This window comes from Benincasa hispida, chromosome 3 (genome assembly GCF_009727055.1).
Source record: "Benincasa hispida cultivar B227 chromosome 3, ASM972705v1, whole genome shotgun sequence".
NCBI classification, from domain to species: Eukaryota; Viridiplantae; Streptophyta; class Magnoliopsida; order Cucurbitales; family Cucurbitaceae; genus Benincasa; species Benincasa hispida.
In genome coordinates, this window is record NC_052351.1 from 39,477,969 (window position 1) to 39,550,057 (window position 72,089).

Consider the following 72,089-nt stretch of genomic DNA (forward strand, 5'->3'; position numbering starts at 1 on the left):
TACAACATATTTTAATAGTCATCAATTTTATAGTAGTCGGAAATGGTCATCGAATTTGATTATCGAAGATGATTTTTTATGAAGTTTGTAGTCAGAGGTGGTTGTCAGAGCCTGAAGTTAGTCACATGAAGGTGTATTGAAGTTGGTTGTCGAAGTTTGTCATCGGAGGTGGTTTTCGAATCTTGGAGTTGGTCAAACGAAAGTGGTCGTCGAAGTTGATCATTGAAGATGATTTTCGTTGAAGATTATAATAGGAGGTGACTATCGAAGCTCGAAGTTAGTCGCATAAAGGTAATATTAGATTTGGTTGTCGGAGTTTGTCGTCGAAGGTGGTTTTCGAAGCCTCGAGTTGGTCTTCGGAGTTGCTCGCTCAAATGTGATCATCAAAGGTGATTTTCATCGGAGTTTGTAATCGAAGGTGGTTGTCAGAGCCTACGTAGGTGGTTGTCGGAGTTGGTCATTGGAGTTTGTTGTCGGAGCCAGTTGGTTGTCAGAGTTGGTAGCATGAAGGTAGTCATTGGAGTTGGGTCATTGAGATGGTTTCTAGAGGCTAGAATTGGTTGTTGGAGTTGGTTGCACGAAAGTTGTCGAAGTTTAGAGTTGGTCAATAGAGCTATCATCGGATGTGGTTGTCGGAGTCCGGATTTCGTCGTCGAAATTGTCATCGGAGGTGGTTGTCAAAGTTTGGAGTTGGTCGTTAGAGTTGTCATTAGAGGTGATTGTCAGAGCCCGAAGTTAGTTCTTGGAGTAAGACAATGGCTAATGGGTGAAACTACTAAAAACATTAGAAGAAGAGAAAGTTGGGTGAGTTGGTAAAATATACCAACTCAACTCCAATATCGTTTAAAGTTTGTTGGCCAAACATATACTAACTCAACTAAACTAAGGTTAATGAGCCAAATACACCCTAAATTACATAGAAGATGATTGGTGATTATATAGGCGTAGGGTTAGGAAGTGCGTCCCACTCCCAAAGCGAATAAACAAAGGACCGTGTAGTCCGCCTTGCTCTTTACGCAGTCGAGGAGAGTGGGGGCCACAATCAATCTCCGTCGTCCGATTATACCCTCTTATACGAACAATCGAATTAGTCTCTCAAATCCGACGGTTATGGACGCTTTCGTACCTTTTTCTAGACAAATAACTCAGATACGGACAACTGGACACAAGGAATCTTGGGGATTGTGACACCGCCGCCAACCTGTCTTCCCGTTATTTAACGTTTTCCGTTTCTTAGATTCCTCCCGTTAACCCCTACCCCTTCCTACTTCTTCCATCCTTTCGCCTTTCCCATCAAAATCAACTCTCTTCCTTTTTTATTTCCAACTTCCAAGTACAATACCAATTTTTAATAGATAATTTTTTAAGTATGTACGAACCAAATTACCGAAAGAAGAAAAAAGCATTTAGAGATGATTCATCCATATAGAGTCTACCCAATTTTATTTATTTATTTTATATGTAATCATAGTGGGAAGAGATGGATCCATGTTGTAGCTTACACATAAAATATTATTCATAATTTTAATATTTTCTATAAATTTAAATCATGTTCTGATTTCTGAATAAGTTATATTATTGATTATTTCTACGTTTTCTTACTAAAGATAAAAAAGAAAATAAAGATCAATCCAAAACTAGTTTTTAAGAATTATGATTTAATCATTTATACAGCTGTCCATGTTATTTTACTTTTTGGGAAAAAGAATGGGATTGTTTAAAAAATGTCAATAAAAATCTGGTAGATGTCCATCACAACTAATTACTTGAATTTAATGAGCATTTACTAACCAATTAATATCGTTAGTTTTGTAATACTAATAACTAAACCTTAGTGATTTCAACCCAGTAATACCTATTTAGTTGTTACTGCATAACAGTTGGCCTAATATTGATACAATCTTGTCGAACCAATGTATTACACTGCTTTATTTTGGTTGAATGATCTCTGTCAACTCTTCTTAATTTACAGGAAAATAATTCACAATAGCGTAATCAACGTTTATATTATAAATGTAGGAAGATCAGTTATAAAGAGAAATATGATGCTTACATCCGTGCTTAAATCGTAATAACTATCCAAATTGAGCTTCACTAATATTGCATACCACAATAATCGTTTTCAAATTTATTATCGACTCCACCCATAATAAACACTCTATGGGCATTGCGAGACGGTGTAATATTAAATCTATCTTTATCGATCAATTTAAGTTTTTGGATTAATCAATGATTTAAATTGGTATCATAATAACTTGGTTCAAGGGGTCCTATATTTAAATATCTACAGTGTTATTTTCTCCATAATTAATAATAAATATTGATTTTTACTTGTTGAGTTATCTACATATTTCAAATTCACAAGTGAAGGGGGAGTATTAAATGATATGATATGGATTTTAAAATTTCTTGGATAATAATATCCTAGTTGAAATAAAACACATATATGAGGTTAGGTTGGTATAGAAAGAGGTTCATTTACCCACGTTACAATGGTGAGAAATTTATGTTTGCTAGGAAATGGGGTAGGGAGGGGAGAGGATTTTCTCCCCATTAACTAAGATGAGATGAGATGAGGATGAGGATTACATTTAAAAATTATGCTTAAACATTTTAATTACATTTTGACACATGAAATATTATTATTTTTCTTAGGATATTCATGAATATTTTTCTTTAAGAGAAAACTATATGGATTACAAATGCAAACACGTCAACCATTTGGTTTTTTAAAATTAAACTTATTTTCTCTCAATTTCTTACCATGGTTGGTATTTTTCTTAAGTTAAATAGTTGAATTATTAGCCATTTTTTTTTTTAAAAAAAAAGCAAATTGTTTTTAAAGAACTATTCTTTTAATCTTTAAAAGACTTTGTTTTTTAAAATATTAATAAAAAATATATGATAAAACAAGAAATTTTGAAGTAGAACATATACTTTTTTAGGGGGTAAGTTAAAAAATAATGTATTTTTTAAAAGTAAGGACAAAAATAGGGTATATATGAAAGAAATTACAAAAATAAAGTGGAGGAAAAAAGTATTGACAAAAATAGGGTACCAAATGGTGTGCCCAGTACACGATTTTTATGTCAGCTAACAAGGTCCACGAGTTCCATACTTTTATTATTTTTTTATTTAAGTGGATACAAAGTGGAACAAATCTATTTGAATTTCACGGTAAAACAAATCTATGTGAAAAACAAAAATCTACGGTAAAACAAATCTATGTGAAAAAAATAGATTTAGCCTTGCTAGAAATTTGATTCAATTTTTATTTTAAATTTGAATTTCACAGTAAAAAATTCTCCAAAAATACAAAAAAAAAAATTAAAAGAAGAAGACAGAAGTTAGGGAAAATGTGGAAAAAAATAGATTTAATCTTAATTCGTGGCTAGAAATTTGAACACTAAAAAATTAAAAGAAAATATAGAAGTTGACAAAAATATGAAAAAAAATAGATTTAACTTTAATTCGTGACTAGAAATTTGATTCAATTTTTATTTTACGGTAGGCCTTTAAGAATTTGAATTTTATAGTAAAAGATTCTCCGAAAATGCAAAAAAAAATAATAATAAATAAAGGAAGAAGACGGAAAAATAAAAGAAGAAATGGAAGTTGGGAGAGAATGAGAAAAAAAAAATTAGTCTTAATTCGTGGCTAGAAATTAGATTCAATTTTTATTTTACCATAGGCCTTTAAGAATTTAAATTTCACGGTAAAAGATTCTTTGAAAATGAAAAAAAAAAAACACTAAAAATAAAAGAAGAAGACAGAAATTGGGGGGAAATGTGAAAAAAAAAATTTAGAATTAATTCGTGGCTAGAAATTCGATTCAATTTTTATTTTAATGTAGACCTTTAAAAATTTTAATTTCACAGTAAAAGATTTTCCGGAAAAAAAAATAAAAAAAATAAAAGAAGACAGAAGTTGGGGGAAAATGTAAAAAAAATAAATAGATTTAACCTTAATTCGTACCTACAAATTTGATTCAATTTTTATTTTACCGTAGGTCTTTGAAAATTTGAATTTCACCGTAAAAGATTTTCCGAAGATGCAAAAATGCTAAAAAAAATATAAGAAGACAGAAGTTTGGAGAAAATGTGGAAAAAAAAAATTAGCCTTAATTTGTGGTTGGCCTTAAATCGTGGACGGGGTACACAATTTATGTGCTAACTCAAAACTCGTGGACGACAACCCTGTCAAAAGTTTCAAACCAACCCTATTTTTATCAATAAATATTAAAATAACATTGTTTTTTTTAAAAAAAAAATTCCCTTTTTAGTACAATTGAGAGTAGGGTATTTTGAACACACACTCGTGGTAATTTTGAAGTAGAACTTAGAAGTATTATAAATATTGTAATAGTAATAGATGCCCATTAGTGTCAAAACTTGGTGTCCTAGAAAAACAAATGACATTTTCCTACTGTCCCATGTGTCTTTTGAACATGTACTCCAATATGTCTTATGAGTATACATCCTTAGTGTTCAACTAATTCCACCTCCTACTTGCCAATTCTCTTGTAAATAGTGGTCATTTTGTGGATTTTGTAAGATGGTGAAGATTTGTGAGAAATTCCAACTTTTTGGAAAGAAATTAGAGAAAATTTCATAATTTTCTTATTTTCTTTAAGTTATTTATTTATATTATATTTATTATTATTATATTATATATTCTCCATATTCGTGTTTCGTTGTACTCTCCAATTTTACAACACGTTTTCAGCACGAGTTCCTATTGTTTTCCTTGCTAAAAGTAGGTCTTAAAGGTATGTCGATTTTTTCCTATTTGTCATAATTAATAAATTTGACATTATTTTGTATATTTAATATCTATTAAATCTAATATAAATGCAATATTTTATGACAGTTTTGTCATGACAAATCTCACAAAATTAGAATTTGTCACCTTTTATATGAACGACAGTAATTATTTGTCGTGGGTACTTGATGCCGAAATCTACCTGGATGCTATGAATCTTAGAGAGGCATTAAAGAAGGAAATACGACATCCAATCAGGATAAAGCAAAATTCATGATTTTCATTCGTCATCATCTTCACGAGGCACTACAAGAAAAATAGGCTTTCCCGACGAATAAATTCGTCGTCAGAGATCAGTCTTGGGAGATAGGGGCTCTCCCGACGACGTAAGGGACGTGTCAGAAGCTAGAAAGAACTCCGAACAGCGTATACTAGTCATCGAAAGATTGGAACTATCTCCCGACGGTGGAACATTACCCGTCGGGAGTTATAGTAACTCCCAACGAGTTATTTATTCATCGGAAGTTCCTTAGGAACTCCCAAAAAATGTCCCGATGGCTATCGAGGGCCGTCGGGAGATCTGGTATAAAAACCAGATCGCACAAAAGGCAGATCGTCTGCCTTCTTCTTCCCCCATTCTGAAACCCTCGGCGATCAAGAAAGAGAAGTGGTCTCCGCCGAGAAAGACAGAGAGATAGAGAGAGAGGGAGTTGGTCAATTGCTGCTGTCGAAGGTCACTGCCGTTATACACTCGTCCTTTGCTGGTTTTTTCGAGAGAGAAGGGGGAGGTGGTCCGTTCATAAGGGACGCTAATTTGTTTGCTGTCGTTTGTTCGCCGTCGTCTGTTCTTACATTTTCGTGAGTTCTTTTCTTTCCAGTTTCTATGATTTCTTGTAATTCTGATCGTTGTTATACTGTTCTTACTGCAGATTTATTTGGTTTCAATATTACCTATAACTTTATCTAAAACTTTAACCAATAAATAAGACCTGCTGGTATGTGTGATTAGTAGTTGTACCTCTTCTTTCTTCTCTTCAGGTTTGGGCTTCTTTTTCTCCTCCGGTTTCAGTTCCTCCAGCGTCTGTGACTTTGGAATCGGAGACAAAAGCTCCACTTGTCTGTGGTAGAAAAAAAATCAGAAGCGAAAGAGAAAGAGAAAAATGAAATGGAAGTGTTTGGTGAGTGGAGAGAAAGGCACTCTCGACGAAATAGAGGGTTGTCAGGAGTTCCTTTAACTCCCGACGAATGGAATAGACCGTTGGGACTTATAAGAACTCTCGACGACGTATATTAACCGTCGGGAGTTCCTATAACTCCCAATGGTCCTTTTTCAGCGTTGAGAGTTCTACTCCCGATGGATTTCTCCCGACCAAACTCCCGACGATCAATACGTCGTTGGATGAGGATCTACCAACGCGTTTTCCACCATTTTCTGACCATTTCAAGCGTCGAAAAAACTGCGATTTGTTGTAGTGAGGGTTTGAAAATGGAGTATCTTATAATAAAAGATCCCCGCATCTTGTGAAAAAATTTGAAAGAGAAGTATGATAATAAAAAAACAGTTATTCTTCCTAAAGCTCGTTATGAGTGGATGCACTTGAGGTTACAAGATTCCCAATCAGTAAGTAATTACAACTCCACATTATTTAAAATCAGTTTGAAACTGTTGTTATGCAGAGAGAAAATTACTGATGTTGATATGTTAAAGAATACATTTTCCACATTTCATATCTCAAATATGCTCCTACAACAGCAATATTGAGTGAACGATTTTAAATAATATTCGAACTGGTTTTATGTCTTCTCGGGGCCGAACAAAATAACGAGTTATTAATGAAAATTATGAATCTCGACTAACCGGAACGACACCATTCCCTGATGTGAATGCTGTGAATTTTAATAATAATCGTGATCAAGGTTGTGGTCGTGGTCGAGGTCATGACGGTGGCAAGGGAAGAAATATTTATTATTTTCATGGTGGTTGTTCTAATCATTCAAATTTCAAAAGAACCACAAAAAATGATGATCACAAAGGAAAAGCTCCACAAGATAAGAATTCAAAAAGTGTTGAAAATAAATGCTTCTGATGTGAAATGATTGGGCATTGGTCACATACCTGTCGTATGTCAAAACACTTAGTTGATCTTTATCAAGCATCCTTGAAAGAAAAAGAAAAAAATGTGGAAGCAAATTTTGCATATTATGATAATGACATAATTTACCCATCAAATATGACAATTTTGGATGTGGCGGACTTCTTTGAATCTCTTGAAGAGAAAATCGGCAAAATTGATGAAACATCAAGTGTTTCCTTTGACTTTGAAAATATCTTAACTTAATGTTGTTGTTTTTAACCATCTTCATGTTTTTTCTCTTAGTAGATGTTAAATTTTATATATTTCAAATGTTGTTGTTTTTTTAATTGTAATTATTTTCTTTGTATGAAGAAACCTAGATAATTTTCATATGTTGGGTGATTAAAAATTGAGTAAAGAAAATCTATGTCTGGCAGACAGTGGAACTACACATACAATACTTACAAGTAAAAAATATTTTTCCAAACTGACAATGCTCGAAGCAAAAGTAAATACAATATCAGGTTCTACAAACTAGATTGAAGAATTTGGAAAAGCAAATCTTATTTTGCCTAGAGGAACAAACCTTACAATTAACAATACATTATTCTCTAGTCAATCAAAGAGATATCTACTTAGTTTTAAAGATATACATTGCAATGGTTATTATATTGAGACTGATAGAAAGAATAAATGGAGTATCTTTATATCATATTTGTTGTCACATATGAAAAACGTATACTAGAAGAGTTGTCTGCTTTATCTTTTGGATTATACTATACTCATATACGAGTAATTGAAATATATGCAACAATGAACTTGAAGTTCATGAATCTAGACATATTTACAATTTGGCATGACAGATTAAGTCATCCAGGGTTTATAATGATGAGAAGAATTATTGAGAATTCTAATGGACATCCATTGAAGAGCTAGAAGATTCTTCAATCTAATAAATTTTCGGGTGTTGCTTGCTCTCAAGGCAAATTAATCATTAGACCATCATCGATTAAAGTGGGGATTGAATCACCTACATTTTTAGAACAAATTTATAGTAATATATCTGGACCTATTAAACCACCAAGTGGACCATTTAGATGTTTTATGGTATTAATAGACACATTCAACAGATGGTCATAAGCGTGCTAATTATCAAGTCGAAATCTTGCCTTTGCAAGGTTACTTACTCAAATAATTAAGTTAATAACACAATTTCCTAATTATACAACTAAGACCATTCGTCTTGATAATGCTGGTGAATTTACATTCGTCTTGATATTTTATGATATTATTGTATGTCAATTGGATAAGTTTTGAACATCATGTAGCTCACATTCATACACAAAATGGTTTGATAGAATCATTCGTAAAACGTTTGCAGTTAATTGCTAGATCATTACTTATGAGAGCTAAGCTTCCTACATTTGTATGGGGGATATACTATTTTGCCGCAGTGTCACTTGTACGCATTAGGCCAGTAGCTTACCATAAGTACTCGCCATTATAATTAACTTATGACCATAAGCCAGATATTTCACATATGAGAATTTTTGGATGTGCTGTATATGTACCAATTGCTCCACCACAGTGTATTGAGATGGGTCCTTAAATGAGATTATGAATATATGTTAGACATGATTTCCCATCAATTATTAAATATCTTGAACCCTTGACAGGTGATGTATTTATTACACGATTTGCTGATTGTCATTTTAATGAGATAAAATTTCCAACATTAGGGAGAGAAATTAAGAAGTTGGAAAATAGATTGCATGAAATGCATCGTTCTTGTCTTATTTAGATCCCCATACAGATCAATGTGATCTTGAAGTTCAAAAGAAAATTCATTTGCAAAATCTAACAAAACAGTTACTAGATGCATTTATATATGCTAAGAAAGTAACTAAATCACATATATCAACTGCAAATGTTCCATAAAAAATTGATATCCTAACACAGTAAGTTGTCACTAATGAGTGAAAATAATGAGGTCATAAGATGATCCAAACACCAGAAGGCGTCAAAGCTGTGGGATACAAATGGGTATTGTGAGGAAAAGAAATGAAAATAATGAAGACATAAGATATAAAGCAAGACTAGTTGTTCAAGGTTTTTCACAAAGACCTGGTATTGATTATGAGGCGTATTCTCCAATGGTAGATGTAATTATGCTAAGATATTTAATTGGTCTGACTGTATATGAAAATCTAGACATGCATCTTATGGATGTAGTCACAACATATTTATATGGATCTCTTGATAATGATATTTATATAAAATTCCCAGAAGGATTTAAGGTATCTAAAACATATAAATAAGATTCCTGGGAATTGTATTCAATAAAATTATAGAGATCAGAATATGGATTGAAATAATCAGGACAAATGTGGTATAATCACCTGAGTGGATATCAAAACAATCCAATATGTCTATGTGTTTTTATAAAGAAACGACAGTCAAGATTTTCTATTATAACTATATATGTTGATTTAAATATAATTGAGACTCCTGAATAGCTTTCGAAGGCAATAGAATATTTTAAGAAATAATTTGAGATGAAAGATCTCAGTAAAACAAAATAGCATATGAGATATTTGTTCACCAGTCAACTTATATAGGAAAAGTTTTGAAAAGATTTTATATGGACAAAGCACATCCATTGAACATTCCAATGGAAATTCGTTTACTAGATATGAGGAAAGATATATTTCGACCTCTAGATGATAATGAAGAACTTCTTGGTCTTGACGTACCATATCTTAGTGCAATTGGTGCACTTATGTAGTTTACTAATAATACAAGACCAAATATAATTTATTAGCTAGATATAGTTATTCTCCAACAAAAAGACATTGAAATAGAATTAAGCATATATTTCGTTATCTCCGAGGAACGATTAATATGAATTTGTTGTATTCAAATAAATTAAATTTTGATCTAGTTGGTTATGCAAATTCTGAATATTTATTTGATCCATGCAAAGCTAGATCTCAAATAGATTATCTATTCACATATGAAGAAACTGTTGTATCATGCCAATCAGTGAAACAGGTCATAACAACCACTTCTTCGAATCATGTTGAAATCCTTACAATCAATGAGGGTAGTTGAGAATGTGTATGGCTAAGATTAATGACTTGACACATTCGTAGAACGTGTGGATTATCTTCTAATAAAAATACTTCAACAATATTATACGAAGATAACACAACTTGCATAACCCAAATCAAAGAATAATATATTAAAGGAGATAGAATAAAACATATTTCACTGAAACTTGTCTACACTTCTGATTGTGAGGAAAATGACGACATCACTGTACAATAAATTTGTTCGAAAGATAACATGATAGACTTATGTACAAAAGCATTACCTATTGCAACCTTTAAAAAATTGGTGCACAAAATTGGAATATGACGACTCAGGGGTTTTAAATGATGTTTTCACAAGGGGGAGTAAATATATTCTTTTAAAAGTATAAATTACATGAAACATGTACTGTTTTTCCTTCACTAGGATATTTTTCCCATGGATTTTTTCCTAGTAAAGTTTTAATGAGACGTATTTTATATATATAATGAGCATTTAAAGAAGAGTATTATAATAATAATAAATGTCCATCAGTGACAAAGTTTGGTGTCCTAGAAGAACAAATGATATTCTCCTACTACCCCATGTGTATTTGAGCATGTAGTTCATATGTCTTAAGAGTATACATCCTTAGTGTCCAACTAATTTCACCTCCTACTTGCCAATTCTCTTATAAATAGTGGTCATTTTGTAGATTTTGTAAATTGGTGAAGATTGGTGAGAAATCCCAACTTTTTGGAAAGAAATTAGTGAAAATTTCATAATATTTCTTATTTTTTTAAAATCAATTATTTATATTATGTATCAAGTATTTCGTTGTGCGGCCCAATTTTACAAGAAGATGAGGTTCATTTGCTTGGCCGTAGCGTTTGAAATTTTTATTTTTACATAGGAGCAGAGGAGCCGAGAATTGGCCCGCCTCCGCTCCGTTAATATCTCTGTATGGGCTGTGTAAAACAATTTCTCGGGAGTACACATCAGCAAGGCGGCAGCTGAGACTCAGGACCCTTTTCCACGTGTCGTGTTCACAAATCGGACGTACGTATTGCAGGGAATTTAAGATTCCGAAACTACCCTTGGTCCTTGACAGTGTATTTATTACGGTGACCGACTCTGAAAAATTTCAGGCTCAGGACAACAACGAGCCAAATGAGTTTCATTCCCATGTGCTTTCTATACCTCACAAAACTCGATCCCTAATTAATGCACAACTAATTGACTATTTATCCAAATAAATTGTTTTAGATTAGGGGAAATTGCAACAATCCTCCCACTCCCTTCCAACGTAATGCTGTTCTCATATTTTAAATTTGACCAATTATATTATTATTATTATATATTATTACAAGCTGCGGTGAAGTTATCAACCATATTTTACTTTGTTGTCTGGTAGTCGATGGGGACAAAATAGTCTTTCACACTCTGGTGACAGTACGTTGTTCTCATCTCTTTGCTTAAATTCAACTTTTTGGAATAGAACTTACATCAATTGACTCCCAAAAATTCTGCCAAAATTAGCATAATTTAACTCATATACTACATATTATCCAAAAATAGGTTCTCCCACTTTTCATATCATATTAAAAAAGACTTTTGAAAAATTCTATTTTAATTATTAAACTATGAAATTTGTTTCAAAGTATAACTTTTTTTTCTTTAAATAAATAAATTGTAAAAATTAGTGTGAAAACTAATGGATAAAAGTTTCAAAGTATATGTAATATTAAATTACACATTGCAACTATATAAAAGATTAAGATTATTGTTACCATTTATTATATCTCAACTAATTTAAATAGTTAACTTTTACCTATGAATTGTCATGTTAATTTACATGAATGATGTTGTAAATGATATAATGTAGGCTTCTAATTTTTACATTTTAATTGTTGCACGATCTAATTGCAAAGAAAACTATCATTAAATATTATTTAAAAAAAAAACAAATTTCAAAGTTTAAATGTATAAACAAAAAGTTTCCAAGTCCAAGAGTCATAGAGTTCAACAAAGTTTATGAATATTGCGTTTAATTTAACCATAATCTTACCATTCTAATCTACAACAAGATAAGAAACAACCCCTAAAATTAGTGAAGAGACTTCATTATATATGTTTGAAGTCCTATAGTTTCATTGATTGAATAATGTGCTCCATTTAGAATTATGTAAGATATAGTCTATTTATAGTAATAAAATGTGAATGAGAGGTTGACTTTTTCACCATATATCAAGGCTACTATATTTATCCTTACCAATATTAAAGCTGCATCATAATTCGAGAATAAAAATCAAACATTAATTCAAATAACATGATGTAACATTAAAAATTATACATTCCCGTACTCCCCTCAATTACAAGGATATCTTACTTGGTTCATTACATTTATCTGCAAGAAAATGTATGTTTTTTTTTTTTTTGTGTTGTTGTGGTTGAGAATGAATAATTAAAATTAACTATAAGATTTTTCTTCTTTTCTGCACATTAGACGTAGATTAACAAGACAGTTCATTGAATGACTAAGTAGAAACTATTAGCTCGAAACATTATGTTTCATGGCATGTCTACTAATTTCTTTAATAGTTTAAGAACAATTGAGGAAGACAATAGTATAATGTAGCTTTCATGGGATATATATGACTTTTAAACTAAATTTTCTTTTGTTTCTGAGAGAGGAAAAAACAAAAAAAGAGAAAAGGACAGGAAAAGAATTAGTCTCCTAAACTCTTCAAGGTGCGTCAATTTTGGTCATAAACATTCAAATTTTCTTTATAACTGTAATTTAAACTTCCACAAGATTTGCAATAACTACATTAGGATAATATTTTGTTTTTTTTCCTTTTTTTTTAGCAGTGACATGTTTGAAAACGAGAAATAAATAAAGACAAGAAAAATAGAAGATGTCGATGTGCGAATCTGGTAAGGTGGTAGCTAGGTCGATTTAGATGATCGAGCTAACCTATAAAAAAAAAATGTATATTGCTTCGGTAGTATTGTACAACACTCTTTAATGCCTACGTTAGTATTGAAATCAAAATGTCATCGAACTTTCAACGTAGTTGGATTATATACATTGTGTGAAGAGTGAGATCTCATACTTATACTAGTTCTGTGTGGCATGATTTTAGAGCAAAGTACACGGAGATAGTAGTGTCAGACTTGACTATATGGCTCTCAATGTGGTTCTTTTTTTAACGATCCATGGGCGCAACGGTCTTTATGAATTTGGGTCGAATATCACATTAGGCTATATCAACCCACGAAGATCAGATAAGGAATTCTAGAAAGCATTTAAACTAAATTTTGTGAAGGCATTACCAAACATAGATACAAATATTAAAATCCAAGTATGATTAATTAGATCTTGAAAACTTGTAAAAGAGAATAAAAATTGAAAATGATAGTTAGAGAGGATGAAGGTCTTGTGATTCCCCTAGATATGCTCAAGAAACAAACATGACTAAAGGAATCGTGTAGATAAGAGAAAGCAAAAGGAAGATGCTATAATTGTATTGTTAGCCCACATCATATAGTTAGAAAGAACAACTTGATTATCTATCTCAAAGATATGATTCTCTATACATTTGAATGAGATTGAAGAGTTACATCCACTATTTTGATATATAATTTGTTTCAATTTTATAATTAGAGGGGCAAATAAAGTTGAGGTTGAGGTCCACTACTAACTCCAACAAGTTTGCACTATGTATGATTGATTGAAACTAATTACAATAATTAATTAATAATCATTTTCCAATTATAGTTATATTTTCTATTTTTCATTTTATGGAAACCTCATTCAATTAAAAAAAAAAAACACTCATTTCAAATCCCAACAAAATTTTAGATTATTTTCCTTGTAAAAAAAATTGTTGGGTCCAATATCTGCAAATCAAAAATCAAAAATATAATTTATCCCAAAAAAAAAAAAAAAAAAGGGTGACCAGTCCAAGTGACCGGGCGGTGACCGCCGTGAATAATCGGGTGGTGGGAAGGGGGTGTTTTTGGTAATTTGAGAACAACAAAGGCTATTTTTCACCTTTAGGCTCTTTTTCTTTTTCCTTTTCCAGTTTTCGCAGGGAGCCATTCGTTTGGTGTTCTGTTTATCAGGTATGTGCTTCTTCTAAGAAAAGACGCAGACCAGAAAACCCAAACTCACAATTTTGAACCAAAACCCTAAAAAGGAAACTTTCATCCATCCCAACTCAGATGGTATTTCTCTGCGCTTCTTCATGGAGTTTTCAGCCCTAAATACCACAGCTCCAACTCATTTCTCACTCTCTTTTTCCCGGTAACCTTCTGCTCTTTATCACCCCTTTGAACTCACTCTTCTTCTTCTTCTTCTTCTTCTTCTTCTTCCTCTACTGAAATTACCTCTTCTTTCCCCCTTGTTTCTTCACATCCACCTACTTTGCTTCCGATGTTTTCAAAAAGCTGAAAAAATGGATTCTCCGGTTATCAGTTGATTTCATTTCCTTTTCTGGTTGTTCCTATTTGTTACTGTCTTTACTGAAGCTGTTGTTTTGCTATTGCTTTCTTTTGCTTCTGAATGTTTCTATGTGGAGTTTGATCGTTTTGTCTACGTATTTTTCATCTGAAGTTATTCCGAGCTTAAACGATGGCTTGGGTGATAAGTTGGCTGGGTGGTTTAAGCTCGGGTTGTTTATTTATTACGACTTTCTGTTTCTGCGAGTGTTTATTGATTTTTTTTTTGTTGGGGTTATTTGTTTATTAAAGGGTGTCCTAATCTGATTTGAAGTCTAATCCAATCTATTGATGGTTCAAATTAGAACCGTCTCCACGATACTCGGAATCAAATCATCCAGTGTTTAGTCGTTTTTTGTTGCATTTGGACATTATTTTGAATGTAGTTATTATCTAACTTGAAGGGGAAAAAAAATCAAGGTGATCAGATTTTATCAGTCATTATAGTTGATGTTGGATAATGTTAACCGTCATGTTCGAAAGCGGTAATCTTGGACATACAAGATATTTTTCCTTTTAACTCTTTTGTATGCTCTTCTCTACATTTGCAGAAGCAGCTGGTCCGCATGACATCGTCTGACTGGTGAGAATGACAAGAAGAAAATTTAATGAGAATTGTAGAGAGTTGAAAACCCATCTGATTGTGAATGTAGCTTTTCAATTTTTAGTGTCTGGTTTTCGTTGTTAACAAACTTTCCTGCACTTCTTGTGTATGTTGGACTGAGCAAAATTTCCGGAATGACTGGAGTATACCCTTTTGGTTTATTCAGGGGACTGTTTCATTCAGACTTCGCCAAGGCAATCATTTCTATGCTAGTTCTGTCTTGTGCTTTTTTTCACCATGCTGCATGTGGACCATGCTTCATTTCTGAGCTGCAATCAGCGTCAAATGAAGACTCTGGACATTACATGAATAATCCTACCAATGGCATCCATGGTACCTTTCCTGCAGATATCAGCTCGGGCAGCAATCCAACAACCCACTTAAGTTTTGAAAGTGTTTGTACTGACAGTCATTTATTTTGCTTTCCTTCGACAGTAACGGACTTTTCATTTAAAGAGAAAGGGATAGGTGTAGAAGCATCTTTGGGTCTGTTTGATGGTTCATCACCAGCAGTTGGATCAACTCAAGATGACAAATTGGCTGCAAACAAAAGCCAGTCATCAGATTATGGTATATTTGAATTATTTGAAGGTGGGATAATTTCATGTTCTTTAAACTCAAGACAGGATGTTAATGAGCTGTCTTCCATACAAAAACATGAAAGCACCAGTAAAGTTGATCTTTCTACATGTAGAGGTGATCCTCATTATCAGACAAGCCCAAGTTCTACCCAGAAGAAAAATCTTGATGTTACAAATTCAGATTATTCAGATAGTTCTCTGTCTCCCTTTGTAGATATTAGTCCTACTGAGTTGGATTGGGAGCATAAATTCTTATACTTACCTTCTTTAGCTTTGATAACTGTGACAAATACATGCAATCAAAGTACTCTACATATCTATGAACCATTCAGCACTGACTCACAGTTCTACTCTTGTAATTTTAGTGAGGTTGTTTTAGGACCTGGTGAAGCAGTTTCTATTTACTTTGTTTTCTTACCTAAATATTTGGGCTTGTCCTCTGCCCATCTGATTTTGCAGACAAATTTTGGTGGTTTTTTGGTCCCGGCTAAAGGCTTTGCCATTCAGTCACCTTATGGAATCCAGCCCTTGTTGAGCTTAAATGTTCAGTCAAGTGGAAGATGGACTAAAAATTTATCTTTATTCAATCCCTATGATGATGTTCTCTATGTTGAGGAATTAACAGGATGGATATCAATTTTTAAAGAGGATAAACATTACCATACAGAAGCAGTTTGTAGAGTAGATAGATATCAGGTATTTGATGAGCCAAAGCCATCAGTTATCAAAGAAGGCTTGGTTGTCCAACATGGTCATATAGACTCACCATTGTTATCTATGAGGCCCTACAAACAATGGAAGATAGAACCTCACAGTAATGAAACTATCATAGAAGTGGACTTGTCATTTGAATATGGCGGGACAATCATTGGTACATTTTGGCTGCAGTTATTAAGGCCTTCACAGGATAAGCCTGATGTGGTTGCCGTCTCTCTTGAAGCTGAACTTGAAAGGGGGTCAACTCATGATGATCATAAAGGGTCTATATTTGCATCTTTTGAGCCCTTACTGTACCATGGAAATGTTTTCGTTGCACTCTCTCTGAAGAACAGTGCTTCTCACTTGTTTAGTGTTCTTAAAATTATTGAAGTTGCTGAAAGCAAGGTTTTTGAGTTCAAAAGCTTGGAAGGCTTGCTACTTTTCCCCGGCACTGTCACACAAGTTGCTTTGATTACCTGTAATGAACAAGATGCTCACTTCCACAAAGCCTCACCTGAAATTGTTAATATGTATAGCAAATGTAAATTACTCGTGTTGACTAATGAGTCAACTAGTTCTCATATTGAAGTACCTTGCAAGGATATATTCCTTCTATGTTCAGAATACTGGAAGGACTCTTTCATGGAAGATGGAAAGCAAAATGAACACTTCTCGTCTGGTTTTGTAGGAACAGGGTTTTTGGCCAATCATGTGCGGTTACAGCCAGAAATCAAGGTATACATTTTTAAAACAAATTTATAAATATAATTTGCATGCCGGGATTTTGTTGTCACTCATTTAGGAATAAACCTTGTTTCTTACAACCATGCATTTCTCATGCTTATCTAGTAGTATAGTTGCTGCTATGACTGTACTCCTTACTGGTGTATATATGTTGGCATAGCACGTTTAGAATCTTACGCACTGATTTTTAAGTTCATGAAATGTTTTTGCAATCAATTTGAGTTGAAAGTTTCTTGCTCTTTCATGGTCTTTTTGCAGTTTCAACCTTTTCCAAAGTCGGCAATCTTAGTTTTCAATCTTATTTTATCCTCATTATATGCATACGCTTATAATGAGTCTTCTCTAAAAAAAAATGCACACACTTATAATGAGAGGCAATTATGAAAGCTTGGTTGCCAAGAGCTACCAAGGACTTAGATCTTGATAAGGAAATGATACTAGGAATTTATATTCATAGCTTTCTTTAACCATTGTTGTAAGACAGCTTGAGATATTGTCCTTTTCTGCGTTCCCTTCCATCCCTTTCATACATTAATTGTATTTACTTCCATAAGTAGCACTTCATATATTAATATGCGAAATGACCTAGATGCTTCATTTAATTTAAGGCTGTGGAGAGAGCAGAAGCAGATGAATTGGTGCTTGAAAATTGGGCTTCGATGGGGACCACAAAGTCCATGTCTGTGCTTGATGAGCACGAGGTATTTTTTCCCATGGTCGAGGTTGGAAGTCATTCTGCTAAATGGATTACTGTGAAAAATCCAAGCGAGTGGCCAGTTGTAATGCAGCTAATCATTAATTCAGGTGAAATTATTGATGAATGCAGAGACCCTGAAGGATTTATCCACCTGTCGTCTGGTGGTTTGATTCACAATGACTCTACTATGCCAAAGAAGTATGGGTTTTCACTAGCAGAGGGTGCAGTTACAGAGGCTTATGTTCATCCTTATGGTGATGTGCTTTTTGGACCAATATTTTTTTACCCTTCGGAACGATGTCACTGGAGAAGTTCTGTTTTGATAAGAAATAATCTGTCTGGTGTGGAGTGGCTGTCATTGAGAGGATACGGGGGTTCGTCTTCTCTGCTGCTTCTTGAGGGTTCAAAGCCTGTTATCAGTATAGAGTTTGAGCTTGAATCCCCAATTTTGCTCAACATATCCCCTTCAGAAAGGTCGGTCCACATGGAAGAGATTAGCCATGCCTGTACATTGCCATTATCGAAAGACTTCTATGCCAAGAACACTGGTGACTTGCCATTGGAATTCAAGAAGATTAAAATATCAGGTACAGAATGTGCGTTAGATGGTTTCTTAGTACATAATTGTAAAGATTTTGCCCTTGAACCTGGAGAGTCAAAAAAACTTACGATATCATACAAGACTGATCTTTCTGCTACCGTGGTGTATAGAGATCTTGAACTGGCCTTGGCTACTGGTATACTTGTTATACCCATGAAGGCCAGTCTACCCTTCTATATGCTCAATAATTGCAGAAAATCAGTCTCGTGGACACGACTGAAGAAATTCTCCTTTGCTGTTCTCCTAATTTCTTCTGTAATGTTCTTGTTCTTTTGTTGGATTTTGCCACACATGATATCTTTGGGCTCTCTGGATTTCTCATGCAAGAATGAGATCAAGCGTATATCGAGTTCTACAAAGAGTGTGGAGAAGACTTATTCTGTACGTCATAGTGAGAAAAGCAGTCAACTCTCGGATGTTTGGTCTGTTTTTGAAGGGGAAGGAGCACCACAACCCTCCCTGCAGTCAAAATCTCTTGTAATAGAGAATTCTGATGCAGTGGAAGCATCTCAACCAAATTACCTCACGGTGAAAACTGGGAAGGAAAGGGGAAGGCGGCGAAAGAAGAAAAAGGCAGGTGGCATGAAATTAGCCGGTCTATTTGAAGTTTCGAGTAGTCAAAGTGGTAACTCTACGCCTTCGTCCCCTTTGTCTCCCACTGCATCTAGTACACCGAAACGTACATGGCCTATGTCTCCTGATGTGAACCAGTCTATTGAGGTGAGTAGTCTCTTTGCTAGGGTGGTTGATGAAACCCAATGTCACAAGGCACAAACATCTGAACTTACTTCCGTCACGAATTCACCAAAACCTGAAGTTAGTGTGAAGAACTGCATCGACACCTTTGTTTCATCTTCCAAGGAGACTCCTTTGGAGTCGAGAAAGAGTTACAGTAAACCAATTTTGCAGCCTTCGGCCACTTTTCCTTCAGCTGGCAGGCCTGCCCCAAATGTCATATGCTCTCCTCTTGCTGCTTCAACCTCCAAAATTGCTCTGCATGCTCGAGCTCCTGGCTCTAAACTATTCAACCAAAAAGCTTCATTAGAAGGGGAAGGTAAGTCTGGGATTCAGGATAAATACAAATATGATATCTGGGGTGATCACTTTTCTGGACTTCATTTGATTAATAAATCAAAAGATGTCCCTCCCATGATCCCCAGTACCATAGAAAAGGACTCGGATAGCTTTTTTGAAACGAGTCCTCAAACTCTCATAGCTAAGTCTCAGCCAATGTCTGTAAGTTCTTTTTATCAGTATCCTCAAGTTTAATCAATCAACACCTCCAAAAAAGTCTTAATTATCTGTGGCTTTTTTTTTCTTAAAAAAAATATTTTTCCTGGCCATATGGTTTCAGTTTTTTCGAACAAAAAGCCAGGTGATGATGAGCAGCGCTTCTTCTTTCATTACCCTTATTATAGGATGACAAATTTCTGTGAGGGATGGAGAATTTTCAGTTTGGATGGGGATATCTTTTTCCTGAACTAGTTTAGAGAATATGTTTCAAGTTCTAACTTTCACCCCGAAGCTTTTCATTAATATTCTGGTATCTTTCTAATTATATCGACATTAAAATGCTTTTATTAAATTATTGACTAAAACCAATAAATAATTACATGGTAAAGTTCTCTCTCTCTCTTTGTTCCCCTTTTGTTTAAGACTAACAATCGTATTTGTTTGTTAATTTTTAATATTCTTTTGTTTTTTTGTTTGTTGTTTTTTAAATTTTATTTTAATCCTTGTGCGTTTAAACTTTTTAATGACCTCATTATATATAAAAACAAAAAGTTCCACTCTCGCCTTTAATTAATTATTTGTTTATTATAAGTTCGCTAAACGAAATAGTAGAAATTCATTTAACAGAATATATATATATATATAGAGTACAATGAAATTTATTGTTTTAGAGAGTTTCATTGAACATCCGTCTCATTTTCAAGTTTTTTTCCCCCCTTTTTTTCCTTTTTCTAAAATTATATGTATATATATAAAGGAAACAAAAACAAAAAAAAAGCGGGAACGGGACTTAAAAAATATATATATATATACAGGGATTATATTGAAATGACAGTTATTATCTATGAATAATTCAGAATTGGCGGGAAAACATTCATATGGGGCACCCTTGTAGTCTGTAGACAACCTTTTTGATTTCTTAGGCACGTGGGAGTGGGAGAAGAATGGAGTGATCAATGGTATGATTGAAGTACTTTGTAGGACTAAGAACACTGAAGAAGTTTTGACTCAAATATCCCACATTTTTGTTTGTTTATAAATAACATTTGTAACGGTCCGTTGGTATACTCTTATAAATACTATTGATTTTAAATTCGAATTATATAGAGTTATTATCATTTTTCTTAGTTTTTTGGAAACATCAAAATTTGTAAACAATCTTCATTAAGTAAAAAGGTTCAAGATCTTCACGTGGACGTAGGCAATCTTGTCGAACTACGTTAATACTGTGTCTCTTCTTTCCTTTTTATCTTTCTTGTTCAATCGGGTAATTCTTTACTGTAAATTGCGTGCCAATCGTTTACATTTCAATCGCATCGAGTAATTAGATTGTCGAGTCAATTGTGCATCGATTTTTCACTATCGAGTAGCTTCGAGTACATTGTGTTCACCTTCGAGTTGCACTGAGAATCGTTCAAGAATTGTCGAGTAAGATCAATTATTAACTTTGTTGTCGACGAGTTGCATCGAGAATTTAATAGAGACTAGTCGATGAAGAAGGGAATTCTGATCGAGGATCGAGTAGCAAGGAGTCGAGCGTCGAGTTCTGAGTATCGAGGATTTGATAGAATTGTTCTAAGTCATTTTTTCATCTCTCCAATGTTGATCTTGAGTATTTGGGACTTGTGAAGAGTCATCAACCCAACAATTATTGGTATCAGAGCGCTTAAAGGCCATAAAGATCAACTTTCTTGGAGCTTCAAGATTTTCAAGAAATCAAGTTTTGATACTCGTTCGAATCAGAAATGATCGTTGCAAGGTATGAGATCGAGAAGTTTGATGGGAAGGGCGATTTTGGCCTATGGAAGGCCAAAATCAAAGTCATTTTTGAACAACGCCCTTTTGGACTCATCAACACTGCTAACCACCATATCAACACAAGAAAGAGAAGACATGGAGCTCACGATATATAGGACTATAGTTCTGAATCTTAGTGACAGTATTTTGAGGCAAGTAATTGATCAAGATACAGCCTACAAGATGTGGGTCAAGCTAGAAGGTCTTTTTGCCATCAAAGAGGATCTCCCCAACAAGATGTATCTGAAGGAGAAGTTCTTCACGTTCAAGATGGATTCTGCCAAGTCTCTTTCAGAAAATTTGGATGAATTCAAGAGGATAGTCTGAGAGTTCAAGAGCCTTAGTGAGAAAATTGGCGATGCGAATGATGCTTTTGTGCTATTAAACTCTCTACCTGAATCCTATAAAAGAGGTGACGAATGCTCTGAAGTATAGTAGAGAATCAGTCACTACTGATGCCATCATTTTAGCATTAAGAACAAGAGAGTTAAAACTGAAGGAATTCTTATACAAGGGTACTTATGAGCAGAAATGGATCTTTCCAATTCATTGTGACAGAATTTCCACATATATATTCAAACATACAGATATGCATTAATAATCGCTAAATTACTTGCATGCTTTAAGGATTAATAAATAAGAGACTGAGAGAACATACAAGTTGAAGACTTTTCTTTATTTGAAATCTTGCTCTCTCCACGAACGACCTTTCGCTCTTGCTAGACCAGCAAGTAATCGTCCAACAACACCCCGATCGTCTACACGAACAGCTTCACACAAACACAAGGAAATGGGGACGAAACCAACACTCGAAGCCCTCAGTATTCTCGGAGTGGGAATCCAAAGGGTGGGCTTTGTTCGGATTTAGTAGAGGGAGGAGGAAAAGAGATCGTATACAATAATCAAGCAAGTGGGAGAAAGACTCGTCTATCGTATAGACAAAATGCTTGATCGTTTAGATGAAATATCCGATCGTGTAGGAAAAGGTAAGCGATCGTCTATACGATCGTTTAGTAAAGCTCTGGCATTAAACAATCGTTTAGTAAAAAATAAGTGATTGTTTAACAAGTAGCGTGCGCGAGTGTAAGCGATCATTAAGTAAACAACACTATCGTATATGCTCTGATTTACTAAGCGATGACTCTCTAGAATCACAACACACCATGACCTATTTAAGCGTTTCAAAACGATTCTTCATCTTACTCATCAGTTACGAAAACAGAAGAGACACCGACCAATTATCCCATAACTGTCCAATTAATAAATAAAAATAAAATCATACATTATATTTATAACCTATGGTTTAATATCATATATTAACCATAATATTTTTCCTCCACTAGATATAAATCATATTTATATCCAATTTCCTCTAAAGTAATGTATCTCATACATAAAGTCAATTATATCATATATAATTAACTAGTTCAATTATATCATATATAATCGAACTCTTTCTTGTCAATTTGAACATTTCAAACTGACCCAAAAACTGATTCTTAAATTGTATCCAAGCTATCAAGGGGACCTTATGGACCTATGGCTCGAAGCTTCAACGTACGTGAATAATTAACTAAACTCTTTAGCCACGAAATCCACCATCCGTTAACTGTCAGACATTCCACTAAAGACCGACAACTGAACTCTTCTTACCACAAATATATTTCCATATCCATCGGATATAACCAATCATCAGTACGATGACCCTTCACAGATGCTCATAAGTATAGTTGGGCTAATTTACCGTTTTGCCCCTGTAGTTACATCTTAATCTTTAAGTACCACTGATCCCTTTAATGAACAATACAACATAGTTCTACTGTGTGTGAACACCTCTCGGGCCATGAGAAGGTGTGTGGTGCCACATCGTTCAAGCCCTGGGATCAGCCTTTAAGGGAGCAATCTATCTACTTACCCCTGCTTCGGGGAAGTAGTGAACTCCATCTTGTGTAGCTGAGTTCCCAGCTCCCAAATCAGACGAATCCATAAAGTGGTAGGTTTGAGTCGGCGTTCTGTCACTCGCACCCAAGCAAATCAAAGGACCACCCTCAATGGCAAAAGTTCCCAACTCTCTCAGGATTGAGGTCATGATACCTATGGTCATCCTAGTGAAGTGAAGTCTTTGTCATGAACGGGGTTATATGACGAGATATTAATACTTTGTGGTCAGGTCTTATACAAACTCTTTGTATAGGACGCCCCCGCTCGTATGTCCCCTACATGAATGATCACGATTAGACCATCTATGACAAGTCACAATAATTGTAACTATTCCACAAAGCAGGCCGCGTCCGTAGCGTTACCAGGATAAGGTTTTCCTCTTATATCCATATACTACAGACCATTTTGGTTATCACTTAAGACATGATCCACTTGAATGTCACCACATACATGCTTAAGTTACATAAAGACAATCGAGGATTTTAAGTTTATTGGTTTGTGGTAAAGCAAATAAAACATCTACATGTGAAAAGTCAAGAAGTGAAGTAAATATGATATATTATATATCATAAGCGTTCGTACAAACTGTTTACAAACTACAGGACACGAGACCTTGGGGCATCAACTCCAACAATCTCCCACTTGTCTTAAAGCGAAGTGGGGTGTATAAAAACAAGTACAAAACAATAAACTAGGGCATAAAAACCCAGTACTAGGCGGACGGTCCCATAGACCCATGCTCTGAAGGTGCCCCTCAAACACTGTAGCCGTGAGAGCCTTCGTAAATGGGTCAGCAACATTGTGCTCCGAGGCGATCTTTGTGATGATCACGTCTCCTCGATGCACTATCTCGCGGATCAGATGATACTTTCGCTCTATGTGTTTGTCGCGCCTATGACTCCTGGGCTCCTTGGAGTTTCCCACAGCACCACTATTGTCACAATAGAGGGTGATGGACCTAGACATATCTGGAACAACTTTCAGCTCTATCTAGAACTTCCTGAGCCAGATGGTCTCCTTAGCAGCTTCACAAGTCGCTACGTACTCGGCCTCCATCGTGGAGTCGGCGAGGCACCCCTGCTTAGTGCTCCGCCACACTACAGCTCCTCTGTTAAGAGTAAGAATTGACCTTGAAGTGGACTTCTGAGAGTCTTTATCAGTCTAAAAGTCAGAATCCATGTATCCAGTAAGGATCAAATCCCTAGACCCATACACGAGCATCTAGTCCCTCGTTCTTTAAAGATACTTGTAGGAGTCTTACTGCGATCAAGTGACCTTGGCCTGGGTTAGACTGATACCTACTGACTATTCCTACAGCATAGAGATGTCTGACTAAGTGCAGGAGCGTCACATACATCAAACTGCCAACTGCAGATGCATATAGGACCCGTCTCATATTCTCAACCTCTTGAGGCGTCTTAGGACAATGTCCTTAGACAAAGTGACTCCATGCCTGAATGGCAGTAGGCACTTTTGGAGTCCTTCATCGAGTACTTGGGCAAGATCTTGTCAATATCATGATGGTTAATAGCGCTAGCACTTAGTTCTTAGATCCCGAAAGATCTGTATACCAGAACAAACTGAGCCTCTCCAAAAATCTTTCATTTGGAATTGGGTCTCATTAGTTATCAACTGCATGTCAGTAGACCTACATCATTTCCAATGAGTAGAATATCGTCTACATACTATTGAGGTTATGCCCTAAAGTCTCGTGTCCTGCAGTTTTGTAAACAGTTTGTACGAACGCTTTGTTGTATAATATATGATATTTAACTTCACATCTTGTTTTTTGCTCAGTTGTATGTTTTATTTGCTTTACACAAACCAATAAACATAAAATCCCTGGTTATCTATATGTAACTCAAGCATTGTATGTGGTAACATACAAGTGGATCATCGACTGAGTGATAACGAAAATGGTCTGTTGTATATGGATAAGGAGAAAAACCTTATCCTAGTACGCTACGTAGCGGCCCGCCTTGGGGAATGGTCCAATTGTTGTGACTTGTCACAGATGGTCTGATCCTGATCATTCGTGTAGGGGACATGTGAGCGGGGGCATCCTATACAAAGAGTTTGTATAAGACCTGACCACGAAGTGTTAACATCTCGTTATATAACACCGTTCATGACAGAGACTTCACTTAACTAGGATGACTATAGGTAACATGTCCTCAATCCTGAGTGAGTTGGGAACTCCTGCCATGGAGAGCGGTCCTTTGATTTCTATGGTGCGAGTGGCCAGGTCGCCGATTCAAACCTACCATTTTGGAGATTCGTCTGATTTTGGAGCTGGGTCATCGTACTCATGATTGGTTATATCCGATGGACACAAAAATATATCTGTGATAAGAAGAGTTCAGCTGTTAGTCTTTAGTGGAATGCCTGACAGTTAACGGATGGTGGATCTCGTGGCTAAAGAGTTTAGTCAGCTATTCACGGACCGTTGGAGCTTCGAGCCACAGGTCCATTAGGTCTCCTGGGTAGCTTGGATAAAGTCGAGAATAAGTGTTTGGGTCAGTTTGAAATGTTCAAAGTGACAAGAGGGAGTTCGATTATATATGATATAATTGGACCGGTTAATTATATATGATATAATTGACTAAATGTATAAGATACATTACTTTGGAGAAAATTAGATATAAATATAATTTATACCAAGTGGAGGAGAAATTTCTATAGTAGATATGTGATATCAAACTATAGAGTAAGAATATAATATGATTATATTTATTAATTAAATTGATTAATTATATGATAATTGGCCGAAAACCTCTCATCGATCGTGCATTAGTAGGAGAATTCGAAATTGTTTATTGTAACCGAAGAATAAAATGAAAATTGTTTTCATTTGGCAATAGTTCGAAATTTCGCAATCGGTGTGAAAATGTAACGATCACCTAGTTTGAGAGCCTATACAATAGTTGCTCATCGTCTAAACGATGGCACACCAGCACCTAAACGATCGCACGTCCGTCCCTAAAGGATCGCATAGCGTGCCGCGTTTTCTAAACGATCGTCTAACTTTTATTAAACAATCGCTTAGTAAAACCTACACGATCGTGTAGCTTCTTCTAAATGATAAGCACACAGCTATACGATAGCTCTTTCTCTCCCACTTACTTATCGTCTACACTATTTGTTTTTTCTCCGACCTCTACTAAATTCACCAAAGACCACACTTTGGATTCTCACTCTGAGAATACCAAGGGCTCCAATTGGTGGTGTCGTCCTCACTGCTTTCTTGTTTGTGACTGTTCGTGTTGCTACCATTCGTGTAGATGACCATGCTGCTGCAGTTGACTGGTTTGCTGGGCGATAGAGTTCACGTAGAGATTCTTCCGCTGCGTCTGAGTTCAACGTTTGAAGAAGGTCTTCAACTGGTATGAGATCTCTTTCCTTTGTATTTTTATTGTTCGAAACATTCCTTTAATTTGTGTGAATTTGCATAACTGTCTGTTAGAATGTATGTGTTGTATTTCGATCACAATGAAATCAGAAAGATCTGAACGCGCTCATGGATGCTCTTCATTAAGAGTTCCTTCACATACAACACTAAGAAAACTATTGAACTGTTGACGATCTTCTCGTAAACACAAGGTTCATCAACGTTTTGGTCAAAGCCATACGATTTGATCACAGTATCAAACCGAAAATTCCAAGTCGAGACGTTTGTTTTAGCCCATAAATGGATCGATTCAGTTTGCAAACTTTTTGATCTTGATCTTGTGCATTGAATCCTTCAGGTTGCACCATGTAAATGGTCTCCTCAAGATTACCATTCAGAAAAGTCGTCTTGACGTCCATTTTCCAGATCTCATAATTATAATAAGCGGTAATGGACATGAGGATGTAGATTGACTTTAACATGCTAACAAGTGAGAAAGTCTCTTCATAGTCGACTCCTTCCATCTAGGTATAACCCTTTGCCATAAGTCGAGCCTTGAAGGTTTGCACGTTTCTATCAGCACCCCGTTTGCGCTTGTAGATCCATTTACAACCTATAGGTCTTACCTCATTAGGCTGATCTACAAGATCCCATACTGTGTTGAAGTACATCGACTCCATCTCGAGATTCATGGCTTTGACCCATTCATCTCGGTCAACATCCACCATTGCCTTTTGATAAGACAACGGATCCTTAACGTCCCCATCTGCCACCATAGCTAGGATTTTTGTGAAACCCAGATAGCATTCAGGCAAGTTCTTAACCCTCCCACTGCGTCGAGGTACCCTCAACTCTTGAGGTGGAATCGACCTACCAGATGAACTATCATCAACAACTCTGGCTGGTGAAGCAGGTTCTTCAACAACTCTTGTTGAAGTTTCAATAGTTTCATTGGAAAGCTCACGTAACATGACTTTACTATGTGGACTGTGCTCCCTGATATGATCCTCCTCTAGGAAAGTAGCGTTCGTGGAAACAAACACCCTATTTTTGGACCGATCGTAAAAGTAACCCCCTCGTGCACCTTTGGGGTAGGCTACAAAGAGGCACAACCTCGACCGTGATTCCAACTTCTTGGGATTTCCCTCAAGCACGTGTTGGGCAACCCCATATGCGGAAGTAATGTAAACTAGCTTTAAGCCTGTTCCACAACTCTAGAGATGTTCTCATAACACTCTTGGAAGGAACACAGTTAAGTATGTATACCGCAGTCTCCACTATGAAACTCCAAAACGAGTCTGGTAAAGATGCGTAACTCATCATCGAACGAACCATGTCCAACAAGGTTTTATTTCTCTTCTCCGCTACACCATTCTGCTGAGGTGTACCCAATGCTGAGAGTTGGGAAATGAGTCCATGTTCTAATAAATAGTCTTGGAATCGTGAATCCAAAAACTCTCCACCTCGATTTGATCGAAGTGTTTGAATAAGTCTATCCAAAGCATTCTCAACTTCAGCATTGAATACTTTGTACTTTTCAAAAGATTCATACTTTCATTGCATTAGATAAACATACCCATATATAGAGTAATTATCAGTAAAACTGATAAAGTACTCATAGCCTCCTCGAGCTCGTACATTCATAAGACCGTAAAGGTTAGAATTACTAATTCTAAAGGCTCTTTGGCTTGATAATCTTTTCTAGTAAAAGTTCTTTTCGTCATCTTACCCTCAAGGCAAGATTCGCACACTGGTAAAGAATTTTCTTCTAACTCGCTTAGAAAGTCATTCTTCACCAATCTTTCAATTCTATTGAGATTGATGTGCCCTAATCAAAGATGCCAAAGTTGGACATTTTCTTTTGGAGAAACTCGTTGACGTTTAGATTGAGTTACAAAAGATTTAAACATTTCTATGTTATGGAGGGAACTTAAGGCTAACGGTCTTAGCACATACAAGTTATTTTCCAGTTTAGTTATACAAATTTCAACACCATCCTTATGAATAAACACTTTATTTAGTTTAAAAGAAAGAGTATATTTGCATTGCAATAGACACTTTATAGAAATAAGGTTTCTTTTTAGTCTAGGAACTACAAAGACATCTTTTAATACAAGAAACCTATTTTGTAAAGTTAACTGGATGCCTCCCACTGCCACATTTGAGCCGATGTGCCCGGTTCCTACTCGCAACGTCATCTCACTAGCCTTCAGCTGTCGCCAGGATCTAATCCCCTGAAAAGGAGAACAAACATGATTAGTGATGCCCGAATCAATTATCTAGGCAGAATCATCATTCTCCACTAAACAAGTAAATCACATTTACCTTTGTTTGCCTTGGCCTTAGCCTTGGCTGCCTTCTTTTCGTTCAGATAGCGAGGATAATTCCTCTTCCAGTGTCCATCCTGGTTGCAGTGGAAACATGTTCCTTTTTCAACCGGCGGTTACGCTTCCTCTAGGCGATAGATGGTGGGTTACCAGGTGCTTTCCTTTTCCTTTTACCACCATTCTTCTTCTTCCCCTTTTCAGAGTTAGAAGTTGAAGGTGCAAACTTTGTCCCTAAGGTCGAACCTTAATGGAACGTTTTAGAAGACGAGACAACATTTGCCTCACCTTCCCTCTTTTCCTTACTTTTCAGCAAGGATTGGTAAGTCTGCAACTCGTTGAAGAGAGTAGTAAGGGTATAATCCACTTTGTTAAGAATTATATTGCCAACAAAGTGGAGGAAGCTATCCGGCAATGAATGCAGGATAATGCTAACCTGATTGCCCCCATTGATTTTAGACCCATTCATCTCCGCCAGATTAAAGTGGACTATCATATTCAACACTTGTTCACAAACAGAGGTGCCTTCCTCCATTTTGGAGTTGAAAATGTGTTTCAGAGCCTCATGCTTGAGCTGTCTAGACGGCTGTTCGAACATTCCCCGCAGGGACTCCATGATCTCACGTGCTGAGACCATGGACTCATGTTTCTTGGCCAACACGTCAATAAGAGTGGCCAAGATATAGGCTCGTGCCTTCTCTTTTGCCCGTGTCCATAGCTCCTAAGGCCCCAGAACATTTCGAGTAGCCTCGTTAGGTGGAATAGGAGGACAGTCCTCCGTAAGGAAAAACTTCAGATCCTCGATGATGAGTATCGTCGTGATCATATGTTTCCAACTTGAATAGTTTTGGCCATTCAGTTTTTCGGTGCTAAGTAAACTAATAATGGTTGTAGGTATTTTTAAATCTGTTGCTGAAAAACGAATAAACTTCTATAAGACTTTGCAAAACCACATTTTAACCAATTAGTTTTAGCAAAACAGTTTCTAAGTACCCTAAGTGATAAGACTTCTATTTTGCAATGATGCCCCAGCAAGGCATGACAAACGTCACCGATAGAGTGATTAAATGTATTTTCACTGGGATGAGACATTCTCAACCATTAGGCAGAACCAACTCTTGGAACTGAACCTAACAACCACAATTTGTTCGGTTTAGAATTGTTAGCCCTTAACAATTCTGCGTAAGTGTAACCCCTCGTTTTTTGCCCTAGAGTCTCGTCCTAATACGCGCACTGTAGGGAAAAAGCAGATTAGGACAAGAGACTAAGTAACCTTATCCTTTTATAGGAGATCAAATAAAGAAACGCACAAAACAACCATCTTATAGGGGGACACTCCTAGGGTGCCGCGAGGCAATGTGCATAAACTTTATTTAATCCAACGAGAGACACTGTGGGATATGCTGTCGCATTTCCCGCTCCCACTTACTATGAAAATTCTCTCCATCCACCTTGATATTGACCTACCCAAACAACATCCTTTAGGGGGACACTCCCAGGGCGCCTCGAGGCGATGCGCATAAACTTTATTTAATCCAACGAGAGAGACCGTGGGATATGCTGTCGCATTTCCCGTTCCCACTTACCATGAACATTCTCTCCATCCACCTTGATATTGACCTACCTAAACACCATCCTTTAGGGGGACACTCCCAGAATGCCTCGAGGCGAAGCGCATAAACTTTATTTAATCTAACGAGAGAGACCGTGGGATATGCTGTCGCATTTCCCGCTCCCACTTACTATGAACATTCTCTCAATCTACCTTGATATTGACCTATCCAAACACCATTCTTTAGGGGGATACTCTCAGGGTGCCACGAGGCCGAGTATAGATCTCATGGTGTGGACAATAAGAGAGAAACGCAAGAGGTTTAAATGAAGCATTAAATGCCCCAAGTACCTCCTACTGAATGTTCTACCTAGGGGTTCATTTACCTCCTACTGAATGTTCTACCTAGGGGTTCATTAACCTAGACAATCCAGCTATTGATTATAGTCTAAGTCATTTATTAAGTCTGCTAAAAAACAACTTTTGTCTTTGAAATAAAACAAGTTCAAGTAGTCACATTTAAACTCTTTAATGGATTGTCCTTAACTTGCATGCATGCATCAAATCTATCTAATTCACCTTTCCAGGTAGGTTCTTAGGTAGGGGTGTTCCGTTGTCGTCACCTTAAATACCCCAGCCTAGACAGAACCCGCCTTAGACAAAAGGTCTTTTACAAATAGATTTACTACACTTTAACCTTTTATTATTGATTTTAGTCCTAATTTCATTTTATAACCTTTATAAAAGAAACAACTAAAACATACATTGCCACATAACGAGGTATTTATAATGCTTGTAAACATAATGCTTAATATATAATGCATGCATAAATATAAATCTTATATTATATGATGCATGAGTATGCACTTACGTAATTTAAATCATGCTTCTCTAAATTATAACACTTATAATAAAGAGAAGATGCATGACTGATGTGGAATTTTTCTATATGTGTATACCATATGACATAAAAAGAATATACATCGCATGTGTAAAATCATAGATTAATGGATCGGGATGAACCAACACAAAACCGGAATGAAATTCTATCTATTACATTTTTCACCGAGCAAACCGGGTCTTGAACCGTCGGGCAAAGCTCCATCATTTAGTAAACGTCTCCAGGTAAACGATCTCATAGACGACAACGAGGTTGCAAAGCCTGATTGTCTAGAAAATCGCTTAACACGCGAAAGGTAAACAATTTACCACGCATTTACTTCGCGATCGTATAGTCAGTAACTAAGTGATGAGGCTTGCTGAGCTATACGATCGTCTAGTGCGCGTGTGCGTTAAACGACACCCGAGCATCCGATATTCAACGATCATCTATCCCATCGTCTAAACGACCTGACCAACACTTGATCGTCTTCTTCCTTGAAGAACAGTAAGCCTTGCTCCGAACTTCTTCACGAACGACTCAAGACTCAAACTAACTTTGAAATTACAGACTCGATAGCAATTAATTATACCCGAAAATGCAGAGGCCTTTACAATTAATTGGAAATGTAAAAGAATTTGACAAACCGAGGTTTCATCCCAAAAAACTCCATTAATCCATACATCCACAAACAATTTGCCAATTAAAATAGAGAGTAGACATGCTGCACCAACCGAGAATGTAAATGGAATTCTTTGCAGCAATGAAATTGAAATATTAGAAACCGAGAGCTTTGATACCAATTGAAGGAACTGTTATACAAGAGTACCTATGAGTGGAAGCGGATCTTTCCAATTCATTGTGACAGAATTTCCACATATACATTCAAACATATTGATATGCATTAACAATCGTTAAATTACTTGCATGCTTTAAGGATAAATAAATAAGAGACATGAGAAGGTGTGTGGCGCCACATCGTTCAAGTCTCGGAATCAGCCCTTAAGGGAGCAATCTATCTACTTACCCCTACTTCGGGGAAAAAGTGAACTCCATCTTGTGTAACTGAGTTCCCAACTCCCAAATCAGACGAATCCTCAAAGTGGTAGGTTTGAGTTGGCGCTCTGGCCACTTGCACCCAAGCAAATCAAAGAACCACCCTCAGTAGAGGAGTTCCCAATTCACTCAGGATTGAGGTCATGATACCTATAGTCACCTAGTGAAGTGAAGTCCTCTGTCATGAATGGGCTTATATGACGAGATATTAACACTTCGTGGTCAGGTCTTATACAAACTCTTTGTATAGGATGCCCCTGCTCGCATGTCCCCTACACAAATGATCAGGATCAGACCATCTGTGATAAGTTACAACACTTGTAACTATTCCACAAAGCGGCCGCGTCCGTAGCGTTACTAGGATAAGGTTTTCTTCCTATATCCATATACTACAGACCATTTTGGTTATCATTTAAGACGTGATGCACTTGTATGTCACCACATACATGCTTAAGTTACATAAAGACAACAAGAGATTTTAAGTTTATTAGTTTGTGATAAAGCAAATAAAACATCCAAATGTGCAAAGTCAAGAAGTGAAGTAAATATCATATATTATGCATCACAAGCGTTTGTACAAATTGTTTACAAACTACAGGATACGAGACTTTAGGGCATCAACCCCAACAAAAGCTTCAGTCAGTTAAGAAGAAGCAGCCTAGTGCAGAGGGACTGTTTGCCAAGGGGAAGAACAAACAGAACCAGTCTAAGGGGAATAAAAATCAGTCAGGTGAAGAACACAAGCCTAAGACCAAGTTGAGATGGAATTACTGCAAGAAGAAAGGTCACCTGTTGAGAGTCTGCTACAGTCTGAAATGGAAAAACCCAGAAAAAGAGAAGGATCAAAAGGGGAAACAACTAGAAGCATCAGTGGTTGAAAGTTCCTAGTTTTACTCTGATGCCTTAGCCTCTACCAGAAATCAAACCAACCAAATTAATTCTCTTGGGAAGCATGATTCGGTGCTAGACTTCGGATGTACCTATCACATGACACCTTTCAGACCTTGGTTTAATACTTACAAAGAAATTGATAGAGAATATGTGTACATAGGCAACAATGAAGTCTACAAGGTAAATGGGGTTGGTTCAGTGTCTTTGAAGCTAAAAGACAGATCAATCAAGCTTCTAATAAATGTTAGACATGTACCTTTGCTCAAGAGAAACTTGATATCTTTGGGCATGTTGGACTCCATTGGGTGTGAATGCAAAGGAAAAGGTGGAGTTCTTGAAGTGATCAAGGATTCCAAAGTTGTGTTGGTTGGTGAGAATGTCAATAATCTTTACATTGTGAGAGGAGTAGAGGTGATGACAAGTGCCTACACAACTTCAACAACAAGCTTAACAGAGGCTGACTTATGGCACAAAAGACTCTCCCATATTAGTGAGAAAGGGATGCAAGCTCATTCCAAGCAAGGAATCCTGCCCAAAGGTATCAATGAGCACTTTTCTTCTTGTGAACATTGCATTTTAGGTCAAACAACTAGACAAAGCTTCACAAAATCTCAGCACACCACCAAAGGAGCTTTGAACTATGTTCATTCCGACCTATAGGGTTAAGGAAATCTAAACAAAGATCTCCATGAGCAGCGAAAGTGGATCAGTCCAAATCCCATTGAGAATCAACACAAACAATTATAGTCTAAATGAAAACAAACAGATTATGCACAATTAGACATTACAGCATGTTATTTATAAAGAATGATACACCAGATAGATTACGCAAACCATTTGAAGAACTCTTCTTTAAGTATCCCTCGATCGTTCAGCAAGTCGTTCAATCACCACGAACTCGAACGCAACTAACAGAATACGATCTCAACAAACATCTGAAAAAACCTCGATCCCAATTGAGTCTAACTTGATCCTCGAATTGAACAGGAACACCACTACAAATCTTACCTTGGTATTCTCTGTGTGAGAATCCAGAAGTTGTGGGCTTTGTATGATTTTTGATTGAGGAAAGCAGGAGGTATACGATTGAGTAGACGATCGAGTAAGTGGGGGATAAAGATTGTCTATCGTATAGACAAAATACTCGATCGTTTAGAAGATGGAAGCCTAACGTATAAACTTTGCTACTTAATCGTTTAGCAACAAGTAAACGAGTAACTATCGTATAGTCAGCTCGATCGTGTATGCACTTGATGCTATCGCTTAGTAAAACCTTTTTACTTGATAGCCTTTTTTGTGAGATATTCCGAATGAATCGTCAAATTAATTTTGGAAAACCATTTTCCTTTTTATCTCACAGTTACCATAAAACTTCCAATAACCTCCCACTCAATTCAATTATTAGAGAAAAAGAATAATTAATTATCATATAATTAATATGTTATAAATAAATATAATAATCATATTATATTTATAACCTATAGTTTTAATATTTCATCATATGAAACATATAAACCATTGTTCTTTTTCAATTTTATGGTATTTAATATAAATCATATTTATATTAATTCATCCAATTAATGTATCTAATACATCATATTAATTACATCACATATAATTTAATTTCCTCTTGTTAATTTGAACAGTTCAAATTAACCCAAAATCTGATTGTCAACTTGTAGTTTGAATTTTCTCTTGTTAATTTGAACAGTTCAAATTAATTTGAGCTACCAAGAAGACCTCATGGACCTGTAGTTTGAAGCTCCAACGTTACATGAATAACTGATTAAACTTTTTAATCACGAGATCCACCATCCATTAACTGTTGGTCACTTCACTAAAGACCGATAGCTGCAGTCTTCGCAATACAGATATGTTTTTGTGTCCATATAACCAATCAACAATGCGATGACCCTTCACAAATCGCTCGTAAGTACAATTGGGAGAATTCACCATTTTACCCCGTGTAGTTACATCTAACTCCTTAAGTACCACTGATTNCTAACTCCTTAAGTACCACTGATTCCTCTAGTGAACAATAAGTCATAGTCCTACTATGACTAAGTCCTCTCAGGCCAGGAGAGGGTGTGACCACTATGTTCAAGACCCGGAATCAGCCCTTAAAGGAGCAATTTATCTACTTACCCCTGCTTCGGGGAAGGAGTGAATTTCGTCTTGTGTATCTGAGTTCCCAACTCCCCAATTAGACGAATCCCAAAATGGTAGGCTTGCTGAGTTGGCAATCTGGCCACTCTCACCCATACAAATCAAAGGACCGCCCTCAAAGGCAGGAGTTCCCAACTCACTCAGGATTAAGGTCATGTCACCTATGGTCAATTTAGTGAAATGTAAGTCTCAATTATCAATGACATTATATAAAGAGACTAATCATCTCGTGGTCCGATCTTATGCAAACTCTTTGTTTAGGATACCCCCGCACGCATGTCTCCACATGAATGGTCAGGATCAGACCATTTGTAACACTTTACATCACTTGTAAACATCTACAAAGTGGGTTATATCTGTAGTGTCAACAGGATAAGGTATCTCTCCTTTATCCATCTACTATAGATTTAGGTTATTACTTAAGGTATGATCCACTTGTATATCTCACATATACAGTTAAGTTACATGAAATAACCACGGATCTTAGTTTATTGGATTTTGAGTAAATGCTTATAATATAACAATTATTTTATTAATAACAATATGTGTACATATGTTTACAAACTACGAGATCACCGAGAGAACAATCCTAACAATCTTTGACTTGTCCTAATGCCTTGGGACTAATGTACAATACATAAAAACAGTACAATACACAATAAACTAAGACATACTCTATACCCATTTGCCCTAGACAAGGTGTCGCATGTCCCCTAGACCAAGACTCTCCAGATGACCCTCGAACACTTTAGCCGTGAGAGCCTTTGTAAACGGATTAGCAACGTTGTGCTCTGATGTGATCTTCGTGACTATCACATCACCGTGATGCACAATCTCCCTGATTAAATGATACTTCCGTTCTATGGGTTTTCCTCTTTGATGACTCCGAGATTCCTTAGAATTTGCCACAGCCCCGCTATTATCACAATAGAGAGTGATCGGCAAGAACATATGTAGAACAACTTTCAAATCGGTAAGAAACTTCCTAAGCCAAAAAGCCTCTTTAGCAGCTTCACAAGCGGCTACGTATTCGGCTTCCATAGTGGAGTTCGCGAAGCATCCTTGCTTGATGTTTTGCCAAACTACAGCCTCTCCATTCAGAATTAACACTGACCCTAATGTCGATTTTTAAGAATCTCTATCAGTCTAAAAGTCAAGAGTCTTTGTATCCTGTAAGGATCAAATTCTTATCTCCATACACGAGCATATAATCTCTCGTTCTCCAAAGATACTTGAGAATCGTTTTGACCACTTTCCAGTGATCTAATCCTGGATTGGACTGATATCGACTGACAATCCCTACCGCATAACAAATGTCAGTTCTAGTACATAACATTGCATACATGAGGCTTCCAACAGTTGGTGTATAGGGAATCCATCTCATTTCCTCAACCTCTTGAGGTGTCTTAGGACATTGCTCCTTAGACAAAATAATTCCATGCCTGAAGGGTAATAAACCCTCTTGGAATTCTACATCGAGTACCTGATCAACTTCTTGTCAATGTATGATGCTTGAGACAAGGCCAACCTTTTGTTCTTACGATCCCGAATGATCTGGATTCTTAGAACAAACTGTGTCTCTCCCAAATCTTTCATTTGAAATTGGCTAGCTAGCCACTTTGTAATGTTAGTCAGAAAACTACATCATTCCGAATGAGTAGGATATCATCCACATACAGCACTAAGAACACTATTGAGCTATTGATGATTTGTAAACATAAGGCTTATCAACATTTTGATTAAAGCCAAATGATTTGATCACACTATTAAATCTAATGTTCCAAGATCTAGATGCTTGTTTTAGCCAATAAATGGACCTATTAAGCTTGCAAACCCTTTGCTCTTGATCTGGAACAATGAACCCCTCTGGTTGAGCCATGTAAATGGTATTCTCAAGATTACCATTCAGAAAGGCAGTCTTGACGTCCATTTGTCATATCTCATAATCATAAAATGTCTATGGACAGAAGAATCCTGATAGACTTCAACATGACAACAGGTGAGAAATTTTCCACATAGTCCACTCCCTCGACTTGGGTATAACCCTTTGCCACGAGTCTAGCCCTAAAGGTCTGCACCTTTCCATTTACACCTCTTTTCCTCTTGTAGATCCACTTACACCCTATAGGTTTTATCCCATCATGCTGATCCACAAGTTCCCATATAGAATTGAAGTACATACACTCCATTTCCTGATCATAGTTTTAATCCACTCATTTTTGTCAACATCCTCAATTGCTTACTTATAAGTCCTTGGATCCTCAACTTCTCATCAGACTGGTGTTTTGGACTTCAGTCAAACCCATGTAGCGTTTCGGTGGCTTTGCAACCATCCCACTACGTTGAGGCAGTCTCAACTCTAGAGATGGTTGACTAGATGAACTGACATCAACGACTCTTGTTGATCTATCAGTCTGTTCAACAACTCTTATTGAACTCTCAGTAGTTTCATTAGAAATCTCATTTAAAACAAGCTTACTTCGTGGCTTATGATCCCGTATGTGGTCTTCTTTCAAGAAGATAACATTTGTCGACATAAACACCTTGTTCTCACTTGGATCAAAAAGTATCCACCCCTCGTTTCTTTGGGATAGCCTACAAATAGGCAAACTTTCGAATGCGGTTCCAACTTTTTAGGGTTAGCCACAAGCAAGTGGGATGGACATCCCAAAATCCTGAAGTGGTGTAAACTACCTTTATGGCCTTTCCATAACTCAAAAGGCTTTTCAGAAATACTTTTCGAGGGAATATTGTTTTAAATGTAACATGCAGTCTCCACTGAAAAATCCCCAAAATGATCAGTTTGGAAGATGAGCATAACTCATCATAGACAGAACCATGTCCAATAGAGTTCTGTTTCTCCTTTTTGATACACCATTCTACTGAGGTGTACCTGGGGCCGAGAGTTGGGACGTAATTCCATGTTCTATCATATAGTTCTGGAATTCTAAGTTTCCACCACGATCAGATTGTAGTGTTTTTATCTTCTTACCTAACAAGTTTTCAACTTCAACCTTATACTCCTTGAAATTTTCAAGAGAATTAGACTTATGTTGCATTAGGTATAGATACCCATATCTTGAATAATTATCTATGAAAGAGATGAAATATTCATACCCACCTCACGCTCTTACACTCATCGGACCACAGAGGTCTGAATGTATAAGCTCCAAGGTTTCCTTGGCACTATAACCTTTTCCAGTAAAATGTCGTTTGGTCATTTTGCCTTCAAGGTATGATTCACATACCGACAAAGAGTTTTCTTCTAAACCATTTAGAAGTCTACATTTCACCAACGTCTCAATCCTATTAAGATTCATGTGACCTAACCTTAGATGCCAAAGATGAGTGTTTTCCTTAGGAGAAAACCTTGGTCCTTTTGCAGTTGTTGCCGTTTTGAACATTTCAGTATTTAGCAAGGCTTTTATGACTAACGGTCTTAGTACATACAAGTTATTTTCCATTGAACCAAAACCAATCTCCATACCATTCTTAAAAATAAACACTTTATTCTTAGAAAAGGTGATGGAATAATCTTGTTCAATCAGACAAGAAACTGAGATTAAGTTCCTCTTGATATGAGGAGCTACATAAACACGTTTCTTGTCCAAAAATAACTTTAACCTGCCTACAACAATAGCTGAAATAACCTCATCAGTACCGATTCGAAGAGTCAAATCTCCAACTTCCAACGTTTTCCAGGAACTAAATCCTTGATAGGAAGAACTTATGTGGTTAGTAGCACATGAATCAAGTATCTAGGCAGAATCATCATTCTCTACCAAACACGTCTCCAAGACAAATAAATCACATTTATTTTCTTTAGACTTCTTCCTTTTCTGGAGAGTAGTGGGATCTCTATCAAAACCTATATAAGCTCCAAGTTCCATTTCAGAGAGCAATTCTCATCCATGAACTTCTTCAGAGTCAGCAACAATTGCTTTCTCTTTTAGTCCCTTAACATTCAAGAAGGACTAGAGGTTATCTTAGGAACTGACACCAATGGTTTCATTATCATCCATCCCATTTTTCTCAAAAAGTGAGAACTTACGTTCATACAATTCTTGCAATGGCAGACCATGTTCTTAACCCTTTTGGCCAATGCAACAGGTATGCTTGCCAAAATGTGAAGTCGGGCCATCGAATTAGCCTTCATCCACATCTCATTAGCATTACGAACATCTCGTGGTGCATTAGGGTTTGGGACTTGAGGACACTCCTCAACCATGACAAACTCGTGGTCTTTTACCACGAAATATGTTTTAAGAGACTTTTTCCAATGTATGTAATCGGTAAAATTAGAAAAGGCAACCAACGGAAAATCATGACAAACTCGAGGTCGTTTAGCACGAAATATGCTTTAAGAGTGTAACACCCCGCACATTTTTTTAGTAATAATGTAATTTTAGTAACTTTATTATTTGGAATTCCAGTAATTGTTATTAGTTGGAGGGCATTTTTGAAAATTTGGACTTCAAGTATAAGTGGCGTGAAATTATTCAATTTGAAATTCAAATTGAAAATTAATGACAGGAATTAATTTTCTTTTGAAACAGAAAGGAATTTAATAGTATAAAACAAAAAAGAATTAAATGTAATTATATTTACTTCATTTTTGTTTTTTATTATTATTATTATTATTATTTTCTATAAAAAGTCAAACCCCACCCCCTTTTCTCCCTCACGCTCGTGAGCCCATCCGACGCCGCCCAGAGCCGCCGCGTCAGTTTCTTCTTCATGACTTCCGTCCACCACTGCTCAAGCATTGTTCGCTTTTGCCGTCTCTGGATCTATCGATTTGGGTAAAATTTCTGTCGTTTGAGTTTGTTTTCGGTTGATTCTTGAATACTCATTTACTTTTATCATCAATTGGTTGATACCCATTGTGTTTCAACTTTGGATTCAAGTTTATGAAGGTATTGAGGTCTTGTTCAGTGAAGTTGGAGTTTGTTTTAGCAAGTTTTGGTCAGTTTTATGCTTTGATTACCCTCTTGTGGATTAATTTTGGTTGTTGAGAAATTTTGGTAAAGTCATTTGGAAGTGATTTTTTGACGAAGCTATATATGGATAATTTATTTGAGACATTGGTAGTGAAATATGTATTTGATTCAAGCTTTAATCATGTAAGCCTAAATTTCAAATTATGATTAGTGGGTTGATTCAAGAATTTCATTCAAGATGAAGAAGAGTTTAGTTTGCTAATTATTTGGGCTTAAAATTGGAGGTTTGGAAGGTGAATTTGAATTGGACCACACCTTAGGTAAGGTTATCTGGAAATATTTTGTAATATTTGGGTGTTTGGAATTTGGCCTTGACTATTAATTTTAAAGCTTGGTTTATGTTTAGGCTTGATTAAGGATTCAAGAATTTCACAAAGATTCAATTGCTTTTTGGTTCGTCCTAATATCAAGGTAAGTAATCTTACTACTGAAACTGCCCACGGGCCAGGCATTTGATGTTGCTAGCATGTTAAATGAAGGTTATGGCAGAATGACAACATGAAAGATTGATAGTATAACATGATTAAAAGTATATTCTGTTACGAGATCCGAATTATTTATTTATGCACATAGACATTTGAATGCTAGTATGAGATGGTATGTGCTTCCATGGTTGTATTTGATCTAATGATGTTGAGGTATACATGTACGTTGTAGAACCATGATGTTGAGGTATATGTGTATGTAGTAGAGCCATGATGTTGAGGTTTATATGTATGTCATAGATTCATACAGTGATGACTATGATGTTGAGACTATGCAAATGTCCTTACTGATTAGTTAGATGCCCATTAGATTTTGTGTTTCCTTCGGGATTCACCATTTTGTGTTTCCTTCGAGATTCACTAGTTTGTGTCTCTTTCGGGATTCACCAGAGGTAGTGAGCATACTTAACACAATAGGATAGGACTCAGTCTCCTTCTTGTTTCATGTGCATATGTGTCTTATGAGAACTAGAGCAGTTTATATGTTCAACCAGAGGTGGGTATCTAGAGGACATAGATGCCCAGCCTGACTCCAGTATGGGGTTACTTACTGAGTATTTTATACTCATTCTTTCTCATGTTGTTGTTTCAGGTAAGGGTAGAGATGCACTGGCGATGGACAAGCAGAATTCGTGATCGAGCCACTGGGACTAGTTTTTACGCTTCCACTCATGAGATTTAAAGTTCTTTTCATGTTTCTCTTAATTTTTAGTTTTGATGTTTAAAACTTACTTTTAAGAATCGTTTTTTAGATTTATTTATTATCCTTTATGATTTATGGGTATCCTACTATTGATTTAGTATTTGAATTTAATGAAAGTATTTTGAACTTATCTTTTTTAATTTGCATTTATTTCGCCATTTCCGAGTGTCGTTTTGAGTTCCATGTACGCATGTATTTAGTAACGGCCTAACTTAAGTCCTAGGGGGTCAGGTCGTTACAAAGAGACTCTTGGTCCTAGGTTCCTCTACCAAAAGGGTATAAACCTATTGCTTCTAAATGGACTTTTAAAACTGAAAGAAGGAGTATCTAGTGATCAAAAGCCTAGATTTAAAGCTAGATTGGTTGCAAAGGGGTTCACTCAAAGGGAAGGAATAGACTATGCTGATATTTTCTCTCCTGTTGTAAAACAGACTTCCATAAGATTTCTTCTATCCATAGTTGCTTAAAATAATCTAGAATTGTATCAACTAGATGTCAAAACTGCCTTTCTTCATGGACATCTAGAGAAGACAATCTATATGACGCAACCTAAAGGATTTGAAGTTAAAGGAAAAGAAATTCTCTTTTGCTTACTCAATAAGTCTATAAATGGGTTAAAACAATCATCTAGATGCTGGTATAAGAGATTCAATGACTATATTTCTAGCATTGGGTTCAAAAGAAGTTCATTTGACATATGTGCTTATGTAAACACAGGTTCTTACAAGGACAAAGTTTACCTACTCATATATGTCGATGACATGTTACTGGCAGGTAGGTCCAAAGAAGATCTAACCCATATTAAAAACCTCTTAAAAAGAGAGTTTGATATGAAGGACTTAGGATAAGCAAGCAAGGTCCTAGGAATAGAGATCCATAGGAACAAAGAGGAGTCTATTCTAAGCATCAGTCAGTCCAATTATTGTGAGAAGATCCTTAAAAGGTTCAATATGAATGATGCCAAACCTGTGAGTTTACCCATTTCCCAACACTTTAAGCTGTCCTCAGCTAACTCTCCTAAGGATCCTGACCAAGAACATAAAAAACAGATGGTTGTCATACCCTATAGTCAAGCCGTCTGAAGCCTAATGTATTTAATGATTTCTACTAGACTTGATCTCTCATATTCAGTTAGCTTAGTTAGTAGATATATGTCTAATCCTGGTAAGAGACATTGAGAGGCTACTAAAGGGATTCTAAGGTATCTAGTTTGGTCTAAAAACTCTAAGTTAGTCTATCAAAAGTCAGCTAGACAAAAACTAGAGCTTTATGGGTATGTTGATGCTGACTATACTGGTGATTTGGACAAAAAGAGGTCCTTAACAGGTTATCTTTTCCTTTTTGGTCCTAATCTAATCAGCTGGAAAGGCTCACTATAGACTATAGTAGCCTTATCTACAACTGAAGCTGAATATATGGCTCTAATTGAAGTAATCAAAGAGGCTTTGTGGCTCAAGGGATTGCTGAAAGGCTTTGGAATAGATCAAACAGTAGTGAAACTCTACTGTGATAACCAAAGTGCTATCTATTTGTCCCGAAATCCATAATTTCATACTAGAACAAAGCACATTGATATCAAATATTACTTCATTAGAGATAAAATTGAGATAGGGGAGATAGAAATTTTAAAAGTCCATACTTCTGACAATGCAGGTGATATGTTATCAAAACCTATTTCAAAGTTTAAATTGTTTAAATATTTAGAACAGGTTGGTTTTGAGCTTCTAGACACAGGGTAGTCAAACCGGTCAAAATCAAGAAGATCATGAAGATTGCAAGGCATTGGAGTCAAGGTGGAGAATTTGAAGAAGCTTTGACTCAAATAGCTCATGTTTCTGTTTGTTTATAACTAACATTTGTAATGGTCAACTGGTATACTCTTATAAATACCACTGATTTTAAATTTGAATTACCTAGAGTTATCATCATTTTTCTTAGTTTCTTGCAAACATCAAAATCTGTAAGCAATCTTCATTAAGTAAAAAGATTCAAATCTTCCCGTGGACGTAGGCAACCTTGCTGAACCACGTAAACACGATGTCTCTTCCTTCTTCCCTTATCTTTCTTGTTCAATCGAGTAATTCTTTACTGCAAATTGCACGCTAATCGTTTACATTTCAAATCGCATCGAGTAATTAGATTATTGAGTCAATCGTGCATCAATTCTTCGCTATCAAGTAGCTCCGAGTACATCGTTTTCACCTTCGAGTTGCATTGAGTATTGTTCAAGAACCGTTGAGTACGATCGAGTATTAACTCTGTTGTTATCGAGTTGTATCGAGGATTTAACAGAGACTAGTCAGACGAAGAAGGGAATTCTGATCAAAGATCGAGTAGCAAGGAGTCAAGCGTCGAGTTTCGAGTATCGAGGATTTGGCAAAATTGTTCTGAGCCATTTCTTCATCTCTCCAACGTTGATCTTGAGTATTTGAGACTTGTGAAAGGTCATCGGCCCAACAAACACACATCATTCTTTCCTCAATTAGATTAGGCTCGCCAATTGTGAATAGTAAACTTTATTAATTGTTCTGTAGGAACTAGAAGTAGCTCAAGTTGCAAATATACTTCACTTATTCATTTCAACCAATAATTAAAGGCTATTCCTTATTTTTGTTATTTGTTTAAAAAATTACATTTATTCTCTCAAAAATTACCATATTACTATTTCATTAATGTTTCAAAACTATCTTAGAGTAGAGTTTTATTAAAATTTGTTCAAATGTTGGATGGAAATTGAGACTTTGAATGGCTAGAACAGCTATATTTGAAATTAATGATGTGGTAGTTGCATTAAGTTACTCCATATATACTTACTGGTAGAGTGCTAAAAGTGTGGAACAAGTACATTTTTTAACGATAAATAACAGTTGGTGATGAATAATGTGGGTTTCTCAAGAGAGGCAAAATAAAATAGTACGATAGGGGCGGTTGGAAACTCCATTGACAAAGCGAAAGCGACAAGTGAGAAGAGAAGATGGCCCCTCCAAATGGATGTCCAAGACACTAGTTGATGAAGCAGAAGCCTTTTGCATTTGCATTCACTCTGAATTTCAATACAGAAAAAGGAAGCTTCCAGGGACCATTTATAGTTTTGTTTGCCTTTGATTGAGAGACCCAACGAAAATGAAGTGACTATGCAAACCCAATCTTCCATTCATATTAAAACCCCTTGGCCCTTCCATTTTTTGCTAAATTCTGGAATTATACTAAGCTTTGTTTGTTCAATGTGCATTGTAAAGTCGGGTTTTGTGGGTGGACCCATTTAGAAGTGGTCCAGTTGTGCCCATTGGACCACATATACAGCCAGCCAGCCAGCCCATAGACAGGGGCTTGGGCCCATGATGGCTATCTTTAACTTCCCTTGGGTTGCTTCAAGGATTCATGTGTAGCAGCAATGAAAGGTTACTTTCTAATTTATATGACAAAAAAGTACAGCTCCCATTTCTTTTCCGTGTATTTCTGTTATTTTGGATCCTGGTTTCCATGCACTGTCAGTTATCACCTACCATTTTTTGTAAGTAAGGGAGAAACTATTGGAAGAAACCGCCATAATATGACTTGACAATTTTGTGTCATTGTATTTAGAGGTTTACATCCAAATCTGATTAAGAGGCAATTATATTGGATATATTTTTCTAAATAAAGGGACATGTAACTATTTTCGACTTTCAATAATTAAATCACTTATCCCAATACAAAATATATATACTGTGAAGACAACTCATTGAAGTCACTGACACATGGGTGTTCATTGCTCTCACGAGTGGCATACTTGAAGGCGAAGAAGTTTATTCCCCTTCAAGCATTAACAGAACTCATTGGGTAAAAACTATTCACCGTGGAAAAGTATGGTTTTGGCTATTCTTATAGGCCAAAAATGGATGATTTTGTTCATGACACGAAGTCTCAACCTTGAATTTCTTATACCTACTGATGGAGGAAGTAGTTCCACATCTACAATCAATTGCAATCTTATGTATAAAGAGTGGAACACTGTTGATCAAGCTTTATTGGGATAGTTATTTAGGTCTATGACACCTTCCATTGTCTGTGATGTGATCAATTTGAAGATTTCAAGAAATATTTGGTGCCTTAGAAATTTTTATGTTCATCAACCAAGGCTAGGATTGATCAATTAAGGAATGTTATTCAAAACACCAAGAAGGGAACAACTAAGACAACTTGACTATTTAAGCTATATGAAATAAATGTATGAAAATCTAAATTAGTTAGCAGGTTAAAATAGAAAAGGGTAAACCACAATGATGTTGTATGCTAGGAAAGATGTCGCAAATAAAAATAGTAACAACTGGGAGAGACAAGAGAAAGATAGAAAATACATAAATTTGTTAACCTAGTTCATTGTAATCACACTTACGTCTGGGAGGCTCTGTGCCTAGGTGAAAAGAAGTTCACTAGTATGTGATTGAGTTCTACAGCATGCACATCAACTAAAATTGCATAAAGTTAGCTTACACATAACTGAATTATTATTGAACTAGTTAGGCTCCCCCTAATGTCAATATGCTTTTCTATGAGTTTGTAGAATTAGACTCCCCCTAAAACTGCTGCCGCAATGATGATCTCACCTTCTCTTCACCTTCAGATGAATAACCACTTACCTGATATCTTTAACAATTCTATCAACGACTGCTTTTCTAGAAACTGTTTTTGAGATAGTCTGGTTAATTTCACGAAGATAATTCACATACAATCCCAGTTCCTTCACCAAACATTTTGAACAAAAATATTCTAAATCAAGAGGATTTAGACTACTGACCTAAACACTCCAAAAAGCCAAATAAATATCTCTCATTCAAAAGGTCGATAGTCCATAACCAGTTGCAACAAAGAAGGAAAAATATTCTAGCAGATCACCACCGATTAGGACAAAATCTTACTAAAGATAAAGACAAAGAATCTAACATAAAAGAAAACATTATCTGCCAACCACAATAATAACAAACTCCCCCTTTGGCATAAGATTTTCTTTTATGGCAAACAACCAACAAACTGAGTAGAAATGAGATGAAACTAAACACTTCATTATGAGAACACACATTACAATCCCGACAATAACAGAAACAACACAGTACAACCAAGACAAAAAAAAAAAAAGAAAAAGCAACATAAGCAAATCCACAACCACAAAATCAGCTCAAAACATCAAAACAAACCAACACCAACAAACTAACCACAAAACCACATAATTATCTTCCCCTTTTGCCAAGAAGAAAATCAATTAGCTAAATGAGGATCCACACCAGATCAAGGAAGCGACAAAATGAGGAGATGAACCAAGGCATCAATTTCAGCACAACGATTAGTCATATCATGAACAACTATGGTTAGAGAACGAGACTCAGGAGAAAAAATCCATAGAATGCGAGTACCCAACTTAGTGGGAAGTAGCAAACCACCTTCAGGTGCCTAGAGATCCTCTAAGAGAGGAATGTCAGAGGCCTTGGAGGCCGAATGTTGTGCACAATGTCGGAACATGAGTGCCCTAAAAGATTTTGTAGTCGAGATCCATGAGCTAAGAAGTCGGTCTAGGCGCATCATTGAGGCCAAGAATTGTTAGGCATCGAGACAAAAGAATACCAAAGAGAAGTCTCAAAAGACTAATTGGAAGCTTGAAGGTAAATGAACATGCCTTAGAAGCTTATTATACACAAAAACTCCTTAGTTGAAAGTAGACATAATACTAATTTGATATAAAAGACTGGCCAGAGAAGGAGAGAGACTGGGGCCATGTGTAGAAGGACACTACTTTGCAATGCCAATGCGAAACGAAATAGCATATTTGACACTGAGTGTAGAAGTAAATAACTGACCTGACTCAAGCCACTGAGAACAAGTGCCCATAGTTAATTTTGTAACGAACTCCTTAATGGAAGGATGAGTAGCACCTAAAGCCGGAGACTCGTCACGTCCAACATATGCATTAATAGAGGCAAGAGAAATAGAGAAGCAATGACCATGAATGTGGACCTTCTAATAATCAGGATTGCTAGGATCATCAAAATTAGAGGGCAAATTCACAATAAACTCTCTCAATAATTAAGGATAAAAAGGACCAAGGTCCGAAACAGTCTTAAGAAGACCAATATGTTGAAGAAGATGCATAATTTCCATACAAGATTTGGTCTGATTAGAGAGAGTTCTCTCATTAGTAATACGACATTGCACCTCATACTTCGAATGCTGAACATTATCCTCACTGAAAAAAGATATCCTATCAATTGGAATAATAGGGACATTTGGAAGAATCTTTTGCCATCCAATTATGGTTCGAGGCTTGTTCCAGAAAACAACCATATCATCTTCACTAGTTGACTCAAAAAAATCAACAGAAGAATCAGAAACAGTACCACCCCTTTAATGCACAGGAGAAGATCCTTCGGATCGAGTACAAGTAGATGGGCCACACTCAGTAAAAGCTGATGTAGAAGCCCCATTTTTCTTCTTCCTCAATTAAGAAAGGGGAATGTGGTCATGAGAAGAATTAGAGAAAGTCTTATCGGAGGAACTAGAACCAAATCTAAAGCTACCCACATCAGACTCCACAGAAGAGGACACCCTGATTATCTCCTGAGAAAGAGGGACCTGAGATAGGAGACCTCAGAGAAACATTTTCAAGAGGAACATCAACTTACTCTCCCAGGTTAAGTAATATGTCAATGGCATCTTGAACATCATCCGAACCTTTTTCATCAGACATAGAAAATTTTCACAAACATTATCAGGCTCAAGAGAATGTTTAGCAACTGCCTCAACCATTCCTTTATAAAACCCAAAAAGATTAGACAAGAGACCTTCAGGCAGCGAACCTTGAAACGAAGACTCCTCGAAGATTTGATTTCTACTAATTTCAGTAGCAAGACTCAAATTGGTCTGCACATCAATAAGACCCACAATGAGCAACGACTTCTTTCGACATGCATTTAAATCGCCGGAGATGGGGGATATCAAAGGAATGTTTGGCAAGGTAGGTACATCAACCACGGGCAGCGAAATTGGCCCTACAGAGACACCTAGAGGAGGCAGAGGAGGAATAATAGCATTTAAAGAAGGGGAGTCAGAACTTACCTTGGAAGCATTTGAGTCAACATTCTTAACAGTCGAACATAAACCAACACCATAGTAAGTGGATGAACAAAGATAGGCTCCGTAGAACGGGAATCACTTTCATGCAAACTAGATGGAGCATTAGAAACATCATCAGACTCCTTAATCGTATTTGGGGAAGGACAGGCAAAAGATAAATGCTCCACACAATGATGCTTGAATAAAGTCTCATCAACATTAACATCTGGATTGTCAACCTTATTCGGAGAAACATTAAGACTAACATGCCATTTTGGATTAGCTTTCTCTTTTAATCTAACCATTCTCTTACCAGAAGTCTAAGCAACGCTTCGAGTGTTAACCATAGATAACTGTACGACTTAAAAGAGAAGAAGAATACAATAGTGGTGGAGATTGTGATCAAAGAAAGGGCACGTTAAAAAATATACTCGTTTGAAAATTCAAAAAGTTTATGAGAATATAAACCACCAGAAAAATGATAATCTCAATTAATGAAAAATGAAAAAAAATTCATTATCACCTGACAACCCTGGTAATCGAGCGAAATTCCAATGACACCTCTCTTATCAAAATAATTAATTGTTATAAACAAACTTTACACACCAAAAGCATAACTCTCAAGGATTCAAAACGAGTACCATCCAATGGTTTAGTGAAGATGTCCGCAATTTGTTTATCAGTACTCACATGTTCAAGAGATACAGTCTTCGACTCAATCAATTCTCTGATGAAGTGATGTCTAATATCATTGTGCTTAGTCTTGCTATGTTGAACAGAATTTTTGGAAATGTTGATTGCACTTAAGTTGTCGCAAAACAAGATCATAACATCTTGGACAACATTATACTCCTGAAGCATCTGTTTCATCCATGGAAGTTGGGTGTAACTGCTTCCAGTAGCTATATACTTAGCTTCGATTGTAGACATTGAAACGTGATTTTGTTTCTTGTTGAACCAAGATATAAGATTGTTTCCCAAAAAAAACATCCACCAGAGGTACTCTTCCTATCTTCTGAATTACCAGTTAAGTCAACATCGCAATATTCAACAAGAACTCCATTTGAATCTGAGGAATATAAGTGACCATAATCAACAATTCCATTGATATACTTGAGGATTCATTTAACACTAGTCAAATGACTTGTCATAGGATTCCCTTGATACCTAACACAAACTTTTACTGCATAGGTAATATCAGGACGACTAGTAGTTAAATAGAGAAGACTTCCAATCATACTTTTGTATAGACTATCATCAAAATTAGCAACATCATGGTCTTGGGAGAGCTTGACATGAGTAGAAATTGGAGTACACTTAGATCCTACCTTATTCAAACCAATCTTCTGAAGCATGTTTCTGGCATAATTTTCTTGAGAGATAAATAGGCTAGTTGTTTAACTTGAAGTCCAAGGAAGTAAGACAACTCTCCCACCATGGTCATTTCAAATTATGATTTCTTCTGATCAAAAAATTGAATTACAAGGGACTAAGGAGATCCACCAAATACAATGTCATCAACATATATACGAGTGATGAAAAAAATCTTCTCTTAACCTTTTTGTGAATAAAGTTTTGGCAGATGTGTCACGAGTGTACCCTTTTTGTAACAGAAACTCAACTAATCTCTCATACTAGCCCCTTTGAGCTTGCGTGAGACCATATAGAGCCTTACAAAGTTTGTACACATGTTGCCGACATGATGGATCAGTAAAACCCTTGGGTTGTTCCACATAGACTTCCTCATTTAGCATAACGTTTAGAAATACAGTTTTAACATCAATCTGGAATAGTTTAAACTTAAGCATACAAGAGACTCCAAGAAGGAAACGAATTGCCTCAAGATAGGCTACAGGAGCAAAAGTCTCATCAAAATTCACACCTTCCACCTGAGTGTTAACTTGAGCCACCAACCTATCTTTATTGCGTGTGACAGATTCATGTTAATCTAATTTATTTTTGAAGATCCATTTAGTCCCAATAACATTGGCATGCTTTGGATGCGGGACCAATTCCTATGCTTATTTTGTTGAAAATAATTTAACTCTTCTTGCATGGCATTCATCCAGAATTCATCTTTTAGAGCCTCATTAACATTCTTAGGCTCAATGAAGATGTAAAACACACATTCCCTATCATTTAAGGTAATAAACTTTCTCTTTTTTGCGAACTGACACTAGTATTAAGGTCTCTAATAACGTTGCTTAGAGGATGATTTCTTTGGATGCGACTGGAAATAGGAATGACTTCATTGTCAAACGTAGGTGGATCATTGTTTTCACTGAGGTCATCACAAGGAATCTTAGGGGACACAATGTCATTGACAACGATGATATCAAGCATCATGTCACTTTGATCTTCATTTGATAACCCTCTGAATTCTGCATATCATCAATAGTTACATTTATAGATTCCATCACACTCCGAGTGCATTTATTGAACACTCGATACGAACGACTATTTAAGGAATAGCTCATAAAGATGCCTTTGTTAGACTTTGAATCCCATTTTTTTCTTGAATCTTTGTCAGCAAGAATATAACACACACTTCAAAAAACATGGAAATACTTAACATTTGGTTTGCGCCCTTTCTAGATTTCATAATTCGTGCTCATGGTGCCAGGATGAATAAAGATGTGATTGTGAATATGACACGTATTTAAGGCTTCAGTCCCAAAGTATAGAGGCAAGTTTTTTGCGTGTAACATAGTTCTAGCCATTTCTTGCAGAGATCTATTCTTTCTTTCAAAACTCCATTTTGCTAAGGAGATATGTGGGAAGAAAATTCATGTTGAATACCTTTAGTATTGCAGAAAATCTCAAACTGGGAATTCTCAAACTCTTTTCCATGATCAGAACAAATTCTTACAATTTGTAACCATTGCTCTCGTTGAAGTTGACGACAAAGAGTTTGACATACTTGAAAAGTATCAAATTTATCACATATAAACCGTACCCAGATGAAAGGGGAAAAATCATCAACACAAACAAAATCAAACCATTTAGCTCCCAGGCTTTAAACCTGCATGGGTCCCATTAGATCCATGTAAAGAAGATCAAGAACTCGCTTGGTAGAATAAAATGGAACATTCTTATGAATATGTATAACTTTTCTTTTGGCTTGGCAATCACCACAAATAACATCAAAATCTCCAGACAAGGATGATATTCCTGAAACAGCTGCGCTAGCAATAGTCATTTTGATAGAACGGAGACTAACATACGCTAACTGCTTCTGCCAAATATCTGCATCATTGTTTCTCAGATGTGGCAGATAGACCAAAGGTAGCAGTTATCAGATGAATGAGTGCTTGTCATAATGGTCTTGTCATCTGAAGATACAATAAGACAGTGATCTTTGGAGAAATTTACAGAAAGACCCTGATTACAATGTTGACTTATGCTTATTAAGTTTGCAGTTAATCCTTCAACAAGAAACATGTATTCTAAAGAGGGAAGACTTAGGTACGAAAGAAATTTAACTCTTGAATTTCTTAATTTAGAACGTTCATTCAATCATTCTTGAAAATTACTCTAACGTGTTTCTTGAATGTCATAATCATGATAACCCACGTCTTTAAAGTATTCTAAGAAAAGCACATGATAAATTCTATATAGAAGTGTTTTTGACCTAGATTAGGGCTAATTGATATGATTCATGTTAATTGGCTATATGGGTTTTTAAGGGTCTTTCCTTATTGGATTATGGAATGTTGAATTTTCAAGTAATTGTTGAAGAACAATGATAGGGTTAAACCTAGTAACAAGATTTCCTAAGAAATAGAATTACTTAGCCATGAGATTGAGAAGTCTTAAAAGAAATCTTTGAAGATATGATGAAATCTATGAAACAATTCACTAGGGAATTGTCAATTTTGCAAGAAATCTTTCAATACAAGAACAAATTTGTGAAATTTTCTCTCTAATTTCAATCTAAATTCTCTTTATCAAAAAAAATAATGAGTTTTTCCTCTCTTGGTTGAAGTTTGAACTGAAGCCTTTTTGTTCTGAAGAAGGTCACCGCGTTGTAACGCTGCCCTGAAGAAGTTCAACGTAGCGTTACACGGGCGCGAGCATGCGTTTTTATTTTTCTATCAATTTTCGGAGCATTACAATGCTGCATAGAGCATTGCGACGCTGCCCTGTTTTACAGCAAAATGGTACATTCTATCCTCTAGCGTTGATCTTAGTGTTGCGGGAGCTTGCGATGCTCCGAACATTCCTGAAGCATGTTGACTTGTTCCTTTTGAGGGGTAAAGTGATAATTTGTCTTGGCTCTTTTTCTTAAGTGATTCTTTGGTGTCGTTTGGCTCGATTTAGCTCCAAATTCTTCGAAATAACTCCATCTGTGTCGGGATTAGATACCTATCAAAATAGACATTTTAAGCAAAGAATTGAAGTAAAATTGAGGGAATTAGTATACAAAACATAGCTCTTTCAAGACCTATCGATGGCCTTTTCCTAGGACTTTACCATTTGCTGCATCCCCAAAAGTAACACAACTAGACCTAAAAGGTTGAATATTCTTAATAAATGATCTTTCACCTATCATATGTCTTGAGCACCCACTATCGAAGTACCAATTTTCTTTAGACGAAGCTCGAAGAGAAGTAAAAACAACATGACATTTTGTATTAGAAAGATTCAGACTTCATTTAACACTCCACACCAATTTAGCCTTTTGATGCTGCCTCTCTGAAGAAAGAATCCAGGAACGATTCCACCAAAGTGAGTAACTCTAACATCTCAATAATTTGTAACAAAAAGGTCGGATGTGGCCTTTGATGCATTATTTTATGATGTGGAATTATGGATGAAATGCGATGATGAAAATGCGTTGAGCACTCAAGTTTTCTCAGTGGAATCCAAGTGTAAACCCCACTGAGTTTCCTAGTAAGTCCAGGGTTGAACTCAAGGACTTGGAAAAACAATATGCGGAGGTAATTTCTCAAAAGACTTTGTGGTAACCAATTAAATCAAGTAGTTGTTAGGAATGTTGGTTGTGGTAATAAAAATAACCAAATGCGGTGGAGTTCGAAAAGAGTTGATAAACGGATGATGCGATGAGTATGGGGTGAACGGGTTGAGAAAGATTTCGGCTAACACTTCCTAGGATGCGTTCATGCAACACACATACAATAGTAAACCATCTCTCGATGCGAATGCTACGGCTTCTAATACTAAAACGCATGCGATATATGTGATAAGTTTATAGGACGTATACATAAGCCTCTATTCTTATTTATGTGATGACAAAATGACACACACACAAATAAGGCAACCACATAATATCATACCTATCTCTAGGGTGCATGCGATGCAGGTTGACAAACAGAGCGTATCTCTAAGTTCCTATCTCTTGTTTATGCAGATCTAATCTTGCTCTATCAAGTCTAGATTCTAACCTAGCTTTCTCAAGTCTTATATTCTTTCTTCAGACTCTCTCTCGAGTAACTTTAAAGGAGTGTTGGGCATGACATAAAACAAGATAATCGCATGCGATAAAGGTCCAAGGTCATGTTAGCTTAGTTATTCTCAACCCATTCGATAAGTTTAGCTACTCATGCGTGCTAAGAGAGTGAACAAATGTAGAATAAAAACTTCCATTGTATAAATATAAAGTTGAAGTACAAAATAACAATGTAAGAAGAGAATAAAGAGCTTGGTAGCAATCTCTTGCTTCCCAAGCTTTTATACTGTTTTTTCTACTCGTGTTTAAAAGATAATCTTACTCTCGCGAGAGTCGGCCCGCTCTCTGCTTTCTACGCCTCTGGGTTTTCTCTCGAGTTATCCTGAGCGATTTTCCAGCATCTCGGCTCTTCTCTTGCTCCACCTTAAAATAAAAAGGAAGACTATGCACAAGGCTAAACTATGGAGAAATTTATCTAAGTATCCGAACTTGCTGAACCCCTTTTCTGAAGGATGCCTTCGATATTTATAAAGCTTCGAGGTGAAGGGCGGCTTTTCTCTTATGATTGCACAGATGGGATGGTTTTAATTCTCTGACTGATGCACCGAATATTTGTCACTGAAAAGCTGAATGTACTTGTTATCGTTAGCGGCTTGTCCACTTAATTCAGATTCGACCGTCATCAGCTTTCTATCCCATCGTGATTAATTATGCCTTTCACCCAGATGCGCCCATCAAGTTGCGTTGGCTCTATACGGCAATCCTTCTTGAGCAAATGTTTGTGAACACAAATAACCGCAAAGCCTTGCAGTAATGCTGTGCTCGACCGTTGATTTCTTGCGATCTCGCTTTTCGACTTGCGTCAACGCATATTCTGCATAAAAATAGAAAAAGTTAACTGTTTCTATGAGATGAATGCATGCGACTACAATGTTATGAACTTAATGCTTTTTGGACGCAATCTAACATATTTTATCAACGTAAGCTAGTATTGTTTAAGAACTTAGCACTGTAATAACGTGCATTTCTGCCCGTTATCACACCCCTAAATTTAAACAATGCTTGTCCTCAAGCATAAGCTAAAGATTTTCTTTAACAAGTCAACTGCAAATCTCTTTTCCTAGATTTCTCAAGGATACTTCATTTAAATTCTATACACCAAAATTTCCTTAAGTCTTATTCAAGTCTTCTTTTAAAATATTTCTAAGACCTAGGGACCGAAAGCTTAACTTCAAAAGAACTTTACTAAATTCTGGGACATCGCATGATTTGTTTCAAAAAGAAAACTTTTCCACCGGGGTGTCAAATGATTTTTATCTTTGCATATTTCTTGACATTATTATTTTTTTCTGACCTTTCGCTGATCCAAGTGCCTTGCCTTAGTTTTGGCTTGCCCCCAGGTGTTTCCTGCGGACATCGAACTACGAGCAATGCCCTCTTTCTCAGACTTAACTCATATCTACTTGGCAGCAGAGTTGCGATAATTCATTTATGCGTTGATCCTGATGACTTACTTTTGTTTTGGCTTGCCCCCACGTGTGTCATGCGGACATCTAATTACGGGTAAGTGCCTTTCACAACTTAATTCTTATCAACATGGGCTTCCCCATTGTGTTGACAGTGGAGTTGTTATTCTCAGAATTTTTTTTTCCATAAAGCTAAAAATAGCAAGGTCGAAAAATAAATACCTCACCCCTAAATTTAAAATGTGGCAATGTCCCCATTGCCAAAAGATTGAAAGAAGTTATGCGATGTTCTTAGGAAGCTACGTAAAGAGAGTTTGAAAGAAAACTATTAGATCTCTAACTTCTAGAAATATTTCATGAGGTGACTTTTCTAAGATTAAGTTGATTCTAGTATATATGAAAAAAATAGAAGCATGTGTTTCATCATTGAAATCATAATTGACAAAGAGACAGCATGCGGTGACTTATTAAATTTATCAATATCAAATGATTGCGGTAATCAAAGAGGATGCGATGATAAAACTTTTAAAACTCAAATGCGATGTGATAGTGCAAAATTTGGAATAAAGTCAAGGAAGAATACAACCCCCAAATTTGCACTGTCGACCGCATTGTTGTTGTTGATGCATCCTTCTTTGCGATGATCTCCTATCTTTAGATTGCGGTGACAGAATAAGATAAGTTACTTCTCCGCGAAACATCTCCGCAATCGTTCGCCTGGATCGTTGCAAGAAAAATAGCAGAAATAATGAATTTCAATCGTCTGATAGCGCAGGGACCACCTACTTCTTTCTTATTCAGAGTCTCTTAGTTCCATGGAGTCGACTTGGCGATGCCAGCCTTCTCCATGATATACTTTTACTCGCTGCCTGTTAACTTTGAATACGTTGATTTCGTCATCATTCGATAATTCGACCGTGCCATGCAGAAATACTTCTCTAACTATGAATGGTCTAAACCAACGTGACTTTAATTTCTTAGGGAAGAGTCGTAATCGTGAGTTAAATAGTAAGACCCTCTGTCCGACTTGGAGGTTCTTGCCGCATATATGTTTGTCATGCCAGTGCTTTGGGTGCTCCTTATAAATCTTTGCGTTCTCATATGCGTTGATCCTCCATCCCTCCAGCTCAACCAGTTGAAGTTTTCTCGCTTCTCTTGCTTTCCTCAAGTCAAAGTTTAGCTTCTTTACCACCCACATTGCTTTGTATTCTAGCTCCAGATGCAAATGACACGCCTTACCAAATACCAACGCATATGGGGACATACCTATGGGTGTCTTAAATGCAGTTCGATATGCCCACAATGCATCGTCGAGCTTTGTTGTCCAATCCTTTCNATACCAACGCATATGGGGACATACCTATGGGTGTCTTAAATGCAGTTCGATATGCCCACAATGCATCGTCGAGCTTTGTTGTCCAATCCTTTCGCGAAGGCCTTACTACCTTCTCAAGTATGAGCTTGATCTCTCGATTGGACACCTCGGCCTGACCATTCGTCTGCGGATGGTATGCGGTGGCCACTTTATGGAGAATGTTATATTTTCACAGTAGTTCCTTGACAGTATGATTGACAAAGTGGGACCCTTCATCATTTATTATGGCACGTGGTTGCCAAAACAAGTGAGAATGTTTTTCTTCAGGAATTGAGAGACTACCGTTGCATCGCTTGTGATGCATGCCACTGCCTCTACCCACTTGGATACATAATCGACGGCTAACAAAATATAATTTTTACCATTCAATGGAGGGATGGTTCCATGAAGTCGAAACCCCATACGTCGAACAACTCAAGCTCCAAGATGATGTTCATAGGCATTGCACGTTTCCATGAAATGTTACTTGTGCGTTGGCACCGATCACACTTTATCACGTAGTTAGCTGCATCCTTAAACAATGTTGGCCAAAAGAATCTACTCTGTAAAACCTTAGATGTGGTGCATTGTCCTCCAAAGTGCCCACCATATGGTGAGTCATGACATTGCGATAATATGCGTTGTTGAGCAACATTTGGTATGCATAGTCGCAGAATCTGGTCTGCCCCCCTTTATACAGATTCAGCTCATCCCAGAAATATGCTCTGCATTCGTACTTGAGCCTCCTCTTCTGGTGGTCAGTATAATCCTCTGAAAATTACTTGCAAACTAGATAGTTGACTATGTCAGCATACCATGGAGATTCTTCAATGTGGAACAGCTGCTCATCAGGGAACACCACACTCACCTCTGACTCATTGCGGTCAACCTCAGGGTTTTCTAATCTGGACAAGTGATCCACAACTTGGTTCTCCGTCCTTTTGCGATCAATTATTTCTATGTTAATTTCATGGAGAAGGAGAACTCATCTGACCAACCAGCTTTGCATCCTTCTTTGCCATTAAATAATTTTCGCTGAATGATCAGTATGGATAAGTACCTTTTTCCAACGTAATAATTACTGCAATAGCTCTTCTTCCAACGTAAAAATTACTGCAAGTAGCTCTTTTTCTGTGGTGGTGTAATTAATCTGAGCAGGATTCGGCGTCTTACTCACATATGCGATGGGATGTAAGATAGTCTTTCTCTTCTGTGCCAGAGCTGCTCCCATCACATACCCGCTTGCATCGCACATTAATTCAAAACGAAGTATCAAATCAGGTGCGATTAACACGGGTGCAGTTGTCAGCACATTCTTCAAAATCCTGAATGCGTTGAGGCAATTGTTGTCAAAATCAAATTTTCTCTCAACCTCCATCAATGCACTCAACGATCGTGCTATTTTCGAAAAGTTCTTGACAAAGCATCTATAGAATCCGGCAGCCTTCACACTTGTTGGAGGTGGAAGTTTTTCAATTGCTTCTATTTTTGCTTTATCCACCTCCAACCCGTCTTGAGAAATCTTGTGCCCCAACACGATGCCCTCCTTTACCATAAAATAGCATTTTTCCCAATTAAGAACGAGATTCGTCTCCTCGCATCTTTTCAGTATCTTTTTCAGGTTGGCCAGATAGACTTCATAGGTGTGCCCATAGACAGAGAAGTCGTCCATTAAGATTTCAATAGAGTCCTCAAGATAGTCTAAAAAGATGGCCATCATGCACCTTTGGAATGTGCTTGGCGCATTACAGAGGTCGAACAGCATGCGGCAAAAAGCAAAAGTCCCATATGGGCAGGTGAATGTGGTCTTATCCTGATCTTCTAGCGCAATCATAATCTGGTTATACCCAGCATAGTCATCCAGAAAGCAGTAAAAGTCATTTCCAGCAAGACGATCTAGCATTTGGTTAATGAACGTTAGAGGGAATGATCTTTCTTCGTTACCGCACTCAGCTTGCGGTAGTCTATGCAAATATGCCACCCGGTGATGGTTCTTTGCAGTATCAACTCATTATTTTCGTTGGGGACTACCGTCATGTCGTCTTTTTTTGGCATGCACTGCACAGGGCTGACCCACGTGTTGTCTGCTATCGGATAAATAATGCTCGCATTTAACCACTTAATGATCTCCTTTTTAATGACCTCTTTCATCGCAGGGTTGAGTTTGCACTGATGTTTGATCGTTGTCTTGTGGTTTTCTTTGGGACGAATTCGGTGCATACAGTATGCTGGGCTAATTCATCGGATGTTTGCGAGCATTCAGCCAATTGCTCGCACATGTTTCCTCAAAATGCTCATCAATGCATTCTCCTGGTCTTCATTAAGTTGCGAGGAAATAATTACTTGCAGCTTCTCAGTCTACCCCAAAAATGCATACTTTAAGTGGTTCGGTAGGGTCTTCAATTCCATTATTGGTGGTTCTACTAAGGATGGTTGCATTGTTTTTCTTTCTTCTTTTTCTATTGGCTCTTCTTCTTGGGTTGCGATCATCTCAACTTCATTGTTTGTTTTTTTTATGATCGCATTACATGCAACAATGGATGCGCTTGCATCCTCTTCTTCATTCTCTTCGTCAAGCTTTTCTTCTTTAGTCAAATTCTGGTCGTCATCAGAGTCATGTAGGTATTCTTCATCAGGAAACTTCATGGCACGGATGATGTTGAACTTGAGCTCATGTCCATTTATGCTCAAAGTGGTCTCTCCTTTGTGCACATCAATCTGGGCACGACCTGTTGATAAAAATGGTCGCCCAAGGATGATGGGCACATCTTTGTCGGCTGGTAAGATAAATTTTTCGATGGTGACCAGTACGTTCTTCACCTTCCCCTCTGGATGTACCAGAGATCTATTTACAAGTTGGAAAGTCACGGTCGTGGGCGCAAGTTACCCCACATTCAGCTACTTAAAGATCGACAGAGGCATCAAGTTGATGCTTGCTCCAAGGTCACACAATGCTTGCCCAATGTACAGTCCTCCAATAGAGCAAGGTATAGTAAAGCTCCCAGGATCACTCATCTTCGGTGGAATTATTGATTTCGAGCTTTGTGTTAAAGGCACCATCGCAAACTTACCAGTGCCCCTCTTCTTGGTTACCATATCCTTCAGAAACTCGCGTATGCAGGCATCTCTTCAATCACTTCACTGAATGGAATATTAATATGTAATTTTTTTAACATAGACAGGAAGTGTTGGTACTATATGTTGTCCTTCTTTTTCTTTCTGAGTCTCTGTAGGAAAGGTGGCAACTGCACTCTCACGATCCCCTTTTCTGTTGGCTTAGAGGTGAACACAACTTCTGCCTCTATCACTTCTTTTTCCCTTTCTTCTTCTTGGGTCACCGCAATTTCAGGTTCCAACGCAATGGGAGCAGTTTAGCTAAGCTTTTTTCTTTCTCCCTCCACAGTTTTTCCACTTCGCAATGTCACAACCTGGCATTACTCTTTACCTGATCCCCCCGGGTTGCGTGGTAGTTCTATTGAACTCGGCAGAGCTCCTTGCAGTCTGTTCTTTAGCTCGCTTGCAATCTGGCCCATCTGTAATTCTAGATTGCAGATGGACGTAGCCTAACTTTGAAGCACAGTTTCGTTTTTCTCTATATATTACTTCAACAGGCTTTCCAAAGAGGAAGATTGCGACGGTTGCGAGCTACTGGCTTGATTGCTTGTCTGACCGTTATTCCGCGGGAAGAATCCAGGTGGCCCTTCTTTTTGCGCTACAGATTGAAAATTCTGCTGCTGATTCTTCCATGCAAAATTAGGGTGGTTTCTCCACCCAGGGTTGTAGGTATTAGAGAAAGGATTATTTTTCATAAAGTAAATAGACTGTAGATTCTGTGGGCATTCTTTCATTGCGTGTCCATCACCACAAGTTCCACACCTTGCAGTATTTTGATTAATTGCGTTTACTTGCCCAGTTTGCGATGTTGGACTGTTGATCGCAATTCCCTAAATTAAGTTCATCATTGCGGTCATCTGATTCTGTAGTGAAGCAATAGCACAATTACTTGCGTCGTTATTCTTGATTCTCAGTCTATGATCACTCTCTCTCCAATCCTCATGATTTTTAGAGATGCGATCCAAGATGTTCTTGGCCTCGTCATACGTCTTGTCTAACAAACCACCAGCAGCTGCCGCATTGGCAGCGGCCTATGAATCGGGATTTAAACCGTGATAAAAGATTTCCATCTGAAGGCAGTCTGGCAATCCATTGTGTGGACAGTCCTGTACCAACCTCTTAAACCTCGCCCAGGCATCATTGAGCGATTCGTCCATGTCTTGTTCAAAATTGGCTATTAGTTTCCTTCGTCGAGCATTCTCAGTAGGTGAAAAATATTTCTTCATAAATTTCTCTACGACTTGTTCCCATGAAGTGAACTCTCCCGGCTCGAGGGAATACGCCCATTTTCTTGTCTGATCACACAGAGAAAAGGGAAACAGAGTTAGTCGAACTTCTTTGACAGAGATGTTCGGGAACACAAAAGTATTACAGATTTCTATAAAGCTATAGAGGTGGGCGTGCGTGTCCTCGCCATGCCGTCCTCCAAATTGTCTTGCAATCTGAATCATCTGTTACATCATCGACTTCATTTCGAATCGGCTTCTGTCAAGGGCAGGCCTTATGATTCCTGGAGAGAAATCGTAGAGGTTTGGCGATGCATAGTCTCTAATGGGCCTATTATGATTGTTAGCCAGAAGGATTGGATTCGCCATAACGTTATTTTCGTTTGATGCTCCGTTTCCAGGCTGCTCCACCATATCTTCTTTATCTGGCTGTTGTTGTTAGCGGTCTTTTAATCTTCATCGGAACGTCCTCTCAATCTCTGGGTCGTAATTCGCCAAAGATTGAGAGACTATAAAGAAATCAGAAAAATTACCATTAGCACATTATTTTGTCGAAGTCCCCGACAACAATGCTTAAAATTTGATGCGTTATTTTATGATGTGAAATTATGGATGAAATGCGAGGAAGAAAATGCATTGAGCACTCAAATTTTCTCAGTGGAATTCAAGTGTAAACCCCACTGAGTTTCCTGGAAGTCCAGCGTCAAACTCAGGGACTTGGGAAAGCAATATGTGGTGGTAATTTTCAGGAAAACTTTGCGGTAACCAAATAAATCAATAGTTGTTGGGGTTGTTTGCGGTAATGGAAATAAACAAATGCGATGGAGTTCGAAAAGAGTTGATAAAACGGAAGATGCGATGAGTATGCGGTGAATGGGTTGAGAAGGGTTTCAGCTAACACTTCATAGGATGCGTTCATGCTATGCGATCATGCAACATACATACAATAGTAAACCATCTCTCGATGCGAATGCTACGGCTTCTAATGTTAGAACGCATGCAATATATGCGATAAGTCTATAGGACCTACATATAAGCTTTTATTCTTATTTATGCGATGACGAAATGACACGCACACAAATAAGGCGACTACATAATATCATTCCTATCTCTAGGATGCATGCGATGCAGGTTGGCAAACAGAGCTTATCTTTAAGTCCCTATCTTTTGTTTATGCAATTTTAATCTTGCTCTCTCGATTCTAGATTCTAACCTAGCTCTCTCAAGTCCTAGGTTCTTTCTTTAGACTCTCTCTCGAGTAGCTCTAAAGGGGTGTTTGGCACAGTATAACACAAGATAATCGCAAGTAATGAACTTCCTAGGTCATGTTAGCTTAGTTCTTTTCAACCCATTTGACAAGTTTAGCTACTTATGCGTGCAAAGAGAGTGAACAGATGTAGAATAAGAACTTTCATTGTATAAATATAAAGATGAAGTACAAAATAACAATGTAAGAAGAGAATAAAGAGTCTGGTAGCAATCTCTTGCTTCCCAGACTTTTACATTGTCTTTCTACTCTTGTTCAAAAGATAATCTCGCTCTCACGAGAGTTGGCCCGCTCTCTACTTTTACACCTCTGGGTTCTCTCTCGAGTTTCCCTGAGCGATCTTCCGGCGTCTCTACTCTTCCCTTGCTCTGCCTTAAAAATAAAAGAAAACTATGAGCACGGCTAAAGCTCCTAAATTGGTGAACAGGTGAACTTGTTAACCCCTTTTCTGAAGAATGTCTTCGGTATTTATAGAGCTTCCGGGATGAAAGGCAGCTTCTCTCTTTTGATTGCACAGATGGGATGGCTTTAATTCCCTGACTAATGCGCCGAATATTTGTCACCAAAAAGTTGAATGTACTTGTTATCGTTAGCGACTGTCAACTTAATTCGGATTCGACCGTCATCAACTTTCTATCCCATCGTGATTAATTATGTCTTTCACCCAAATGCGCCCACCAAGTTGCGCTAGCTTCATGCGGCGATCCTTTTTGAGTAGATGTTTGCGAACACAAATCACCGCAAAGCCTTGCGGTAATGCTGCGCTCATCCGTTGATTTCTTATGATCGCTCTTTTCGCCTTGTGNAAATCACCGCAAAGCCTTGCGGTAATGCTGCGCTCATCCGTTGATTTCTTATGATCGCTCTTTTCGCCTTGTGTCAAAGCATATTCTGCATAAAAATACAAAAATCAACTGCTTCTATGCGATGACCGCATGCGACCGCAATGTTATAAACTCAATGCTTTTTGGACGCAACCTAACATATTTTATCAATACAAACTCTCATTGTGTAATAACTTAGCAATGTAATAACGTGCATTTCTGCCTGTTATCATGAAGTCCTGCCTATGAGGGCAGTCATTTGATTTTTATGAGTAGGAGTGACCAGATCGCAGACTCAATAAGTCTAGCATTTTGGGGATTCGTCTGATTAGGGAGCTGGGAGCATACCTATACAAGAAGGAATTCACTCATTCCCCGAGGTCGGGGTAAGTAGATAAATTGCTCCTTTAAAGGCTGATTTTGAGGCTTGAACATTGTGGCGCCACACCCTTTTCTGGTCCGAGAGGGGTTTAATCATAGTTGGACTATGATCTATTGTTTATTAGAGGGATCAATGGTACTTAAAAAGTTAAATGTAATTACAGGGGCAAAACGATAATTTTGGCCAATCTGTACAAACAATTTGTGAAGGGTCATCATACTGCTGATTGGTTATATCCAATGGACACAGAAATATATCTGTAGTGTGAAGAATTCAGCAGTCGGTCTTCAGGGGAGTGCTCTACAGTTAACGGATGGTGAATAATTTAACTAATTATTCATATACCGTTAGAGCTTCAAGCTACAGGTTCATGTGGTCCCCTTGGTAGCTCAATAGGATTAAATGAGAATCAACTTTTTGATTAATTTGAATGGTTTAAATTAATTTAGGGATTTAATTATATATGATATAATTAAGCTATTTTAATTATCTGTGATATAATTATTATAATGTATTTGATATATTATAGAATTTGTGAGATGAAATAAATATTTGAATAAGATTCAAATATTAATTATATGAATTGGATTCATAATTATTAAATTTAATATAAATGTGATTGTAAGAGAGAAAATAAACTATAGGTTATATTGTATATGAGACAATATTTAAACTATAGATATAAGTTATATTTGACATAACTTGTAGTTTAATATATATATTATGATAAGTTAGTTATCATATTTATATATATTATATATTTATTTTCTATAAATTAATTTATTTAAATTAAGGAGGGAGTTACAACTCCCTATCCTATTTTTTTACGTGGGTAGTTCTTAATATATTTGGCATTTTTGAAAGGAAGTTTCTTCTTTTGCTTCACGAGAGAAAAAGTAAGACAGAAACATTCTATAAGAGTGGTTTTTCTTAGAAATTAATCATAATTCCTTATTTTATTATTATTATTATTATTTTGGACTCTCAATCTTTCCATCATTCCAAAATAGTCCGAGCCCACCACTCTTGGATTCTCCACTTGAGAATACCAAGGTCACCTTCGTGGTAGTGTTCTTTCTTGATCAAGGGATTCTTGAAGAATATCTTCAAAGGTAAGGGTTTTGAAACCCTAAGTTTTCTTTTAATTAAGCATGCTATAATTCATGTAAATGCATAATTTGTTCTTTCTTTTCTGAAAAAATTACATTTTATGAAAAATAGAAATTGGGATGATCCCGCTTCCACTCAGGGTTCTCTTCATTGAGATCCTTCACAGACATCATAGTATCCTTGGCTGGAAAAAAATCTTTTAAAGAAAGGATTCTTCTTTAAAGGTTTGCTTTTTAGTCGTTTTGAAACCAATGCTTTATTTGTTTTCTCAGAGGAAAGAATTTTATTCAAAATATATGTGCCAGAGTTGAGGATTCGAATTGACTTTGACATATTGTCAAGCTCTTTCTTAAGATCATAAATGGTGCTAAGCAGGTGACAATTATCATTAATGAGTTTCTCAATTCTTTCCTTTTGAATGGTTAGGACTTTAGAGTCTTCAATCCACATTTGATAGAATTCCTCATAGGATAGCTTGCCTTGAGTGGAGGAAGATGAGACTAATAAAGACCTTGAATTAGGATCATTAGAATTAATAGTGACACAATCTTCAGGACAATCAATGGAGAGAGTCTCTACAAGAGCACGAACTTCTTTGTCTGACTTACTACTTGAGTCATTTTCCTCATCATATAAGGTAGCTGAGAATTCCTTTTTCTATCTTCTGAGAAAATTAGGGCATTCTGCCTGAAAGTGTCCAAACCCTTCACACTTTCGATATCTAAAGCTTCTTTCATGAGAATCTTGACCACTAATGCTTCCTTTAATGATCTCAACGAACGTTTGTATAAACCTCGATCACAATTGAGTTCAACTCAATCCTTGAGCCTCAAACGAAACCAAAACACCACCACAAGAGTTACTTTGGTATTCTCGGTGTAAGAATCCAGGAGTTGTGGGCTCTATGTGACTTTGGATAGGGGAGTAAAGGAGGTACACGATCGAGTAAGTGGGAGATGTATGAAGTTTATCGTATAGACTAGATACTCGATCGTTTAGAAAGAAGAAGCCTATCGTATAGACTTTACTACTCGATCGTGTAGCAACGAGTAAACGAGTAACTATCATATAGTAAACTTGGAATACAACCGTTTAGTCTGTGAGATGTTATCGTTTAGTAAAATGCTTTTATTCGATAGTCAATTCTTTTGTCAAAAATGACACAGAAATGAATCATCATCTGATTTTGGAAAACCATTTTTCTTTTATCTCACATTTACCATAAAAATTTCAATAACCTCCCACTCAAATTGGTTATAAAGAAAAATATTAATTAATCATCACATAATTAATATATTATAAATAAATATAATAACCAACTTATCATATTATTTTTATAACCCATAGTTTTAATATGATGAAACATAGGCAGGAGTTTATAACTCACTCAGGATTCAGGATTCAGGTCATCATATGAAACGCAGACGAATCCCCAAAATGATAGGCTTATTGAGTTGGCGATCTGGTCACTCTCACTCATACAAATCAAAGGACCGTCTTCATAGACAGGAGTTCATAACTCACTCAGGATTCAGGTCATATCACCTATGGTCATCCTGGTGAAATGTAAGTCTCTATTATGAACCGTGTTATATAATGAGACTAGTCATTTCGTGGTTTGATCTTCTACAAACTCCTTTGTATAGAAAACCTTTGCTTACATATCTCCACATGAGTGATTAAGATCAGATCATTTGTAGAACTTTACAACAATTGTAACATCTACAAAGTGGGCCGTATTCATAGTGTTACCAGGATAAGGTATCCAGCCTTATCCATCTACTATAGACCATTTAGGTTATCACTTAAACATGATTCACCTATATGTCTCTATATACATGTTTAAGCTACAGATGATAACCTTAGATGTTAGTTTATTGGTTTATGGGTTTAATGCTACTAAATTTCAAATAAAACATCTCATATTTTATTAAATAAATAAATCATTTGTACAATACAATTACAAACTACAGGACCCTACGAGATTTAGGATATCAACCTCAACATGTTTAAATATGATTTGAAAGATATAAACATTCCTAATGATAATGAATTTTATGATGATAGTCATTTGAAATGCTATGTTTTATGAGGAATGCTAATTTGCTATGCAAAGCTTGGTTATGAAATTATGTTTTATTACCCTAGCTATGAAACCTCATATTGAAGGTTGTGAAGGTATCAGGGTCCCTGTTACCGAAGGAGACGAGGGCATGTAGGGTTGATTTCACTCTAGTGTTGAAGGAGATGAAGGTAACAAGGAAAAATCTCTATGTGCACGTAAGATTATTATCGACGCTGTGGTGATATAGAATTCCACCTCAGCTAAGGTTTCCGTTGTTGGAGATGTTGAGCAAAAAGGGCTCCACCCAACTAAGGTTTAAAAGGGTACAAATATTTTATATGATGGCTTCATAAGATACTTTCAGGGTTTTTAGAGTTATTATTATTATAAGTTGGCATTTTATTATTTGACGAACTTAGTGAAAAGCCTTTTTTAAACCTTGAGACTATGAGGATGTTTTTAGTTAATATTTACGTTATGAATCTTCCAGTTTAGCATATTATGTTCTAAGTCTAGAAGTCTATGACTTAAGTGGACTCTGATTTTCACTAAATTATTTGAGAGTACGATGTTTTATTTGCTATACGTTTCAAAGAGTTTTTTAAGTTTAAGCTAGAAGAACATGCTAACGAGTTAGAGAGTTGTTTGAAAAATGGTGTCCATAGTAAAAGCTTATCTTCTTAAATATGTCACTCACTGGGCTCCCCAACTCACGCTTTCTGATGTTTTTGTTCTCCCTCCCCTCAGGTAGTAGAAGAGTTTCAGGATTCCAAGATTGCAGGTTGCTTGACAAAGAAGGTCTGGTTTGCCACCGTCGTAAAGTGTTTGTTAGTCAAATGTCAACATGAAAGTGGTCGATAATTGGATAGTCCTTACAGAGTTAGAGTCAGGGTTTGGTTTGTAATAAGATATCGCTTGAGCGATGATGTGGTAATAATATAATGTGATGACAAGTTATGTTGAGTTTTGTGACAGTTATGATGTTCTATAGGTTTAGTTGGTAGAAGATGTCATAAGAGGGTTGACATTTGCTATCTCACACCTCCTCTTAGGTTAAAAAGGTAATCTAGGAGGGGATGTGACACTATATCAAACTCTATGCTCCCCTTTCTTTAACACAAATTTTCTTTTTTAAATTGGCACATGATAATTTTTTGTTAAACAATTGCCTGGGGTGCATATCGATACCTATGTATTTTCACTCAAACTCCGTCAAACATTACGAAACTATCAAATTTTGACAAATATTTGGACCATTAGACTTTTGCAAATAGTTTAAATTATAGTGATGAATTGTTAAACTGTATCTGAGATATCAAATAGCATGAAATAGAATTAGTTGTTCAGATGTAAGAACTTTATTTTGAGTATTTTTTTTTTAGGTTCAATAAATATGGAGGTGAGAGGTGTAATCTTTTTAACATTATTGAAGGTAAAATATACTTTATCTACTGAGCTATATATTCTCAAATTGACATTAATGAACTACACTTGAAATGCAAGAAAGAATGAAGCATATTTATAAGAGAAGGAAAGAACAGATGGGAATGGATTTTTCCTTTTTTCTTTCTTTAAAAAAAAAAAGAAAAAAAAAATTATCATGTGAGCTTGCTTTTTGCTCTCTTTTACAATTGGGGCATACACACATAAATGGTCTCATATTGTTTTAGCTGTTGGCATCACTTCTTACTTTTGTAGCACTCACAACCAAAATTTTCCTTTTACTTCTTTTTAATTTTAATTTTTATGGATTAATTGGGGACCAGTGACCTTTTTGTTTTTTTATTTTTTATTTTTAATGAAAAAAAGGAAAATGGAATCTAAACTCGCTTTCCCCCTCCAAATTAGTTTTGATCTAACTGCTCCATGATATGGCTAAAATTTGACCAACTTTAATTTCTCATTTTAGTCAATTTAGTTTCTTTATTTTTCATGTTGTTGCAAGAAAATATTAAATTTTTCTCTAAACCTAAATTATTAAACTAACAACAAAGTGATTGTAACTGGGCACCTTTTCTTTTACAAGCATATTATTGTCCCATCTTGATCTGATCTCTGTATAATTAACTTTTTATATTTTAAAGTGTGTTATATTTTTCCTCCAAAAAAGTTTTTTTAATTGAAAAACAGAACAGAATGAGCATTTGAAAGAGAGAGGTTGTAAAAAAAGAACTATTTTCCTCTGGATTTATCTTCTTAATTACCATTTATGTTTTACTTAATTTATTTTTCAAAGAGTTTAACTCAACTTATATCTAATATGTATGAAAGGTTAAGATATCCATAGTTCGAACTTCCTAATAGTTTTGTATTAAAAAAAATAAAATAAAATTTCCCACAAAATGATGAGTATAAAGTTTGGGTGTAAAAACAAATAAAACTCACATGTGCATGTAATTCTCCACAAGTCCAATAATTAATTACAGTTGTCACTCATAAAACGAATAGAAGCAAACATCTTTTGTAAATAATAATAATAATAAGGAAAAAACCAACTTTTGCTCTAACCTTCCCAACTTGTATTAATTTTCATCTTATACTTTCAATTATTTCATTAAATTAGATGTAAACTTAAACAAGTGGTACAACTTATCTTTTTTTTTTTTTTTTTTTTTTTTTTTTTGTAAACTTACCTCAAACTTTAACAAAAAGGAAGATAAAAATTTCCATAAAAATCACCCATTTCAAAAAAATTGAACGTTCATAAAAATCACCAATTTCAAGAAAATTGAGCGTTCATACAAAATTAAATTTGATCCATATACGTACAAACCATGGAATATTTTTGCCGAAATTCATATGTTTCAACAAAAATTTAGTTCTATGTTGTTTCTTCTCTAAAATCTAATCAATTTTTACCACATAACTTACAATTCATTAAAACATAATAAGGTACTTTTTAATGACAACTGAAAAAATTATCATATAGTTTAAATTGCAACATTTTTAGTTAAAATTAATATTTTTATATAGATAAATTTTCATAGATGGAAAAAATGTCAAACTATTTACACAGATAACAAAAAAAATACTGATAGATACTGATAGATTTCTATCCGTTTCTATCATTCATGTCACACTTATAGATTTCTATCAGTATCTATAAAAAAAATATCAGAATTTTGTTATTTTTGTGTAAATAATTTTTCTTATTTTTCTATTTTTAAAAATTCTCATTTTATTTATGTATGATATTAATATGATGGAATTGAAAATTTTCAGGATACAAATGGACAAGTTTATTGATATATAAAAATGATTTTTTTTCTCAAAATTTGACCAACGAAATTGCACTAAACTTTTGTTGATACTAAAATATGTTTTTTTTTTCTTATGGAAGACGTTAAAATATTAAATTGAATTTCTAAAATAGCTCCGAACGGTTATATAACTCCAACCTTTTTTCACTATTTGATTTTTTAGCTAATTTTTTTAAAAGTAGAAAATAAAACAAAAGAAAAATCATGAATAAGCGGCTTAATATTAACATATTACGAAAAATAAATAAATAAATATATACGTATGTGGACACACACGTGCATATATATCTAAGAAGCAGTTAATTTTATAAAAAGATTATATTAAGATAATTTTTAACTAACGACCATGAGTACAAAATTATGTTTGTCTGAATCAATTTCAAGCGAAATGATTAAGATCTAAACCACACGGAAACACGATTGCGATTTAAATTTAAATCAGTGTATAAAATTATATGATTTTACGATAATCATGTGTCTAATACGTAATTATGGTATATATCTAAAAAGAAAGAAAAAATGTGTCTAATTGATGGCTACATTGGAGACCATTCAATATATCTCAATAGGGACCATGTAGATGTAGCAATGATTTTAGTTACCTCTTTTAACTTTTATTATTTTTAGTTTATGGAAAATTACACTTTTGGTCATTGAGGTTTTAAACTGGTATCTATTTGGTCCTTGAGATTTTAAAAGTGACACTTTAGTCTCCAAGGTTTATAAAATCATTCTAAATGGTCTCTCTCTTAAATTGACGGTTAGTTAACTAGAGGAAAAGGGACTTGACATCGATGAGTTGACAAAACTAAGTGACTTAAAAATATTTATTAATTTTTAAGGGGGATTTTAAAAAATAGGTAAAATATTTACACAAATAGCAAAATTTAATTGTTTTTTCCTTCTCCATCTTTCGGCTTCTCCTTCTTCCTCTTCCCCTCTTTCTTCCTCAATTATAAATCTTCTTCTTCTTTTTCTTCTCTATTTATAGTTTTGTTGCTAGTTCAATATGTTAATTAGAACGATGATGATATATAACGAAAGGCCAAATTACAAACTAAGTGATAGTAGTCTTTGGTAGTTTTTTTGCTAGTTCCGAAATAATAACTAATTGGACAATTGAAAACTAAGTGATAGACCAAGTGATAGAACAATATCATTATCTATCACAGATAGACACTGATAGTTGTCTATTACTGTCTATCTGTGATAGACAATGATAGTTTTCCATCTTTGTCTATCAATGATAAATAGTGATGGACTACTATCAATGGTCAATCAAACACACTAAACATTATTGAATATAAATTTTGTTGTTTTTAGATAGTTGTCCTAGACATTGTTATCACCATCTATCATAGATAGACACTGATAGCAATTACCTATCAGTAGATAATTATTTTGTTATTGTTAGTTGTTAGTAGTTTTTTGCTTTTAGATAATTTATAATACATATATTAGAAATTGCTATTGAAAATTTTGTTGCTTTTAGATAGTCGTGATAGACATTGTTGATAGACATTGATAGAAGTCTATCAGCGTCTATCAATAATACAAACTGATACGATTTTATCATTAATAGAGATTGATAGAAGTTTATCAATATCTACCACTGATAGAAACTGATAAAAATATATTAGTAATAGAAACTTATACAAGTTATCATTGATAGAGGTTGATAGAAGTCTATTAACTTCTATTAGTGTTAGAAATTGATATAATTTTATCACTGATAGACGTTAATAGAAGTTTATCAGTATCTTCCGTGATAGGAA

General features: G+C 36.1%; 1 protein-coding gene across 4 annotated transcripts; it reads left to right on the top strand.

Annotated features, from left to right (window-relative positions):
* The first annotated feature begins 13,977 nt into the window (after nucleotides 1-13,977).
* On the top strand, nucleotides 13,978-19,845 carry LOC120073023. Of its 4 annotated transcripts, none has more exons than XM_039025589.1 (4): nucleotides 13,978-14,214; nucleotides 14,960-14,991; nucleotides 15,179-17,027; nucleotides 17,645-19,845. In XM_039025589.1, the coding sequence occupies exons 2-4, from the start codon at nucleotides 14,975-14,977 to the stop codon at nucleotides 19,601-19,603; spliced, it is 3,825 nt and encodes a 1,274-aa protein (XP_038881517.1). In that variant the 5' UTR covers nucleotides 13,978-14,214; nucleotides 14,960-14,974; the 3' UTR covers nucleotides 19,604-19,845. The 4 variants fall into 4 exon arrangements, with proteins under 4 accessions (XP_038881517.1, XP_038881518.1, XP_038881516.1 ...); XM_039025590.1 differs by lacking the exon at nucleotides 14,960-14,991 and having other exon boundaries at nucleotides 15,179-15,345; nucleotides 15,448-17,027; XM_039025588.1 differs by having other exon boundaries at nucleotides 14,960-17,027.
* The last annotated feature ends 52,244 nt before the right edge of the window (nucleotides 19,846-72,089 follow it).

Excerpts from the sequence above, each read along its gene's own strand:
- LOC120073023 (XM_039025587.1), top strand. The coding sequence starts at position 14,156 with ATGGAGTTTTCAGCCCTAAATACCACAGCTCCAACTCATTTCTCACTC. Across the intron at positions 14,215-15,178 it reads TTCTCACTCTCTTTTTCCCG|GGGACTGTTTCATTCAGACT; the intron begins GTAACCTTCTGC and ends TGGTTTATTCAG. Across the intron at positions 17,028-17,644 it reads GGTTACAGCCAGAAATCAAG|GCTGTGGAGAGAGCAGAAGC; the intron begins GTATACATTTTT and ends ATTTAATTTAAG.